The sequence below is a fragment of the Lactuca serriola genome, chromosome 8, assembly GCF_051521515.1.
Source record: "Lactuca serriola cultivar US96UC23 chromosome 8, Lser_US96UC23_V15, whole genome shotgun sequence".
Classification (NCBI taxonomy): Eukaryota; Viridiplantae; Streptophyta; class Magnoliopsida; order Asterales; family Asteraceae; genus Lactuca; species Lactuca serriola.
In genome coordinates this window covers 252,168,376-252,240,464 of record NC_136415.1, presented here as the reverse complement: position 1 = coordinate 252,240,464, position 72,089 = coordinate 252,168,376, and the positions used below count along the sequence as shown (strand labels likewise).

Here is a 72,089-nt window from a genome sequence, read left to right as displayed (position 1 = left end):
TTGTGTAATATGCAATTGCTTCATCATCAGAGTTTAACAAGAATCCTTCATCAATATCCTTATCTTCTTCTTCGAATTTTAATTCCTTTGCAACAACTTTCGACACCAATTCCAACGGTTCTCCCATAATCAATTTACTTTCTTCAGCAATATCATCAATTTCACTTGCATGTGCTTTCAAGACATTGCATAGATTTGCAAGAGAGTAACCATCAAAGCTTTCTTGTGTCTTGAACATCAAACTTATATTTTTCTATTCCTTTCTTAATCCCACGAGGAATGTGAGATTGAACTCTAGTGATGAACTTTTCACTCCATAGCGAGTACACTTGAAGATCAATTCATTCAATCGACCATAGTATGATTCGATTGATTTCATTTCCTTCTGCTTAAATTTTCCCAATTCAAGCAAGCATTGTTTTACAAAAATCTTCTTTGTCTTCACACTTCCTTGATATTTCTCCTTCGGTGTATTCCAAATTTGCTTTGTAGTTTCACATCCTTTTACATAATTGTAAACTACTGGTGGAAGTGCACCACGTAATGCACACATACATTTCTTATCGTTTTCCTGCATCTTGCTTCTTCTTGTGATCATGTCCTCAGAAGTTGCAAATGTACGAACAACGACTAACATATCTTGACTAAATGGTCCTCTTATGATGGTTCTCATCAGATCTTCATCAATACCATTCAAATAGTCCTCTATCCGGCCAGCCTATTGTTTATAGTACTTTAGGGTCAACATAGGAATTTATGTTGTTGATCCAAGTAGATGAGAGAAATTAGTCATCTTATTCATGTTCAAGTTTTCCATTCTTATACGGATCTTAGAAAAAAGAAATTTCTGAATCCAAGAGAAATCAAAGGGAAATCAATGAGAAATCAATTAGAGATCAATAGCTCTAACACACAGAACACAGAATCGATACAAATCAATCGAACGAAATAAGTTTTTAGTTTCAATCTGTGGAAAGTTTTTAAACGGAACTATCAATTCAAAAAGATGAAAAAAATATGAAAACTTCAATCGAGATATGAATCCTGCTCTGATACCAATTGATGCATGCCAGAAATTGATTTAGAACCAACTAGATTCAATAAAAGTTGTAAAGGACACAAGATCAATATAAGATCTGTTTGGCTCTATTCAGTCTAAAGAGTACAAGAGAGTTTTCTGAATACAAATGAAATTGACACTAAGTTCATTACCCTCTACTCTATGTACTTACCCTATTTACAGGGTACGGAAGACTAACAAAAAAATTACAACGACTAGACATTCGACCCAACATGTTCTAAATAATTTTGAATATGTTAAATTTGTTGAGTTTTTTACATTGATTGTTGTTACATTGGATACCAAAGATTAAAATGTTTGCAACTGATGTTCCAATTTTATATTTACACATTTGATCACTAAGTTTTCGATTTGTGAAGCATATTAAATTTGTTAGAATTGCTTCATTTTTACTTTTAATGTTGCTACATGATTTCCTGGCATCGTATAACCCTTTTCATGGTGATTTTTGATTGTAGAAACCATTTTGAATCAACTTCCATGCCCATTCATATTTATGTTTGGTACTGTTTATATATGTGGGTGGTGTCGATGTCAACCATTTTGGTTTCCTGCTACACGTACATGGACAGTATAGTTGGGGCCCTTAAACAGTGGTTGGTAATATAACCTTTTACGATAAGAAATAGCGATGTACTTTGCTTCATTTACCAATATAGACAACATATTATATTTTTTTACCTATAATAGCAACCAAAAATTTTCATTATCTACATTTGTTGCAAAATGCAAGTACTGATGAACACTGAGTATATTACTATTTTTTGTAAAAAGAATACGACCATGAAAGTGTAAGTGATTTACTATGCTTTTCTCATATTTAACATCAAAATTTTGTTATCCAACATAACCGATTTTGTATGTGAATAAAAAAATGGTTTAAACTATGTTGATATATCAATTTTATTAATTTGTTTTATAAATGGTTATCACATAAAATAAAATATTATTTTAACTATAGTGGTTGTTTTAACTATTTGGTCATTTTAGTTAAGTATTTGGTAATTACAAAAACCGATTATATTTTTTTGTTGGGGTATGAAGTCTTGTCCAACATGGAGCATTTGGATCATGTTCATGGAGCATTTGGAGCACTTGGAACTCAATGGAGCATTTGAGGTTCATGGAGCATGTGACAAAGGAATGGATCTTCTGAGAAAGGAAAGGATCGAGTGCCAAAGGAACAGATCACGTACAAGGGAGTTTGGAGCACCTGGAAGAGGTTTGGAGCACTTTGAAAAGGTTTGGAGCACTTGGAGGGATATGTAGTAACAAAGGGTCCTTGTTGCGCTATTTGATAAAGGGATGGGCCAAGAGGGATGCTCTTGCGCCATGGCAGTTCCTTCTGCGCCATCCTGTTCTCCTCTTCCGCCATGATGCTTCTTGTAGCGCCATGCATGGCCTTGTTGCACCATGCATATGCATGTTGATCCATGGTGATGTTGTTTCTCGAAGATTGATGTTTGTGCACCATACTTGATGCTCTTGCGCCATTTATTTCCCTGTTGCGCCATCTAGGTTTGATGTTCCACCATGAAGAAGTTGTTGCACCATCATGGACCATCTTGGTACATAATGCGTCATATTGATTCCTTTGTTGTGCCATGTTGATCCAAGTATGCCTAGAAGATGATGATGCTCGAGAATGTTCCCGAGGATTCTGCATGGCGGATTCTGATTGGTTGTCACCATTCATGTGCCTATGGTAGGGCTTGGCCCATTAGGGTTTTAGCTTTGGTCCCTTAAGTATAAATAGGCTCATACCCCATAATTGTAAATTGGTAGATTTATGTGAAAGCTCAAAGTGAGATACAATTTTGAGTGTTTGTAATTATTCCAGAAAGTTAACAAAATCCCTTTCTTTCTCTCTCTCTCTCTCTCTCTCTCTCTCGTTCGCCCGTGGACATATGTCACCTTGATCGAACCACGTTAAATATCGTGTTCTTTTGATTTACGTTTTTTAGAAGTTTTATGAGTTTACCAAAGTTTGTGTTTCAATATTTATCTGAAGTGCTTAACTTGTTTTGTTGTCTCCCAACAAACTAGTATCAAAGCTATGGCTGAATACGGGAGAGTTAAGATTGACAATTCAATGGAAAAGATTTTTGTTTCTAGAAGATTCATATTGAATACTACCTCTACCAAAATAATTTACATGAACCGTTGTGAGAAGACAAGTTGTTACTTATGAAGCAGGTGGATTAAGAGTTGTTAGATCGGCATGAACTTTGTATGGTGCGTTTATCATTGGCAAAGAAGATTTCTTACAACATTTGTAATGAGAAGAAAACTTATGGGTTGATTAAAGCGCTATATAACATGTACGAGAAACCTTCAGCGGGGAATAAGGTTCACTTGATTCGACAATTGGTAAATCTAAAGATGAAGGAAGGTGGCTTAGTGACTCATCATGTCAATGAATTTAATTCAATCTTGTCAAGGTTGACATCATTTGTGATTAAATTTGAAGATGAAGTCCAAGCATTGCTACTATTATCATCATTACCCGAAAGTTGGTCAGGAACAGTGACATCACTCTACAGCTCAGCTGGAGATGCCAAGCTGACATTTGAAGGCATATGTGACTTAATCCTTGGTGAGGATGTGCATAGATTAAGTGTTGGAGAATCCTCTAACAATCTTCTTAGTACTGAGGAAAGAGGAAGGAACTCCAACATAGGGAGTGGGGGTAGAGGAAGTTTAAATTCGAGGAAGAGAGGTGTATCGAAAAACAAGAAGGACATCGTCTGTTGGAACTGCACAAGGGCTATTTCAGGAAACAATGTCTGAAGCCTCCTGCAGACAAAGGCAAGAATGAGATGCACATTGCATTAGACACTGAAGTAGATGCTCTTATCCATGCAGTTGAAAGCTTAGTTGAATCATGGATTATGGATTTTGGTGCGTCATTCCATGCTAGTCATTCCAAAGATGTGATGCAGAATTTCAGGCAGTACCAAGAGAGGGTCAGGCTAGCAGACAACAAGATCCTTGATATTACATGTGTTGGGGATACGGTGCTCAAGACTACTTTGGGTACGAAGTGGACCTTGAAGAATGTCAAGTTCATTTCAGACTTGAAAAAAATGTTGATATCAGTGGGGAAACTTGATGATGAAGGTCACCATGTCACTTTTGGTGATCATCAGTGGAAGGTGACCAAGGGAAAATTGGTGGTTGCTAGAGGTCAGAAGCGGGGTACACTTTACATGTTGGAAGTTTCTGATGATGAGGCACATGCTATTGAAGAAGTTGGGGCATCCACTCTATGGCACCAAAGACTTAGACATATGTTCGAAAAAGGAATGAAGATGCTTCCCTCCAAAGGAAGAATTCAAGATCTGAAGAATTGGACAGTATATTTTTGTGAGCCACGTGTTCTTGACAAACATAAGAAAGTTACTTTTGAGAAGATAGCACATCCACTCAAGATAGGGAAGTTGGATCTTGTTCATTCAAATGTCTATGGTCCCACTTCAGTTGCTTCATTGGGAGGATCCCAGTATTATGTTACATTCATCGATGATTGAACTAGGAAAGTTTGGGTATATTTCTTGAAGTAGAAGTCTAAAGTTTTAAGTGCTTTCAAGAAATGGAAAGCGATGGTTGAAAATAAAACTAACATGAAAATCAAGTGTTTCATATCCGATAATGGGGACAAATACAGTAGCAAAGAATTTGTTGAGTTATGTGTTTAATAGGAAATCGGGATACAGAAGACCTTTCTAGAAACACCTCAGCAGAATGGAGTAGCTGAGAGGATGAACAGAACATTAAATGAATGGGCAAAGAGCATGAGATTACATGCAAGCTTACCCAAGATGTTCTCGGCAGACGCAGTCAACACAGCTGCATACTTAATCAATAGAGGACCCTTAGTCCCCATAGAGTTCAAGATTCTAGAGTAAGAATGGCAAGGCTACGAGGTTTCATTGAAACACATGAAAGTCTTCAGTTGTGTCTTGTATGTAAAAATAAAAGACTCTGAGAGAGACAATCTATTGGAAAAGTCAAGGAAGTGAACCTTTATAGGCTATGGGTTGAACAACATGGGATACCAGTTTTGGGATAACGAACACAAAAGGGTTATCCAAAGTCAGGATGTGGTGTTCAATGAGAATACACTATACAAGGATGAACTTGCTAGGGGCTCAAGCAGTAACAAACAACCAAAAAAGGAAGAACAAGCGGAGTTAGAAGAAACTTCAGAAGCCAACATTATAAAACCTATTAGTACTCTAGAGATAGGTGAAAGTTCAGGAAGCAGTGGGAGCTCTGATGAAGTTGGAGATAGTCAGAACATGGAAGATAACAATTCAGAGAATGAAGGTGTAGAAACTAAAACTCCTACCATTCATAGATCAACTAGAGTACGAAGTCCTCCAGTCACGTATTCTCCTTCAGCAAACTTCTTGTTACTGACAGAGAATGGCAAACCTGAGTCTTATCCAAAAGCTTTGAGGATGAAAGAATCCATACAGTGGAAGAAGAATTGATCTCACATGACAAGAATCACGCTTGGTCTTTGGTAAAGCTCCCAGCAAGGAAGAAAGCATTGCAAAACAAGTTGGTATTTTAGGTTAAGGATGAGATTGATGGCACCAAGAGATACAAGGCGAGATTGGTGGTCAAGGGTTTCCAATAGAAGAAGGGGTTGATTATAATGAGATCTTTTCTCTAGTTGTGAAGATGACTATAATTATAATGGTTTTGGGAATTATGACTTTTGAAGATCTCTATCTAGATTAACTAGATGTGAAAACAACTTTTCTCCATGGTGACCTTGAAGTAGACATATACATGGCACACCCAAAAGGTTTTTGCCAGAGTTGGCAAGGAAAATCTGGTGTGCAAACTAAAGAGAAGTCTGCATGGTTTGAAGCAGGCTACAAGATAGTGGAACTTGAAGTTTGATAACTTCATGAAGAGGAATGGATACAATAGATGTGAGATGGATCACTGCTGTTATTTGAAGAAATTCAAGTCCTCTTATATCATCCTGTTGTTATATGTTGATGACATGTTGATAGTTGGATCCGGCATGCGGGAGATCAACAAGCTAAAGAAGCATCTGTCCAATGATTTCCAGATGAAGGACTTAGGGTCTGCCAAACAAATATTGGGCATGAGCATAGTCAGCGACAGAGTTTTTGTTACACTAAAACTTTCACAAGCCAAGTACATCAAGAAAGTTTTAGAAAAGTTCAGCATGGCAGATGCAAAAGCCATAAGTACACCATTGGGGAGTCAGTTGAGACTTACCAAGAAGCAATCCCCAAAGATGGAAAAAGGAAGAGAATAGATGGCTAAAGTTCGGTCACACCCCCAAACCGGAACGGCGGAAACGTTTGGGGGTGGCTGACGTCATGCGTAGTATCACAACAATTGCATCATAGCAAGCATAGTAAACACAACCAGGAATTGAATACATACGTGAAAAAGGTTTACATTGTTTAATACATCGTATTATTCTTATCAAAAGTAAAATTGAAAGGTACGACTCTAACGCTTCAACTTCTCTGAACTCCTGCAAATACTTGTCTACTAATTCCCTGAGAATACAAGTAGTTTTGAAAGAATATCAGCATAAAGCTGGTGAGTTCATAAGCATTTAGTTTTGGTTGAAAAGTGTTCTTTGAATCCTTTTGAAAAGTGTTCCTCAAGAAAATCCTATATTTTCTTATGAAAAGCGTGTTTGAAAACCCATTCATTCCATGACTTCCAGGTTCGTAAAGAGCATGTACAATCCAATCTGTCGTGGAATGAATATGAATAGCCATTGGTTGTAAAACAATCTGTTTTGAATAGCCGGTTTATCCTAGGAAAATCCTATATTTTCCCTAAAGGTTGATGGTTGATTATCCGTTTTAAACTGAGGTTTGCAAGTATCTACCATACTTGTGTTGATAAAAGCAGTTTTCTTTTAAAAACCCTGGTTACACCCAGAGAGGTATATTAGCCTTATTACATAAATAAAACTAAACAAAAGAAAACCATGATGAACTAAGTCCTGAAGGTATTATTATTAATACCTTCCAGTAATTAAATCGGTTATTACATTGAGGTTAGTTCACTTGATTCATTATTACAAAAGTAAATCTCTGCTACCTAAGTTGTGAGTTTTATGACCATAACTGACTGGATATAGCCCGCAACGGCTGTATCCTTGATGACTTTGTCACCCGTAGACCTGTCGGTCCGACTGTAGCTAGCAGTGAGGTGCGGGATTATCATACCCATATAGATCTATACACAACAATCACACTCTCCCTACAAGAGACTCTGGTCACAAGTGCTAGTCCTACACTCTGATTCTGTGGGAGTGTTACCAAGGACGTGTCTCAAACTTAGCCTAACAAGTTTACAAGTAATAATACATAAAATCATGTTTATGATTTGCATGAGTCCTTTATAAAATAATACATTTTACTACATGATTCACAATTTCATTGTTCTAGTTTTGAAAACTGTTTCTACGTGTTGATTTCTTAATATGTTGGTAAAACTGTTTTCCGTGTTAAAAGCATACTGAAAATATAATTATCTTAAACAAAATAATATATTTGGAGCACAAGTTTCCTTGTACTTTTGCTTGTATTACCCCCTGAAAACATGAAAAACTCGGAAAAAGCATAGGGGTATGAACTCAAGTGGATCCTAGTAACATATAATAGCACATATATGTATTAGATTTAGGTATTCCATGACAAAAAATGACGGGAAACCACCCTAAAGACTTGGAAATTCTTGTCGGGACCTTATGTGATCAAACAAAGGAGCTGTATGGTCATTAGGGTGTGTGTGCGGCCAGGCTGTGTGTGCGGTTGCACACAGGAGTATGCGGTTAGAGTGTGCGGCCAGGTTGTGTGTGCGGTTGCACACAGGAGTGTGCGGCCAAGCTGTGTGTGCGGTTGCACACAGGAGTATGCGGCCGTACACTCTTCGTTTATGCTCCAAACGTCGATTTTCAAGTGTTTCAAGGCTCAAACCAAGTCCAACTAAGAGATAGAGAGCCAAAACTCTCACTTTGGAGGGGTTTTGAGGTGTGTACGACCACTTTATGAAGGTGTGCGGCCATACACCTTCAAGTGATGAAGAACACGAAGAACATGAAGAGTTTCAGGCTTAGATTTAGGTGTTTTACATGTATAACAAGCTAAATGATGGAATTCTTCATGTTTTTGAGGCCCTTAGAGTGTTCTTAGATGAAGTTCTTATAGGGAGAAACTAGAGAGAAAAAGTAGAGTGCAGCCAAATGAAAGGAATGAGTGAAGGGGTCACCCTATATAAATAGGGATGAGTGTGCGGCTGGAGGATGGGTGTGTGGCCACACACTCGTGTGTGCGGCCATACACTCGGGTGTGCGGCCACACACTCATGTGTGCGGCCATACACTCGGGTGTTTGGCTACATACTCATGTGTACAGCCATACACTCGGGTGTGCAGCCACACACTCATGTGTACAGCCATACACTCGGGTGTGCGGCCACATACTCGTGTGTGCAGCCATACACTCGGGTGTGTTGCCACACACTCATGTGTGCAGCCATACACTCGGGTGTGCGGCCACACAATCATGTGTGTAGCCATACACTCGTGTGTACAGCCACACACTCAAGTGTGCAGCCATACACTCAGGTGTGTGGCCACACAGTCATGTGTGGGGCCACACACTCCTTTCGATGGAGTGTTTGGCCTATTTGCAACCCTAAATCTTAAACCAAACCATCCCTAATTCAAACTTTGGTTGTACTCCAGGCTTTACATGCTTAAATGAGCCCTTAATCAGTGTTAGGAGTTAACAAAAATGAGTTTAACTTAGATTAACTAACTAGATGTACCGGGTAGAAGTTTTCGGGTTGTCACATCATCCCCCCGTTAGAGGGACTTTCATCCCGAAATTCAAGAATAAGAATATAATTCATGGCCTTGGAAAAGATGGAGGTATGTAGGAGGCGGAATGGAATTTGCTAAATTCTCGAGGTAACTGGAGTTCGTACATTTACTGGACCGACACTAGCAAGGATCTCAGATGGTCCAACGTACCTTGGATTTAGCTTTCTACGCTTTTCACAGCATATCTGGCCTTTCCAGGGTGAGATCTTCAAGGGACACGTCCACCAATTTCAGGGCTTGTGAGGGTGCTGTTGGGGACTTAACTCTTGACTAGATATGTGTCGCCCACCTCAGCCCAGCACAGAGCGGAGCTGTACTTACGACCATAGAGGGCTTCGAACGGTGCAACCTCGATACTGGAAAGGTCGTCGTTGTTGCAAGAAAGTTCAATTAAGGGTAGATGTGTGTCCCAGAATGCATCTTCAATTGTCCGGATGGTTCCCTTACTTTGTCCTTCTCTTTGTGGACGATACTCTTCGTATGAATACTTTCGGGTTTTGAAGAGAGATGAATTTTTCGAAGTTCGCATCTAGTTTGTCGTCATGAGCGATGGGAGTTTCACGATCGAACGATTTAAGACAAAAGGTTTTGATATAACATAGACTCAGTCGAACTAGACAGGATGATGTCGTAGAATCGCGCGTTAAGTTAGTCTGGGAGGATCATTTTGTTAGAACATTGATGTTCCTAGATGAACGAATATGGTGTTTTTTGTGTTTCATTTGAGCTTGGTGGGTACTACTAATGCGAGGGTCCTGATGTTTTGAAACTATGAACTCTTGATGGAATGGTTCTCACTAGATTTTCATATGATTGCTTCGCGTATACAAGTCATGAATAAACACAACTGACTCTAATGTAACACTAGGCTACCATAATTTACCCATTAGGGCATCAACTTTTAAAAGTACGTCTTGATTAAATTTGGACGGCAAAGAAATCACGATTATGAATATTTATTGAGGTTTTCGGAACATACCAATACACAGCAGGTTTGTTTGATGCTTCCTCATTCCCTGAGATTAGACTCCTCTTGTTCCTCATTGTTCTTCTATGTTGGGAATTCTCTTTTGAAATGCCCCATTTCGCCACATGCACCGCACTCTTGAACTATGCTAGCATCGGTAGTGGAAGTGATGTATTGAGTCGGGGTCTTCGCGAAGCTAGCTTCCTTGCCATCCTTAGGCCTTGGACAATTTCTTTTGAAATGTCCTACACTACCACAGAGGTAACAGGTTGGACTAGCCCCAACATTGGTATTCAGAGTGATGAACTTGACTAGTGTCCTACATCTGCTGGAGGTGTGCCCCTTCTTGTTGCATCTGGTGTAATGCAGCACTCGACAGACCCCATGATGATGGTAGTTGCATTTGCTGCAGTGCGGGAGGTTTCCGAAGTAGGGTGTGGTTGGTGTTGGAACAGCAAGGATGACTGGGGTATTGACTGCCGCAATTCGTTGCCTTTTAGTAGGTCCTTGGGTTGAACAAGTTCCTTTGAACATTCGTTTCAGGAGGTCAGGTTGGGGATCAAGGGTGTCCTTTCTAGTAGGCACTTGTTGTTGAGGTTGGTTAACACCAAGGTTTGGCCTACCATTAACACTTCTACTCGCATTTGTGTTGTTATCGTTAAGAACAGCTAGGGACGCTAGCTACGGCTGTTGTAACAGTAGCTTGGAACGTAGCTGAGTCCATCTGGAGGATTGGAGCCTTACCAATGGGTTGGTTCTGCTTCTTCGGAGGCATGATCTGCTATATCTCAAGAAAAGAGTTTGTGAGCAACAATGGTTGCCTCTGGATGTATCCTAAACGTTTATCTATGCACTAAGATTTCTCGTTTTTTATTCGACCTACATCCCCATGATGTGGTCCTAGCAAGAATAGAAAATGATTTGAACGCAATAAAGCTCACATATAATAACTTACGAACTCCTTGTTGTTTAGCTCATTGCGTTGGTTGGATAACTCTCACATTTTCGTCGGCTCTAGACGATATGGAGATTTCGCTATAAGGATAATTCTGAGGATCGAGTCGATACAGGATTCAACTAGAAACTCGAAAGAAATCCTTTGAATGTATTTGGGGAGGACATCAGGAAAGTTGCAGACTTCAGAGATGCTCTCGAGGTCCTTAACTTCTTGTGTCTCATTGTCAACATGAGCCAGGAATGCATAGCATTCCTTCCGCAGATGCTCCTAGGCTTGACGCAGGAAATGATACGAAGGTTAGAAAAATATTATCACTGAGACCAGTGAGGATTTCGTTGAAGAGAAGATTGAGACGAATCGCTTCCACGAAGCGATGGATATCAGCATGATTTGATGCTTAACCATTTCGTGCTGATTAGGATATCGAAGCTGATACGAAATTGATGGGGAAAAGGAATAATCGTTTAAGTACATCTTATGACTCATGTTTTGAGGACAAAACAGTGATGGGACCTTGATAAAGTTTCTTACTTTTCATGCTATCAATCTAAGGTACACTTTTGACAATGAAAATCTTTAACTAAAATATGATAGTTGCCACCATTGTCGATATCAAAATTACACAGAGTTTGAAAATTTTTCCCTAGGAGTAGGCCTACCACATACCAATAGAGGAACAATTTGACAACATAAGGAACTAGCAAATCAGTACTTGCAAGGCTAGAATGTCAACATAGAAAGGAGCTACATGGAACATAAATAAGAAAGATATTCTTTAGACCAAAAGGAAGGACAAGTAGAATATTTCCTACTGGCGACGGGCACTTCAAGGGTGGAACCTTAGGTTAGTCAACTGGCGCTCTGTTTCAAGCAGGCGACTCTCGTATACTGATTGGCGTGCTCAGAGCTCTACAACCTCAGCTTGAGTTGCAGCTAGCTCTCGCTGCTGGGCTTCATTGTCTCTCAAAATCCTCCCATAAGCAACCTCAAAACTGCGAATACGGTTTGTGTTGGCATCCGATTCTGCCTCGAGTTCCACAGTTCGTTGAATGGCCACCACGTTCATTTCAACATTGCGGCCAATCGGCGGACTATGATTGGAAGGGCTCTATCTGCGGAGCCTCCTCCGTCTACATTGTAGAAGGGCGATACCTGTTATACGGGCGGGGTTGGCCTTGTTCGTGACTCCACCTATCTAGGCTTCCAACCCACATAGGCGTTGGGCCTTCGAACTCAAGTTGGGGGTTAGGATTTGGTATCGGGGCTACTGGAGGTAGGTTCTCGACTTCAGGTTTTGGGTCGGCCTCTTCAGGGAATTGTTCAGCGAAGTCATCGTCCACGGGAATTTTGTGATTTTCTTCTAGCTCTGCCTCGAGCCATTCTACATTTCCTTGGTTGGGAAAATACGGGTCACCAGGGAGATGGAATCCGGCCATGCTATCTACGTGAGATAAGGGGTAAAGGGATAGTTATTAGGCATCGAATCTAATAATAGTTCCAATGTATTATAGTTTCATGATTGCTTCTCGATGGATGGATTCCTGGGTAAGTTTCCGGTTCGGTCGTTATAGCATCCTAAAATACTCCTATAGTATTTTAACCCTTATGTTTGACTCTAGAACTTTTTTGGTACCTAGGTAAGTTTTAGACTTGCTGCGACACCACAGTCACTCCCAAGCACATGTTGGTCATGTCTCGAATGAATATAGTTGATCAGTCTATATTGACCCTATACATGATTACATAACTGCCCAGGTTTAACCGCCATGTCCAACATCCAAATACTTTTGTTTTGTTCTACTTATGACATTGGTTCGGGTACTTAGGTATACTTGTATACTTTTTATAAAAATACTTATATTTTTGAAAGTATACTTTTAGTTTAGAGCACTTAGGCCCCTTAATGTTTATAGTTGTATACCATGTAAGGTTCGGTATACTTAGTTCGCTATAAACAAGGGCTCTGATACCAATCTGTCACACCCCCAAACCGGAACGGCGGAAACGTTCGGGGGTGGCTGACGTCATGCGTAGTGTCATAACAATTGTATCATAGCAAGCATAGTAAACACAACCAGACATTGAATACATATCTGAAAAAGGTTTACATTGTTTAATACATAGTTTTGTTCTTATCAAAAGTAAAATTGAAAGGTGCGACTCTAACGCTTCAACTTCTCCGAACTCCTGCAAATACCTGTCTACTAATTCCCTGAGAATACAAGCAGTTTTGAAAGAATATCAACATAAAGCTGGTGAGTTCATAAGCATTTAGTTTGGGTGAAAAAGTGTTATTTGAATCCTTTTGAAAAGTGTTCCTCAAGAAAATCCTATATTTTCTTATGAAAAGCGTGTTTGAAAACCCATTCATTCCATGACTTCCAGGTTCGTACAGAACATGTACAATCCAATGTGTAGTGTAATGAATATGAATATCTGTTGGTTGTAAAACAATCCGTTTGGAATAGCCGGTTTATCCCGGGAAAATCCTATATTTTCCCTAAAGGTTGATGGCTGATTATCTGTTTTAAACTGTGGTTTGCAAGTATCTACCATACTTGTGTTGATAAAAGCAGTTTTCTTTTAAAAACGCTGGTTACACCCAGAGAGGTATATTAGCCTTATTACATAAATAAAACTAAGCAAAAGAAAACCGTGATGAACTAATTCCTTAAGGTATTATTATTAATACCTTCCAGTAATTAAATCGGTTATTACTTTGAAGTTAGTTCACTTGATTTATTATTACGAAAGTAAATCTCTGCTACCTAAGTTGTGAGTTTTATGACCATAACAGACTGGATATAGCCCGTAACGGCCTGTATCCTTAATGGCTTTGTCACCCGCAGACCTGTCGGTCCGACTGTAGCTTGCAGTGAGGTGCGGGATTGTCAGTCCCGTATAGATCTATACACAACAGTCATGCTCTCCCTACAAGAGACTCTGGTCACAAGTGCTAGTCCTACACTCTGATTCTTTGGGAGTGTTACCAAGGATGTGTCTCAAACTTAGCCTAACAAATTTACAAGTAATAATACAGAAAATCTTGTTTATGATTTGCATGAATCCTTTATAAAATAATACATTTTACTACATGATTCACAAGTTCATTGTTCTAGTTTTGAAAACTGCTTCTACGTGTTGATTTCTTAATCGGTTGGTAAAACTGTTTTCCATGTTAAAAGCATTCTGAAAATATAATTATTTGAAACAAAATAATATATTTTGATTACAAGTTTCCTTGTACTTTTGCTTGTATTCCCCCTGAAAACATGAAAAACTTGGAAAAAGCGTAGGGGTATGAACTCACTGTTTGACGAATGATTCGAGAGGATGATTGGTTATGATTGTTGAGTATCAATTGAGGTTTTTCACTCAAGTGGATCCTAGTAGCACATAATAGCACATATATGTATTAGATTTAGGTATTCCATGGCAAAACATGATGGGAAACCACCCTAAAGACTTGGAAATTCTTGTCGGGACCTTATGTGATCAAACAAAGGAGGTGTATGGTCATTAGGGTGTGTGTGCGGCCAGGCTGTGTGTGCGGTTGCACACAGGAGTGTGCAGCCAGGCTGTGTGTGCGGTTGCACACAAGAGTGTGCGGCCAGGCTGTGTGTGCGGTTGCTCACAGGAGTGTGCGGCCGAAGTGTGCGACCAGGCTGTGTGTGCGGTTGCTCACAGGAGTGTGCGGCCGGAGTGTGCGGCCAGGCTGTGTGTGCGGTTGCACACAGGAGTGTGCGGCCGTACACTCTTTGTTTATGCTCCAAACACCGATTTTCAAGTGTTTCAAGGCTCAAACCAAGTCCAACTAAGAGATAGAGAGTCAAAACTCTCACTTTGGAGGGTTTTTGAGGTGTGTACGGCCACCTTATGAAGGTGTGCGGCCGTACACCTTCAAGTGATGAAGAACACAAAGAACATGAAGAGTTTCAGGCTTAGATTTAGGTGTTTTACCTGTATAACAAGCTAAATGATGGAATTCTTTACGTTTTTAGGCCCTTAGAGTGTTCTTGGATGAAGTTCTTAGAGGGAGAAAGTAGAGAGAGAAAGTAGAGTGCAGCCAAATGAAAGGAATGAGTGAAGGAGTCACCCTATATAAATAGGGATGAGTGTGTGGCTAGAGGATGGGTGTGCGGCCACACACTCGGGTGTGCGGCCATACACTCGGGTATGCGGCCACACACTCGTGTGTGCGGCCATACACTCGGGTGTGCGGCCACACACTCGTGTGTGCGGCCATACACTCGGGTGTGCGGCCACACACTCATGTGTGCAGCCATACACTCGGGTGTGCGGCCATACACTCAGGTGTGTGGCCACACTCATGTGTGCAAAAATACACTCGGGTGTGCAGCAACACACTTATGTGTGCAGCCATACACTCAGGTGTGCGGCCACACACTCGTGTGTGCAGCCATACACTCGGGTGTGCGGCTACATACTCATGTGTGCAGCCATACACTCGGGTGTGCGGCAACACACTCATGTGTGCAGCCATACACTCGGGTGTGCGACCACACACTCAAGTGTGCAGCCATACACTCGGGTGTACGACCACACACTCCTTTTGATAGAGTGTTTGCCCTATTTGCAACCCTAAATCTTAAACCAACCCATCCCTAATTCAAACTTTGGTTGTACTCCAGGCTTTACATGCTTAAATGAGCCCTTAATCAGTGCTAGGAGTTAACAGAAATGAGTTTAACTTAGATTAACTGACTAGATGTACCGGGTAGAAGTTTTCGAGTTGTCACAAGTTCCCTATGCATTTGTAGTTGGTAGTTTAATGTTTGCAATGGTTTGTACCACACCAGACATTCCTCATGTAGTGGGATTTGTAAGAAGATTCAGTTCAAATCTAGGAAGATAACATTGGGATGGCTGCTACATTACTTAAAAGTGTTCGATTTTGTGTAATATAACACTCCTATGGTGCACATACAACCCTAATAGCTTTGGATCTATGTTTTCTCTAGTTATACATGTAATAAAATTTCCAAAGCATGAAGCCTACAACTAGCATACAATTATGGTATATAAATCATAAAATCAAGTTAGAAGAATGCCTCCTTATTTTATCTTGTAGTTTTGGCCTTTCAAGAGCTTACCACCTCAAGTGTGATGCCTCAGATGGTTCACAAACACCATGAACAAAGGAGGACTTGGAGAGAGAGGCTAGACACTCTAAAATTGGTTATGATTCTCTTAGAATACTTAGGGTGACCGATTTTGGCTAAGGGGTAACATTTATATAGTGTAGGATTCCATGAGTCATGGGTAAACCCTATTCTATACACTTAGGTTATGATCCATATCTCATGTGGGCTAACTCTTCATTGATACTTACATAAACTTAGCCCATCATGGATCAATAGCCCAAAGAATATATATGTCACTGATTGACATAATCAGTCCCCGTTAATTTGATTGTTCTCTTTTGATCACTAAATTAATTCTAAATTAATTCTTGATCAATACTAATTAAATATTATGATTTCTCAATTAATATATTATATTTAAAATATATTAGTAAATCATAAATAGCCACTTTCTCAAATATCCTTCCTATCAGATTGTTTTGGTTAAGGCAACCGAAATGGACCATGCTACTCTCGGGTCAAGTACATACCAATTGTAGTTATGCGCTTAGAAACCTAATCCAACAGTCTCCCACTTGGATAAGTCTAATAACTATTATTGCAAGTAAGACTCCAAAATCCTGACTAGCAATCAAAGCTGTTAAAAGTCGTTGTCAAACTCTAACCTAGTCAATGACGCGTCCATTAGATAAGGGATCATATATTCCTCCATTCTAGATATCATATGAACTCAGACATTGATGATAATCATTCTCTCTGATCATGTGTTGTTTCCCGATTTCCGATTTATGACAACCGACTAATTGAACAAATCAAATCAGTCCAGGCTTGGCCAAGCACTTAGGGTTGTCATCACTAAAACAGTCTAGGCTTGGCCAAGCGCTTAGGGTAAAAGGAACGGATAAAATTTGACTCATATGCTTGCTCTATTTACTCATCAAATCACACACAACAATACGTTTTATAACAACAAGTTACTGTTGCGTTTTCATATCATCAATGTGCAACCGACTTGTAAACTGCAACTCATATCTCTCCGTTTCAAGAATATAAGATATTATCATCTCACAATCACTCGTGATAAAATCCATGAAGTGATTCAGATGAGCATGGACTTAATCCAATACTCAAATCTTATTACAGGGGTACTTATGAATATTGCAGCAAACTTGTGCTATGTCTAACACTTTAGACAATCTACAGATGGATTCATGACAGTCTTGCCTCAAAACCTACTTCTAAAGTATGATCGACTGTGGATGGTTTTAGGGAATTCAAAACATGCAAAGTGAAACATAAGAATAATCGAATCGGATATGGTCTCAAAACTTTTGAATATAAATAAAACACCTTTTATTTAATCACCATATTGATTACACATTATTCATTGTATAATATTTTGATTTATCAACTTTATACTTCAATTAAAACAATAGTTATTCCATGCTCCAAGCATGCACAAATCCAAATCCTTATTTCAACGGTAAGAATACCAAGTTCTTGTCACTGTTAGAATGTGTTAGGTTCTAACCTTTATGCACTAATCCTTTTGTAACGACTATGTGCACAAGTCACAGAGACTTTTCCAATTACAAAAACTTCCATTGGAGATTGTTATAGGACAATTCCATAGATACAAAGTACCATATTCAAAGTACATTCCTTTGAACATCCTTCTTGCATAAAAGTTTCTAACCTACACACAGATTCCTAATATCCAACTCCCATTACGGAAACATTTCCATATTTTCCATATGACAATCCATTCTTAGTAGAATCTTATCTATTCAAAATCATGTCAATATGGTCCATCCATTACTATACTTCCAATTATCCATAAGCAACCAATCTTTGGCGAACCTTGGATTGTTCTTGGCAATTGTTTAAAAACATTAGTCATATACAGTTCTGGTCCATTTTCCCTTTTAATGCCCTAGGTATTTCGAAAACTCAGAACACTTAAATATTATAGCATATGCAATCGATCCTATACCCGAAGCATATGGGACACGATTCATAATGTCTTACATAAAGACCAGATACTTTACCAGTCGCTTGCTATAACATTCCCTTATATAGAGTTTCCTTATGTTGAATCTTTTCAACATAACATTCATATATGTCCTTGACTAAAGTTGATTAAAATCTCAATCTAAACATTTAGAATTGAAATGAAGTATAAGCTCCTCTCCTTTAATTATAGCAAATTAACTATTCAAACCCTACAACTTTGCGAATTAAAACCTTTGTTTTCTATAATTAACATTGCTAACTCGCAACACTTATCATAATAGTTATGCTCCCACTAGAATGATAATTATTATCTTACTGGCATAACACTTATGCTCCCAGTAGCTTTGACATTTACCCACAAATAAGTTGGACTTCTAGAAACCAATACTTGTTGACTTTCTTACCAAAGTTCATATTTCTGATACAAGACGCTTCGATAAGACTTTATCTAGGCTTCTCAAACTCATACACCTTTCCTTGGATAGCTCACATGTGTGTCTAAACAATTTTAGAATTTACAACAATAAGTCTCAAATGTTTAGACCTTTTCCCATTTCTCACAATTCGAACTATGAAGAGGGATGCCGTAATCATAATCAAATTTAAGAATGCAAATATCACAATTGCTAACTCTTTAAAATCTACTTAGTGAAAGTGTTTCCTCACAATCATTTTCATTAATTGGAGAGAAACCTTACCACTTAGATTTCATGGTGTATATGTTCCTATCTATGTGAATTTGTCATAACCATAATCATAAGACAAGGTTAGTGACACATCCAAACTCATATGGACTGAACTTTTTCAATCTTAATTTCTTGCCACTTGGTAACATGAGGGCCTACCATTGCTTCCAAGTTGTTACGCAAAATATTTAGTACTCATAGAACTCAAGTCATGTGCTAGTGATTAACAATAGGTTTAATCTTGATTAGTTCTTGAAACTTTCAAGATCCTTAAGACTCCTACTGGCCTCTTGACATATAAGACTCTCTTTGTCAAGAAACATTACTTGACAAACAAATATTCAAGAGTTAGTTCGGTTTCTTATCAAGACAAACACTTCTGACAATCGGTCTTAGTTGATCTTTGTTTTATCCAAATAATCACAAATTACCAATTTCAAATGTACAAGAGTAGAAAACTTTTTACTCTACATTTGATAAGTGTTATAAACCTTTCTTAAGATTATGTCACTTAAGGCACAATCTTGGAGTATGACTCTAAGACTTGATTTTGGAATGAAGTATGATTCACCTTTTGATTTAACCATTTCAACAATTCACAATTCCGCTTCTTAGCCATACAAACGCACTAAGGTATCCTTAGAGGATCAATTGTGACATGGTTCCATAATCATAAGGATGATCATAAAACACGATACTAAAGTACTCTCCCTTCCTTTCAGATTGGAGAAACTTTTATCTCTCTACCTAATTTGATTCTTTCTTATTTGTTCTGCTATACATTGAAACTTTTCCAATGATTCAAAATTATAATTAATCATGTAAGCATAACCATATTTACTAAACTTTAGTAAATCATCAAGAATAGTCTTATTTTTCTTTGTGGTGGACTTGAATAGTGCACAACCAAGTGGACGCGATCCCCTAGTCATTCACTTGACTCAGATGTACATGTGAACAAGGAATTAGTCTTAATTTCCCAAAGATGAAAGTTCTCATTCATCATACAATACAAGTTGGATGATTCCAAGTTTATATCCAATTGAAACTTGGGTGATGAGAATCTTTCCTTATTTGGTAAATTATGACACTACCACAAACAAAAGAATCACATCCATATTGCTAAAAATATATAAACACGAATTTTCACAAATGTCATTACAAGGAAATATAAATAAGATAAAATCAAAATTTATTTTGTATTTATAAAACGCGGAAAACTTGTCCTTACAAAGAAAATGCATATGAAAGCTATGTTTCAAAATATTCCTAAGCAATCTATCATAAATCCTAGCATCAGCTCAAAAATCCAATAATCGAACCATGCAATCAAAATCCATCTTTTCGCAATCAGAATCATCATGTTTTTACTTTAAGCTTCCTTTGATCCTACAAAATATCAAAATTTAATCTTATCACATCATGTATTAAGAATCTACAAATAGGAACTTAGTAGAGTTAGATAGTTGAACTTACCTAAAGCAGAGTCATACATTTTGACTTTACCATCTCTTAGATTTCTCAGGTAGTCAAGGAAGCTTCCCAACCAATTCCCCTTCTCTTGGCAATAGAAACAAACAGAACTTCCAATCAAATTTGCTTTACTAGTGCGCCAAATCATTGCTGATTCAGCAACAATTAGCAAATATGGAAGATCGATAAGAGATATGTCGTGGTCTTTCATATAGTAATCTTTAATGAACTCACCATATGACTCAAGAAGTGATTGAAGAACCCAGTCAACAGCCAACTTCCTCAACACAACGACTCCTAACATTCCTAGCCTATCAATATGTGACTTCATCTCCAAGACATGTGCACACAGACCTTCCATCTTCGTGTTTGCTAGCAAATAGGGATTGAGTGACCTTGAACTTTTCAAGTCTTTGAACTAGTGGGTTAGAGAGAATTATTGGTGGAGGTGGAGGAAGTGAAGTATGATTTCTGGGAACTTCATCTTCATGAGGAAAGCTTTTTCCAAATGGTTAGGGAGGACCATAGTTGTTAACACTAGACATCTATAAGGGAGAAATTCAAGTTTAGTAGATTTAAGTCCTTAATATAACACCCAAATAAAATATTAAGGCTAGGACCCAACACAATATTCTACAATTCAGAAGAGGGATGTCGTAATCCAATTGCAAAATATTTGAAGGTAGGTAAATGACAATTTACCACTTTCCGCCATGAAAAACGAAAATGAATTTTATAAAGGAATTAAAATTCCTAGATTCTTTGAGATTCATTGAACTTTTCAATGGCCTGTTTAAATCTCGATTATGCCCTTCAAGTTTGTGACCGGGATGCCGAGGATCACAAACAAGGTGTGAATAACCATGCAAATTAGTTTGGTACACTTAATGTTACAAATCATCCAATCAATGTGCCAGTTAACCACACATGCTCCATTAATCCTTGATTAACATCAAGTTACCCTTTGCCACCCTTGCTAGTCCTAGATTAGTGTGTCGGTTAACCACACACGCTCCACTAACGACTTAGCAAGGTGCAAAGTGCAATTTCATTGGTTAGCACCAAATTCACACTTTTCCTAAGTAACTAAGATTGAGAATTTATAAAAATATTTAGTTACTTGGTATTTCATTATAATTTTAATGAGAGTTAATGTCCTATCTTACCCGTTCGGCTAACGACCCTCCAACAGTCAAGGAACCGGTGGGTGAGAGTGGACACCCATTAAACCACCATTTTATAGGCAGTAACCTTATACCCCCCTTATAGACCGGCTTCATGAATGTGACCTACTAACGGTAAGACTGACCTTTTACTTATACATATATAATAGATTATACTTTTAATTTTATATAGTATAAGGGTGTATTTTAAACATTTAAAATACTATGTGGTTTAATCTTTTAATTAAACTAGACTTTTAATTTAATTAAATTCAAACCATATAGTTATGAATTTATGAACACTCTTTTAATTAAACACTTTAATCAATTTAATAAAGTCCATAAGGTGTAATTGAACTATTCAAAGCATCTAGGTTATTAAAAATTCAAAATTAAAACTATTTAATTAATTTTTAAGTTATGAACCCAAGAGGTGAATCTTTTGAAACCTTTCAATTACTAGATGTTTTAGAATTCAATATTTAAATTAAAACATTTTAATTAAACTTCTCAAATTCCAAAACTTGAGGGCAAGTTTTGAAACTCTTCATTTCCATAACTTATGAGTTTAATGTTATTTTAATGGATGAGACTTTTCGTGTTCCATAACTTGAGGACAAGTTATGGAATTCATTAAAAACATTTAGATCAATTTCAACAAGTAAAATTATCATATAATTCATGATTGATCTAACTAAACTCATATAACAAAATAATATCAAATAAACAATTTACATGTAACTTTGTTTATCATATAACCAACAATTATCGTAAAACTTTGACAATTATATTTTCATTGAATGAGTATAATCACTACCATATCAGGAAAAAAAACATATTTTATGATACAAAACAGTTTGTGGTAGTGATACTAATCCAATATAGGCCAAAAAAACCTGAAAATTTGCCATCTGCCAGTGAAACTCGTTGAGTCAGGTTTTGGACACCTCGAGTTCGTCATGAACTCGTCGAGTTCATCAATGGACTCGGCAAGTTCAACCTAGCAGAAGGTCATTTTCAGTTTGCTTCAACTTTGAACAATGAACAATTCAACTATATAACGAGAAAACTACCCATGGCTCTGATACCACTGTTGGGTTTTCTGTACTATAACACTCCTATGGTGCACATACAACCCTAATAGCTTTGGATCTAAGTTTTCTATAGTTATACATGCAATAAAATTTCCAAAGCATGAAGCCTACAACTAGCATACAATTACATATAAATCATAAAATCAAGTTAGAAGAATACCTCCTTATTGTAGCTTGTATTTTGGTCCTTTCAAGAGCAGGACCTCAAGTGTGATGCGTCAAATGGTTCACAAACACCATGAACAAAGGAGGACTTTATGAGAGAGGCTAGAAACTCTAAAATTAGTTATGATTCTCTTAGAATACTTAGGGTGACCGATTTTGGCTAAGGGGTAACATTTATATAGTGTAGGATTCCAAGAGTCATGGGTAAACCCTAATCCATAAACTTAGGTTATGATCCATATCTCATGTAGGCTAACTCTTCATGGATACTTACATAAACTTAGCCCATCATGGATCAATATCCTAAACAATATATATGTCCCTGATTTACATAATCAGTCCCCGTTAATTTAATTAGTCGCTTTTAATCACTAAATTAATTCGAAACTAATTCTTGATCAATACTAATTGAATATTATGATTTCTCAATTGATATATTATACTTATAATATATTAGTAAAGCATAAATACACTCTTTCTCAAATATCCATCCTATCAGATTGTTCTGGTGAAGGCAACCTAAATGGACCATGCTACTCTTAAGTCAAGTATATACCAATTATATTTATAGGCTTAGACACCTAATCTAACAAAAAAGAACAACTGAGTGATCCTTGTGTTTCAGAATAAAATGAGTAGTTTTAGAAGGGTTCGGTGATGTTGACTTAGGTGGATGTGCATATTCAGGCAAGAGCACAACAGCTTATGTGGTCACAATTGGAGGTACAACAATCAGCTGGATTTCAAGGTTACAAAAGAGTGTTGCTCTTTCAACCAAAGTGCACTTCATTTAGCAAAGAATCTAGTGTTTTACAGTAAAACGAAACATATTCAATGAGGTACCATTTCCTTCGAGAGTTAATCAATGAAGGAACTCTAAACTTGAAGAAAATCTTTGGAACGAAGAATCCAGTTAATATGTTCACCAAGGTGGTTACCACTGAGAAATTGAAGCTTTGCATGGCTTCAACTGGAATTTCAGAACTTTGAAGAAAAGGGCTTGGCAGAGAGAAAGAGAGGGAGTACTTTGAGTTATGGTGAAATTTGAATCATAGATGAAGTTGTTCAAGCCTTCAAGTGGGAGATTATTGGGGTGTGAAGTCTTGTCCAACATGGAGCATTTTGATCATGTTCATGGAGTATTTGGTGCACTTAGAATTCAATGGAGCACTTGAGGTTCATGGAGTATGTGACAAAGGAACGACTCTTCTGAGAAAGGAATGGATCATTAGACAAAGGAACAGATCAAGTACCAAAGGAACGGATCATGTACAAGGGGGTTTGGAGCACCTGGAAGGATGGGCCATGAGGGATGCTCTTGTGCCATGGCACTTCCACTTGCTTCATCTTGTTCTCCTCTTGCGACATGATGCTTCTTGTTGCGCTATGCATGGCCTTATTGCGCCATGCATGTGCTTGTTGCTCCATGGTGATGTTGTTGCTCCAAGATTGATGTTTGTGTGTCATACTTGATGCTCTTGCACGATTTATATCCCTGTTGCACCATCTAGGGTTGTTGTTACGCCATGAAGAAGCTGTTGCGCCATCATGGACCATCTTGGTACATGATACGCCATATTAGTTCATTTGGTGTGCCATGTTGATCCAAGTATGCCTAGAAGATGATGATGCTCAAGAATGTTCCAGAAGATGTTGCATGGTGGATTGTGATTGGTTGTCACCATTCATGGGCCTATGGGCCAATGGGCTTGGCCCATTAGGGTTTTAGGTTTAATCTCTCAAGTATAAATAGGCTCATACCCCATAATTGTAAATTGGTAGATTTATGTAAGAGCTCAAAGTGAGTTATAATTTTGAGTGTTTGTAATTGTTCCAGAAAGTTAATAAAATCCTCTCTCTCTCTCTCTCTCTCTCTCTCTCTCTCTCTCTCTCTCTCTCTCCCGTGGACGTATGTCACCTTGATCGAACCATGTTAAATATCGTATTCTTTTGATTTATGTTTTTCAGAAGTTTTGTGAGTTTACCGAAGTTTGTGTTTTGATATTTGTCTGAAGTGCTTAACTTGTTTTGTTATCTCCCAACAAACTTTTTAACTATTTGGTTGTCTATGCACGCAAGGACAAAATGGTGATTACAGATAAAGATTAAAATTGTTATAATTCTATTTGGGTTTTGATGACCATCTATAATTGAATAAATGTTCCAAAGTATAATGTTGTGATAGGAAGAAATGGACGCATGTTGCTATTTATTGCATTAATACATTTTATGTTCCATTTGAAGGCTAAAGGTGTTTATTGAATCAATGCAGACAACAATTAGGAAGAATATTTAAGGGATCAGCTGAGTAGTGTACTGTGGTAGATAATAACACTTATTATTCAGTCACATTTATAAAAAGTTAAACTATGAAATTTAACAATTCAACAACATACTTTACAAAGGAATACACTCCAACCCCGCAACACGGGGAATCTTCTATGGTTTATAAATTAAATTAATATTTAGGGTGGTGGTTATTTCCACTAGTAAGTACTAGGAAAATGACGATGATGTAGTTGAACTTTTTTGTATTATGGTGTTATGGGTACACCTCATAGCTTTATATAGTTGTATGTCTCATGTATTTAAGTATTGCGGACCTTTTCTCTATGCGATATTCATCATTTGGGCATACCTTTCTCATATTACGTCCACTAAAAATATTCTTAATTAAACACAATTCGATTATTAGCATTTTTCAGTTAAGCTTGGATTAGGTTTAGCCAAAGTCAAACTAGATATCCCATTAATATTTAAAAAATATTAAATTTCACACCATATATAGAAAAAGTGAACTAGTGGCCATGATACATTAACCACCATGCAATATCTCTTTTTTGTTGCAAAATGATGCAACTTCTACTTGCAATTCTTTGTGCTACCACCAACATTATATCAAGTTTCTCTGCAAAAGTCTTTCTATACAGTATTTTCTTTTATATTTTACGTAAAAATAACTTGTTTTTTTATCACTCTAACTATTTCGTCACCCAAAAGTATCATTATCCGTTGCTCCAAAACTTGCCCTTTATAAAGCAACCAAAGGATCTTTGGCTTTTGGAGAGATCTTTGCAATCAATTTGGCTCTTGGAATCCAAAAGTGAAGCAAAACAAATTGGCTTTTGGGATTTTATAAGAAGATTAGGCTCCTGGGCTATACACCATAGAAGCTTGGTTAGTGGAGATAGAGAGATGGCTAGGGAACGATGGAATACTACCAATGGGATCCATGGGCTTGATTCAATACTTGGTTTTTGGGCAGGTGTAATGATGTTTGCATTAGTCCTTTTTGCAGTCATAATCTTTTCATGTGCTGAAGGAGCGGAATCAAAAGACAAAAATGATGGCGGAGGAGACACCACGGCCTATGGTGGCAGTGAGTGTGTTGCAGGGTGTGGTGCAGGATGCGGTGGCTAGCTGGAAGTCCATTTGATCATAATTGACCAGTGCCAACGACTGAATGAAAGGTCTTGATAAATGTTTTTGTTTGCTATTGACATAATTAAAATTTACTTTCATTATTTTTGAACTGCGGTTGCAATTGGAAATGATGATTCAGGTAAGGGTAAACCTATTACTCGTATAATTTTTGATAATTAATTAGATATATCAGTCGTCAGATGTAAAATTTTAACATATAACTTCAACATTATTATAAAAGAGTACCAATTATTTTAATTTGAGAAGCCCAACTGTACAGTTTATAGGCAATATTGAAATTTTTATTTCTTAATTCTCTTTTCGTTGAGAGAAATTCCCCTAATGCTGCTACTAACTAAAGTTTCAGCACGTTTTTCTTCATTTTTTTCAGGCCTTTTAGAAACGTCGACAGTCCAGTTTCAGGCCAACTTCATCAGTTCGTATCAGTTTTTTTTCATGGATAATGGATCTTTTACAAAAAAAAAATAAGAAAAACAAAAAAATATGTTAATATTGATTACAATTACAAAATACAAATATAGTTTGGAAAATGAAGTAAATATAATTCTTAAATCTTTGTTTCTTCAATCATTAAAATATATACAATATTCAATCTTTAATCGTCCATGTTTTATATTTATTTGTCCTTAATAATTGTAAGTAAATTAGAACCAACATTATTGATTTCCTATTCCTTGGTACTTATTTGAATACGATTTTAAGCATCTAAGTGTTTTATCTACTATTTATAAGTGGTAAATGTGAGAATTGTTAAAAAATGTATAAACACACAAGATTATAACTTGAAAAGTGTCCTTAATTACTAGAAACTAGGTTGATACACAAAAATGTTACAACTCAATACCTCACTACAAAACCCTATTCTAATCTCCTTACAAATCACTCAAATTAAATAGAAACATACAAAGAACAGAATACATATGAACCCTAAAACTAACAGAAACCCCTAATCGTAAACGAGAGAAAGAGAGAGTATCACTATGTGTGTGTAAAGAGTTTCTCGACTTATGAGCCATCTAGTTGCGCATTCTCCATATAAATACCCGGGCCAAGGGTCGACTCATGGATCAAAAGATTTGGGTGTCTGTCAAATCGGGCAGTCATGTCGTGTTTTTGTCTGATACGACAATGTTTTGTATAACACGAACACGACACGATACGATGTCGTGTTTTTTTTCATTAACACGAAAACGAACCAATTAAAACACGACAACACGACACGACACGACAAATATAATATTACATAACTATTAGTGTATTTCGTTCATACTTAAAGATATATAACACGACAAAAACGACAAACACGAAAAACACGACAACCCCATGCTTAATCGTGTCAATTTCGTATCGATTTATGAACACGAACACGACATGACACGACACCGTGTTTTTTAATCTTGACACGAAAACGACACGAACACGAATTCAAATTTTGATTTCGTCCCGATTTCGTTTCGTTTTGTGTATTTTTGTCATGTCGTGTCATAAATTGACACCCCTAGGTGTCTAGCTATTCCATCGTCTTTGATGAAAATGAGCCGCAACCCACCACAATTACAAGATTTACACTTAATACCCTTTGAACATACTTACTTCATTATCGGTCCAAATAACTTACAAATAAACCCCTACAATAATAAAACATTAACAAACATATCTAATGCACTAATATAAAGAATGTTAAGTTTAAAACACTAAATATTGTATTATTTCAATACCTCCACTCAAACCTAACAAACCAATAGTATTAGTACATCTATCAAACCAATTCTCTTTAAGAGAAAATCATGTTGTGAGAAAACTAATGACTTGGTCAACAAATCTGCATTTTGATTTGAAGAGCTAATCTTTATGATTTTTAAAATACCATTTAATACCTTTTTACGAACAAAATGAAGATCTACTTCAAAGTCTTTTGTTTTATTATGAAACACATGATTTAACGCCAATTGGATAACACACTTGTTGTCACAAAAAGCATAAACATGGGTTAAGTTTTTAATTCTAAGTCACATAATACCTTTAAAATCCAAATGTTTTCACAAGTAATAGAACTAAGAGCTTTATATTCAGACTCAGTGGAAGATCTTCAAACAATTGACTGTTTCTTGCTTTTCCATGAAACTATTGAATTACGAATATAAATAAGATAACTAGTAATAGGCCTTCTTGAAGAAAGACAGTTTGCCCAGTCAACATCCACAAATCCATTTAACCCAAAAGTATTAGATTTTGTTATAGCAACTCCTTTACCAGGACTACCTTTGAGATACCTTAATAATCTAATGACAACATTTAGATGAGATTTTTTAGGTTTGTGCATGAACTGACTTAAATTTTGAAATGAATAAGAAATATATGGTCTTGTTCTAGTTAAATAAATCAATTTTAAAACCAATTTTTGAAATTTGGTTATATTATCAAGAAAGTAATCTTTATCACAATCACGACTGACAACAAAATTTGCTTCTAAATGAGTTTTAATTGGTTTACAACCCAGCATGTCAATTTCATGTAACAATTCAAGACAATACATCTCTGATTAAGAAAGACACATTTGTCTGTATTGATTACTACTTCTATTCCAAGAAAACCTCTCAACTTACCGATATCCTTAATTAAAAACTCAGTTTTAAGAAACATTTTTACCTTTTCCAGTTCATTATTTTTACTACCAGATAATATTACATCATCAACATACACTAAAAGTATAATAATTGAGTGATTTTTTGTACAAACAAACAATGAATAATCATTATCACTTTGATGAAAACAAAAACTAAACAAAGAGAAACATAACTTCTTATTCCACTTTCTAGGTGTTTGCTTCAATCCATACAATGATTTAACAAGCTTACAAACCCTAACGTCTCTTTTTGTGTGATATGCTCAAGGCAATGTCGTATAAACATCCTCTGAAAGATCGCCATAAAGGAAAGCATTCTTATTATCTAATTGATACAAAGGCCATGATTTATGGACAGACAAAGAAATAACAATACGAACATTCATAATTTTAACAACAGGAGAAAACGTGTCTTGATAATTAATTCCTTTTCTCTGGTTATAACCTTTTGTAACCTATTGGCTTTTCTATTATTTGATAATTCAGTAATGTTCCATGTATGATTCCTATAAAGAGCCTATATATCATCATTCATGGCCTTTATCTAATTTGGATTAGAAGATGTTTCTTCATAATTCCTTGGTTCTATAGTTTTGTTTAAGTTTGAGGCAAAACATATAGTTTCATTATTTAGAATATAATAATTAACAACTTTTCTATCCCTTTTTTATCTTTTTCTTCAACAACATAATCACTAAACTTAACGGGCATTCGGGTTTTTCTCCTAGACATAGAGCACCGCAAAGAATTACTAAGAGTAATTAAAGAATCAGAGTGATTATTTCCCTCATAAAAATTGATCTTATGTACTAGGCATTGACTCACCAGTTGGAGGCACATGTGCCTTGCCAGTCTGGTTGGTGACTAGACTGCTAACAATCTCACCAAGGGATTGAGTTACACTAGAACCATTGAAATGGCGGTTAACACTCTAGTCATCAAGATTTATAGTATCATTCATATATTCAAATGTATTTAAATCATCACAGGAAAAAAAAGTCATGTGTGTTAGAAATATCAGGTATTTTATCCAGAGTTGTTTCAACACAAAAGGAAAAATAGATTTATAAAACTTCACATACCTAGAAATAAAAATAGAATTAGAATTAAGACTTAACAATTTATAATCTTTAATAAGACTTAACCATGTGGAATACATTTTTATCCCTTTCAGAAAACTTATCAATTTTATTAACTTTATTAGTAAAACATAAACTTCCAAAAACTCTTAGAAATTCAAATTTAGAAGTCCTTTTAAACACTAATTCATATGAAGACAATCAGTTTAATATAGAATTTGGCATTCTATTAATCAAAAAATAAAAGTAAGAAGTGATTATCCCTAATATTTAATAGGAAGACCAAACTGAAAAAGTAAAGACCTAGCAACATTAATGTGACAACCCGAAAATTTTTTTCTTTGAAAGCTCAGTCAGTCCACTCAACTGAGTGTCAAACTCATTAGTAATGAGTTCAAGCCTTGTTAAAGGTCATTTTAAGGAGTTTATCCTAGTACACTTAAGGAATAAGTGTTGGGATGTACCTACTAAATTCATTGAGCATCATCAAAGCCCCCTGGGTTCGTTAACTCGAAGTTTCCTAATCATGTCTACAAGTTGGACAAGGCGTTGTATGGGTTACATCAAGCTCCTCGAGCGTGGTATGCGAATCTTACAAAACACTTGCTCGAGCATGGATACTCTCGTGGCACTATCGATCAAACTTTATTCATCAAGCATGTAGGTAATGATCAGATTCTAGTCCAGATATACGTTGACGACATTATCTTCGGGTTTACCAGTCCACAACTATGCAAAGAGTTTGAAGGCGTTATGAAAAAGAGGTTTGAAATGAGTTCGTTGGGTGAGATGACCATGTTTTTGGGGCTCCAGGTCAAACAAAATTCAACCGGAATCTTGCTCCATCAAGCTAAGTATGTGGAGGATATTCTTGAGAAGTTCGGGTTTCAAGACGCAAAACCTGCATCGAGATACTGATGCCCGAAAGACCCCTGCTGAATCCAGATACTGATGGCGAATCCGTAGATCAGACACACTACAGATCGATGATCGGATCGTTGATGTATCTTACTGCAAGCCGTCCAGACATCATGTTTGCAGTTTGTCAATGCGCACGTTATCAGGCTAATCCTAAACTTTCACATCTTATTGCTGTCAAAAGAATTTTTTGGTATATCAAAGGCAGCCCAAAATTAGGTCTTTGGTATCCGAAAAATAAAGAATTTGATTTATATGCTTTTACTGACAGTAATTATGGAGGCTGTAAGCTTGACAGGAAATCTACATCAGGAGGATGTCAATTCCTCGGAGACAGGTTGGTGTCATGGCAGTGCAAGAAACAGCATACCGTCTCAACCTCAACAGCAGAAGCAGAATACGTTGTTGCATCTGCTTGTTGCTCTCAAGTTATCTGGATCCAACATCAGTTGTTGGATTACGGTTTGAATTATCTAGAAACCCCCATCTACTGTGATAATGAGGCTGCGATTCAAATTGCTAAAAATCTTGTCCAACATTCCAAAACCAAGCATATCGATATCAAAATTCATTTTATCAGAGATTGTTATGAGCTTTCGCTCATCCGTCTGGAACAAGTTCCCACTACTAATAATGTGGCGGATCTGTTCACCAAGCCCTTTAACAAAGCTCAATTTGATGTGCTTGTGGGATTTTTGAAAATGATTCGTTTTGAGGATTAAATTTTTATTTTAGGTTAGGTTAGTTTAAATTTGCGCATTTTAGTGATTTCATTCTCACCCATGCACAAATTTAGGGAGAGAAATAAACAAAAACCAAACAAAAATTTCAAAAATCCAAAAAATTAAAAAATCAGAAAATCAAAAATATGTTGCTAATAGTTTTGCTTGTAGGTGATGTGTTGGGAAGTGATATTATCAAGTGATAACAGGCAATCTAAATCTGCGTAACGTACCAAAACTAAATCATCTACGCTCTGTGATTCGATGCGCCGGTAGGCACGAAAGATTCTAAATGGACTTGACTAGGCAGAGTTGAACTTAAGGAATTCAAAGACTTGACAAATCTTTACCTAGCTAAATCCGTTTAGCCTGACAATACGACGCTCGGATAGGTTGAGTAGGGAGATATACATGGGAACCTACTAGTCACATTAAAAGAACTCATATCTAGAACTGTGGATTAACTTTTCCTCGATGTGCGGATTTTGTTCTTAATTCTGGTATTGATAGGGTGACTGGGAAATTCCGATAAATTAGGTATGTAGAAGATTATTTTCTTTCTTTCTATCTGTTAGTCATATGTTGCTCCCTCTGCGTGATCGAGAGATCCGACCTAGACTGTAACATATGCAACTCTATCTCTCTACATCTTCCCTCTATGCAATTCTTTCTATCTGTTAGCCATATATTGTCTTCTTTGCGTGACTTTCAATCCGACCTAGTACAGTATATGCATCATTCTTCTTCTCAATCCCTCTAAAAACTTCAGTTAGTCATATGTTTCACCCTCTGCGTGATTGGAAGAGATCCGACCTGGGTGTATAGCATATGCATTCTAAATCTATCTTCTCTCTTAATAATTGTCTGCTCACCCGATGTAAGGAGTATTCTGGAAGTCCTTGATTACTGGAACATATTAGGAAGAGGGAAACATGTTCCAGTACAATTAAAATTGAACATTTACAGATTGTCTGTAGATCTCGTTGCTTAATTTAGGTGGACAACAATATCCCTGGTCGTCGTCAGCTAAATGGTCCCTAGGAAATTTATCTAAGCATATAGGATCAAAATATCTTGTCGTTCTTAGCTTGTCCAAATTCATCACAAAGTTTTCGTGTTTAAGTGGATCACAATACCGGCGATCAACCAGACATAGACATGAAGGTAAAGGTACCGACAAGTGGATTAGGGCTGTCTAACAACTTTGATCTCAGTGTTACAAAATTATATTCAGTGATTGTTGAGATAAGTTTGGTCTGTTTTTATTTTATTTTATTTTTATTTTTATTTTATTTTTAATTTTTATTTTTATTTTATAATTATCAAAATTTTAATTTTTCTTAATTCTTAAATTTTGGAAATTAATTTTATTTTATTTTTAGTTTTAGTTTATGTTAATTTTAATTTTAATTTTTAATCCTCAAAAGATTTTATTTTTGAAAAATTTTGGGATTTGGATTGTGCCTTACACTGTGTCGATAACAGCTTAAAACTAACAGAGTATATAAGCAAGGGTTTTCAGCCGAAAACTCTTCTACTCCTCATTTTCTTCTTTCCGGCCGTAAACTCTCTCCCACTCTCTCTCATCTCGAAAAAAAAAATTGGTTTTTTTTTGTGAAATTGCTCGGTTCATTTCAAAGGTAAGCCAAAATCGACCATGAATATGTGTTTATTTCATGAAATCGACGGGGATTGGGGCTTCAATCGAAGGAAAACGGATTTTCAGAGCTTACGGTTGGAGCTTACGACCAAGGAGCTTACGGCTGTAAACTCCGTTTGCGGCCATGAGCTTACGGCCATGAGTTTACGGCCGTAAACCCTAATTTGAACGTAAACTCCATTTTGGTAAAATTATTTTTGGGGCCAAAAATTAAGTTGATTAAATAAGAAAACCATAAAACATTAATTGCTCTAATATCTTTGTTTTCTTACTTGGCTCGGTTTCGTGCAGATCAAATGGCTAACCTGAAATTTGCGGACATGCATAATTTGGCTATTGTACTGGCGGATCCTCCTGTTGCTCATGGAGAGTTCAAGTCGATGATCCACAGGCTGAGGGAATGCTGCTTAGCCTCTGCTATCTCGATGAACCCTGTCATTTATCAGAACAGCATCAGAGAATTCTGGAAGACTGCCAAGATAAAAAAGGATAATGATGGAGCAGTTACTGTTGAAGCATTCGTGAAGGGATGCAAGATTGAGATAACTGAACAATTCATCAGAGAAACCTTGCTGATTGATGATCAACCTGGTTTTCCTACTGAGATTGGGATCGAAGATGTCCAAAAGATTCACAAAAAGATGGGTTATGAAGGCGATTTTCCTCCTACTGTGAAGAAGCTTCTGCCACCGTACTATAGATTTTTGGCTCACGTCTTTGTGAGCTGTATTTCTAGCAGAAGGTCTGGTGCTGACGAGATCTCACTGAGGAATACGGGAGCCATTGCTTCACTTGCTATAGGGATAGACTTCAATTTCTCGAAGTTTATCTTAGACGAATTCGTGGTAAACATCAACGCAATAACCCGGGATACTTTCCTAATGTATCCTAGGTTCATCCAAAGGTTCATTGACATACAATTCTCGGAGATGGTCAAGGAGGGAGATACCTTAGACATGAAGTCTCTAGGTCCACATACTGTTGAGCTAATCAAGCAGAATCGCAAGGGAAAGGTTGTATTCCAATGAAAGTATCCACTTGTGAAGTTTGGAAATTTTGCTAAATTGAACGAAGCATCCGAGTCTCATGGATCTGCTGACAAGTTATCTTCTGAACCTACGTCTTCAGAGAGAGTGATTTCAGATGATGACGTCATCACGGTGTCAGAACACGGTGAAGAAGAAGATACAACAGTTCCTGATGCACTTGTGGCTGAGGAACATGATCTGACATCAGTGCATGTTCAAAGTAACTACAGTGAAGGTACCATGGAGCACGAGACAGAAGTCATGGAAGGTGAAAACGACTTTCTTGATGATCTCGACCTTACTGGCTATGACAAGGATGATATTACATTTACCCTTGAGAGCAATACAAACCTACTGTCAAAAGAGAATCTCGACATATTTTTTGACAATGTCCATGATGTTGCTCATCCAGCAACGGAGATACGGGAAACGGAATATGTTCTCGAATCAACGCCTCTTTCTACCAAACAAGTGGTTGACACAACAACTCCTATGGAGACAGTGTTAGGGATTCATCCCCTTGACATTGTTTCTCCTAACACAGAACCACTTCAGAGTGATCATACAACAACCCAGACTTCTCAACCTCCTCTGAAAAGAAGAAGACGTGATCCCAGACAGGGGATTCTTGATTCTGATATACTTCAAGGTCTCCCAACATAACCATCAACCACTACTCCTATTGTTTCATCAAGACCTATCAATGAAGGACCTAGCACCACCTATGAAGCTGGTGGTTCTTCAACTCCCGCTGGATTCTTTTCTCCCAGGCCTGATCATGATGTTGCCTCTGTGAGGCCTGCCATGCATTTGGCTCAAGAACAAAGCTCAATGCCTTCCTCCCGAGCCAAGGGAATTTCTATTGGAGAAGGTCTTTCAAGAGAAGATAATCCCACGCTTATTGGTCTTGAAACGGAGATAAATGTGCTCAATCAGAAGAATATTGAGCTTGACATTCAGGTGACTGATCTTTTGACTGAAAACTCCAAGCTCAAGATTCAAGTTGTTAATTTTGAAGAAGACAAGGTGTTAAAGACAAAGCAAATTACTGATCTTCATACTCACTTCAGTCTTCTCACTGCAAGTTACTACGACTTAAAGAAGAAGTTGGAAGAAGAACTTGGAGATAAGTTTAAGTCGTCTATCGATGAGCCCAGAATTTATATCCCTAATCAAGATGCCCCCATTGTTCCTGCATCTGCTCAAACTCCTCGAGTTGTGGATCGATTCGATAAGGAACCAGCTCAAGCTCCAAGTGTGGTAGCTCTGAAACGTGCCAAATTGGCCAAGGCAGCTGAGAAAGGTCAACTTTTGTTTAAAAGGAGCTCGGATCAAAATACTCATGGGGATCAGCCTAACATCACTGTTACAGATCTTGGAGAGAATCGCTTTAGAGATGTATACGGTGATAGGTCAGGGATTATCTCATGGGGCTTTCACGACACTTTAAATATGTGGATCGTGAGACAGAAGAGTGGCAACACAGAACTGTATAAAGATGCTCATGACTTCCATTCCTGGATCAGGGTTGACCTTTCAGAATTATCAAAGGCTCCTTTTGCGAATCCCTCTCAAAATCCCAAGGCTACACAATTCAAGAATTTCTTGGAAGATCAAGTGCTTAAGGGTTTTCCTTCAATGAAGACTGCAGAGTCGATTATTAAACTATACCCAAGTGTACTTGATCCCAAAACCAATCAACCTATTCGATTTGTGATGTGGCCTGCTGCCAATCAAGTAAAGCAGATTCCTGTTCTTCATAATCATTCAGATGGATCTCTACGGCCCATGCTTTACTGGGTGTTTGATGAAACTACAGCCTCTGCTGTCATAAAGCTTGAAAATGGATGCATTCGTTTATATGAAAAAAGAGATTTGCTTCAGTTTGGGAAATAGGATATACATCAGTTGAACCTTCATCAGATCAAGGTTGCAGAAGACATTTTTGAGCCAGCTGCCAAAGAATATACATCTATGGTTGCCGATATCATTAGCAAACGGATGTGGAATGGGGCAATGGGGAAGTCAGACGTGATGGTGGTCGACAAAGATTGAGCTCAAGCTAGCACCAAACCAAGGGGGAGATTGAAGGGTCCAGTTAGTGGTTTGGTCTAGGCTTTCAATTGTAATAGTTCATTTGAGTCTTTATTGTGGTTTAGTAGGTTGTTTTGGTGTTTATGGCCTTGTAGTGTGTTTACGGTCGTAAACCTAGTTTTCGGCCCAAGTCCCCTATAAATAGAGGTTGTGTAGGTAATTATTGGTTGTTGATACTAGAGAGTTCACGGTCACTGTAAACAAGTTGTACCCGACGTTTTTCAGTTATAAAGTGTGTGCAAGCTTGTTTCTATTTTACTTCTACTCCAATTCTTGTTCTCTTTGATTGTTTGATTATTTGATCACTGGTAAGATCTGTTTTTCAGGACCTTACAGCAAAGCAAATACTCTGAATGTGATTTTGAGAACCACGCATCCTCTGTTCAAATAGGCGAGTGTGTAGGCTTGTTTCATCCCTTATCTTTCAATAAGCCCTCTAAATGCTTAAGTTTAAGAAAGCCTTATGGTGCATTTGATTGTAGAAAAAATTTCAGTTTTCTAAGGAAATTTTCCAAGAAAAATGTTCAGTTTTCTATGAAAATTTTCCAAGAAACATTTTTAAAGTGTGTTTGGTTGTGGAAAACTGTTTTCCTTTTGTATGAAAATGTTGTCAGAAAATAGGGTTGAGTTTTCATTTTCTATTTTCAATGAAAACGCATTTGGTTGGAACAGGTAGAGTTTTCATTTTCTATCTTAGAAATTTAAAAAACTTTGGAAAACTGTAAAAATCACTTTTCTAATTTACATATAATTTGGAAAACTGGAATTTTTCATTTTCTTAAAAAACTTTGGAAAACTGAAAGAACCAAACGCATTTTCAAAATTTCCGTTGTGCGTTTGGTTGTGGAAAATTTATTTTTAGTTTTCTAGGAAAATTTTCCCACTCCCACCCTACCACTACTATCATTTTCTAAAAATGAAAATCGACAGAAAAAATACACATTTAAGCATGTTTTCTAATTTTCTAAAATTGAAAATGAATAATGAATAATTTTAACTAAACGCGTTTTCTAAACTTTCCAATGAAAACTGAAAACAAAAAACAAGAACTAAAATGGGAAAACAAAAAACGGAAAATGAAAAATGTTTTTCCGTAAGTAAACGCAACCTTATAAACTCACAAAACTTTCTTCCTCCCACACCTAAGTACAAGGAAGCTTAATTTACCCACTCACAAATTTTTCTTCTAAAATTTCCAACACTACTTGTTACAAACCCGAACAATTACGTATCAAATTAAAAATTATTCTACAACAACGCAATACCCATGCATCATGATGAAAACAAAACAAAACAATACAATGATGATTGGAAAGAAGCACAAACTAATACCAATCTAGTGTGGTTGAATAGTCCAAACAAATTTTGTTGTTGGGAGGTGGAGGTGGAAATTGCATGGGATGATTGTATGAAGACAGTTTGAGCTAAACAAACATATACTAACCACAACAGTAATATAACTACATTAACATAAAATAAAACACAAATTTTCTTCTCCTCTACTTTGATGTATAATAGCAATTAATAATAAAAAAAACAGAATAGAATTACGAATAGCCGTCTGTCAAGAAACTCGGTGGATACACTGTCTCACTTTTCACTTTTCACCACACAAGGATCGTGCAGCTTGTAATGCAAAATACGTGAGGATGATGTCAGCCCCAGCACGCCTCAGACACATGAGCGATTCCAGCATTACTTTTTCCTCATCAATCATTTTTAAAACACCCCCTGCTTTTATCATCGAGTATTCTCCAGAAACCTATTTAAAAAAAAAAACCCAACACAAAATATGATTTTACAAATTTGCCCCCTCGTTTAATTTAAAAAGAGAACATGGGATCTGACTAAAACTACCTGATATGCAGCGATTGGCAGTGGAGAGTTGTCTCTGAGCAACCTTATCACATCTAAGTATGGCAAGCCTGGTTTTACCTGTGCCACACAATCTCAATTAAATGCAAGAAATACCAATGTACTTTCTATAATAAACAAGTGAATTAAAGTGCATTGCTATTTTATGCATTTAAACCAGAAGAAAAAACCAACCAGAAGGATATCGGCCCCTTCAGACTCATCTGCACGCAATTCGATCAGCGCTTCTCGATAGTTTGCAGGGTTCATTTGGTAACTTTTGCAAAAATACCACACAGAATAAATAAATACACTACTTTAATCATATAAAGAAGAAAAGGGCTAAATACCCAAATATAGCATTGCACTTATTATATGTTTTTTTTTTCTTATTAGGACATTTACTTTAACAAATCTACCGGATTATAGCAGTGAAAATTACTTTTTGGTGGATCTTTAAAGTACAATGTTGTAAGTATGATTCTATAAGAAACAAATCAATGGAACTATGTTGCTCTTTCTTGCATTTAACCCTAAAAAAAAAAAGTTAATCAAAAAGGAAAAACATAACATACGTTTTCTTGTCTCCAAAACGTGGATTTGAGTCTAAAGCTTCTCGAAATGGACCATAAAATGAGCTTGCATACCTATAGCCAACAAAAACAAACATAGAAAAGCTTGTCATTCTCCATCTCTTGGTTGTGGAAAAGACGCAAATGCCCTTCTCATCCTGTTTTTTTCAAAAATAGCACTAAAATGCTTGCCAAGTCATGTCTCGTCCTTTTTTGTTGGGACAATGTTTAGAGGAAATCAAATTCTATATAAATAAGGTAGATTAGAAAATTTACTTTGCAGTATATGACATGATAGAAACATTCTGGAAGCCTTCAGCATCAAGAGCTGACCGAATTGCCCCTACACGCCCATCCATCATGTCACTCGGGCTTACCACATCTGCTCCAGCACGGGCCTATATTTATTTTAAAAAATAAAAAAATAAATAAACTTTTTCTATTAAGTAATTCTTTTTGCACTAAATCAAAAAAGAAACACAAATATATATATGGCTTAATGGATTAAATCAAAACTCAAAAGTTCAAATGGTCTGGTGATTAAAGAAAATACCTGTGAAACAGCCTGTTTACACAACTGATGCACAGTCTCATCATTCATTATAACTCCTGTGAAATGTAACATACATGAAAAATGAGGGCAAATTTGTAAAAAGTTTAGACTTCTGATTTCCTTAACTTTCTCTATTAAGTCAAAAGGAAACACTTACCATCTTCTCTGACAATACCATCATGCCCATCTGAAGAATACGGGTCTAGAGCAACATCAGTGTAGATGATCTGTCCATATGATTTCACCAAAAGGTAAATATAAATATAATATATAAATATAATTACTTTTAGTAAAAACTAAAAAGAAAATAGGTTGAATGTAAATTCTTACAAGATCAGGGTACTTGTCTTTAAGCAACCTAATTGTTCGAGGTACTAATCCGGAATCATTATATGATTCATCTCCTGTAGGAGTCTAAAGAGGCAAAACACAATCATAATGTAACATTTTTTTTTCAAAATTTTCAATGTCTTAATAATAATAATAATAATAATAATAATAATAATAATAATAATAATAATAATAATAATAATAAATATATGTTGTTTAGCCCATTTAAGAAAATAGATAGCAACCTTTAATGCATCTGGAACTTTTGGGAAAAGCACAATACTGTTGACCCCAACATCACGGGCCTTTGCCACCTGTACAAAGTATACTGTTATCACAAAGCTATTATTTCATTAATATCAATTTGCATAGTTCATAATTAGAATGAAATAGATATAGATATGTTATAATATAATTAAAGGCTGCACAAGCTTCTTAAGGCTATTTGATCATTGGGGTGAGGAGGGTATTTGTGTCTTTTGCACAGTTTTTCGGTGGGAGATAAAATAGATAAGGGACCTCTTCTAGAAGCCCATGTCTCCATCCAAGCCTATAGCAACCAGGCATGGCACCAATTGGTGTGTCCTCTTCGCCTGAAAATCCAAAAGAAGAATGAGGAAATTATGCAATAAAAATATTAATAAAAAAAATATAAGAAAAATTTTGGTTTTGTTCCTTTTTTACTCAATGGAATAAATGGAGACATGACTTATTGTGGTAAACTATATCAGGGTATTTCTTTTTTACTTAAAGGTTGATCTCATAAAAGACCTTATATTTTGTGTATTGTCTTTGGATTAAACCTCATCTTTATTTTTTTCATGAAAAAGACCTTATATTTTTTCATTTTTTCAGAAAAAAAAAAACCCTCAACTTTGTCTTTTTTTCCGGAAAAAACCCTCAACATTCTAAATGTTTCCAAATAAACCCTCAACTTTCTTTGTTTTTCCTGAAAAAAACCCTCACATTTTACAACTTTTTTTAGATAAAAATGGCTAAAAGGGTCAAAACACAAAATATAAGGTCTTTTATGAGATTAACCCTTTACTTAATACAGAAAGAATGATCTAATACGGAAAGTCAATGAAATGAGGCTTTCCACATTAAGTCATAACTTTTTACAAATTTTCATCATTTATTTTTCAAATGTTTTTTAAGTTTCATTTATCCAAACAACACTTATCCATAAAACACTTAATGGAGAAATAATAATAATAATCTGGTATGCTACATATTGGCATTTCTTTTAAACTTAATGCAAAAAGAACAACTTAATAGTTAATACAGATATTCAAAGGAAGAGAGGTTTTCCTCATTTAGTTTTTCTTCCTTTTCTATAAGTGTGCCCTGATTTTCTCAAATACTTTTTAGATATCATTTATTTAATGGGGAAAAAAGGATTTTGACCTTCATGAATAAAAAGAGGGTATACAAAATTTGCAGGGGATAAGCTTGTTTCTTGGAATGCAGATCTCAAGACTGGTGACCTTCGATTACGACGTGGCCTTCTATTAATATCCTTCATAAATTATACAGAAAAAAAATAAATAAATAAAGGTCAGGAAGAGTACAACAAAATTAAGAGAAACTAAATTTCCAATAAAGGCTAAATGCAAGAAATAGACATGTACTATAGCATCCTACTTTTGTTTCTTTCTATCACAGCATTGTACTTCCAATTTTTTTCTTGTTAAAGCATGTTAGTTTGAAAAGTATACACAATTATAACATTATGTTTTCAAAATGAATTTCTTATTAGAACTTTATACTTTAAGATCTATCTAATTATATCAGTGAAAAACTGAAGATTGCTTTGTATTTGGATATAATTGGTAGATTTGTCAAAGTATGAAAGTAGGACTCTGTAATAAACAAATCAATGAAAGTATGTTGCTATTTTAGAATCTAACCCTTTCCATTAAAATACTTTATTAATATAAGACCAATCAACTTATCTACCAATTTATTTCACAAAAGGAAAAGTAAAGATTATGAACTCTAGCATTTTCCATGATCAAATTCAATTTTTTATAGTTATTGCATGAACTAAATATTAGATAGCTGCCAACAAAACCTGTGGTTTCTGAGACATAATGTAATAAGTAGGAAGCTATTTTGTTCGTTATAACAGAGTAAAGATGCAAAATATCATCAATTATCAATAACATTTTGCAATTATATATTGAACCCTTGAACAAATTCAAATCCATAAGTTTGACAATAGTGAAACTGAGGTGAGAACTTACAAGTGAAGGAACCACCGGAGTGCCAGCTGGCGATGAAGGAGTGGCTGGCACTGGAGGTGCTTCAGGGATGTTTCCGGCAACAACAGCGGCTTCACATTCGGCATCACTCCTACCCATCTTTTTCATGGGTCCATCATTAATTGAAGCCTTTAATACAAGCATACGCCTATGTGGCAAAGTAGAAGGTGATGACTGAATCGGAAGGGTATTTTTGAGATTTCCATAAGTCCGGCAATCTAAACCCCTAATTGTTCCAACATTCAATGGCATATTCACTATAGAGGAAGCCATACCTATAAATTCTGCAAAAGGGTATCAGAAACAACTTAGGAGACAAAGTTTGCAAGAAAACAGTAATACCAAAGGTTTTCAGAATTCAAGATCTGACACATTGAGAAAACAAAAGATCTAAAATATAAAGAGTTAAGCAAATCATTCATCAATACAGTTTCAGTTGAATAAAACAGCAAGGAAAACAAATAATCAAAAATAATACCAATAATGAGAACAGAAGCACAAAGTGAATAGCCTTTACCTTTTATAAATGAAATCTTTCTCAATTAACTAATGTAAACATAAATGCCAGTTGCAATAATATGTTGCATAATTCATGCCAGATAACATGTATTGGTAAAAAGGTGAATATTGTTGCATAAGTAAGCATTTAACAGATGGCACGTCATGAGGTATGTCGTGCAAGTTACAATGTTGCATATTTTGATCTTAGAATGAAATCGAGTAGAATATTTGTCTAAAAAATGAAGCTGTTGCATAAATTGGGAAAAGGGTGAAACATATTTGCACAAACAAGCAACTGACCCTAGATAAAAATTAACAATTTCATTCGGGAATAAAGTATATGATCTTATTGTATATCTTACCTGCATTTTAACATCATAAATAGGCATATTCAACTATGAAATATAATACCTAATGAGTTTGTATTAAAACAAGATATATAAGTCAGATTTGCATTCTAAATATACATCCTAATACCTCAATGCGTAACTTCCAGTGTGATATTACATACAGGTGGTCAAAGATCCATGAAGAACATACACTATGTGAACGGACTATTGATGCTAGGTAGTTGACGCAACAAGTTCGATTAGTCAATGTTGAAGAGTGAAAGAAGCAGCTTAAGATCTAATTTATGCTATGGTAATTCTTAACATAAAAGACAAAAGCAATACAACCACAATATGTTTAATCTAATAATTACAGAACATAAATGCACTCGAGAGACTAATACATAAACGTTAACCTCAAACTGCAAGATATTATCCCAATGTTAATTTTTGATTAATAGATAAATCAAATGCAGTTGTAGACCCCGTAATACGTCAAGTCCCCAACACAATTTTAAGAAACAGTCACTTTAACTCCGAGTACAGAATCAACAGGATCGATACGAATACCTAAACTTACGATCGGGAGGAAGAATACAGGAGGGGAGAAGCAGGAGCTCCGGCGTAGACCTTCGCCCTCGACGTGACGCTGAGGCAACGGTAGGGAGACTAGAGAAACCGTATGTTTGGTAAGGGTGAATGAAAGCGTACAAAGATGGTGTGATCGTTTTAGATTAGATTTTGTTTTTATCTTGTGTTATTTTACCACTAACTTTTTAAAATTTATGAAGTTGCAACGAAAGTCACATTTTGTAAAAAATGACACTAAACTCGGGTTTTTTTGGTATTGAAGTTTTAGGGAGTGGGTCGCTAGAAGGGACTCGTTAGCGCGCTAGCCTCGCTACACACTGCTCCTGGCGCACGTCAGGGAGCTCGCCGGCCAAGGATCGCTACACCCACAACAAGAAGAGAGAGAAAGAAGTTTGGGTTGTGATTAGTTATGTCTATTTTGTTTTTTTTTTCTTGTTTTTTTTTCAAAATAAAACCTATTAAAATCATATATTACCACTTCCTGTATTTTTTCAATTAATACATACTAAGCTTATGTGAGCTACCACTAATTTGAGCTTAATTATTGTTGACCACTCATTTGAGCTTAATTATTGTTGAATTGTTTCCTTGGATATTCCCATTACTAATTGAAGATTTGTGCAAAAGAAAAGCTTATATAACTTTTATGGGTGTTATATATTATGTTTGATGTGCATTATAATGCGACTAATTTTATTGAAATAAAAAATATGAATTTTTGTCTAGGTAAAACATAGACACTTTGGTTTCAACAATTGTCTATGCAAAAGACATTAATTTTCTCCTCATGCAAAGGGCATAAATTCTCTCCTCGCCAATGAAATAGTCAAAAAAAAGAGTTTTAGTTCGGTCATATATTTGTGTAACAAATGCAGGTTTAGTGCCTATGAGGTGAATAGGACCCACAATAGGAGTTGGACTAAGGTCCTGTTTGGCAGGATCTGAATTTTTAAGATCTGAATTTTTAAGAGGTCTGAATTTCTAAGAGGGTCTGAAATTTTAAGAGCTGAATGTTTAACATGCTGTTTGGTTGGGACCTCTGAATTGTTCTGCTGAATTATTAAAATGACCATTTTACCCTTCTGTTTTATTTTTTATTAAATTCAACTGTTTATTTAGAAAATAACCTAATAAAAATTCTTAATTATGTATTAAAAAATATATAAACACCATATAAAATCCAAATTTAGCATAAATCAAAATTAAACACAAATCCAAATCAAACATAAATATTTTTAAATCCAAAATATCATACTAAAATCCAAATAAAATCCTACAAATTTAATTTCACCCCAATTGATTCGCAATCTGGTCACGTAAATTATCCATGTATTCATTTCCTTGTGAACCCCATTCCATATCGTGTACGTTTTCGCCATCATTTTGTCCCCCTTGTAGTTGAGCATTGTTCTCCTCGAACGCCATAAATAACTCATCATGAATATCGCATTTCCTTATGAAATTGTGGACTGCAAAACAAGCAACGACTATATCTCTTTGCACTGAAAAAGGAAAAGGAGCCATTCGCTTTAGAATTGGGAATCTCGCCTTCAAAACACCGTAAGCACGTTCAATAACATTTCTGAGTTGCGCATGTGCATGATTGAATTTTTCTTCCTTAGTTAACGAACGTCGCCGTCGATAGTCGGCTAACCAATACCTCGTGTTGCGATAAGGAGTCATAAATCCACGAGTATTGGTGTATGCAGCATCGCAAAGGTAATATTTATATGTACACATGAGTAAAGGAAGTATTATATATAGAATTTAATATCGTATTTTAGAATAATCTTAAAAAGAATTAAAAACCTGGAGGAGGGAACGGAAAGCCTGAAGTCGGGTTACATGCAACTTCTTTCAAAACTCGCGAATCATGTGTTATACCCTCCCAACCGGCCCATACGAATGTGAACATCATATCAAAATCACAAATTCCTAAAACATTTTGAAAGCATTCACCTTTTCCTCTTCCCCTATAGCAAGTTTGTTGATCAGCAGGCACAACTGCATGTACAAGAGTTCCATCTAGTGCACCTATTGCTCCAGGAAAGATTTCTTTTAGCTTACGATGCCTCTCTGAGGAATTCACAGTTGCATTAGAATTCGTTGGCACTATAACTTCTTTTGCAAAAATCATCATTGCATTTAGCACCTCATGAAAGCATCTATGAACTGTTTCTGTGGAGTGTTGAAACTTTCGTTTGATAATCCTGAACCGTTTATTATGTGTTATAGTAGTTAAGAACATAGCCATCTTTTCTTCAACGCTTATATGCCTACTACTTTGCAACCAATTGTTTCGTCTAAAATGATTGCATAAAAGTACATATGCTTCACGTGAAAGACGCATCAAGTCTTTGCATTGTGTAGAAGTTCCATGTAACAATTCTTGCGTATGTTGATGACCACTCATTTCCGAATCATTATCAATTGCCCTTCCAATTCTGTTGGATGCTAGATTCAACCAATAGCAACATAGTAACAGGAAAAATGCAATTTCTTCATCCGAATCCATAAACAATCTGTTATTTTGAAAATACATAACAATTATATTAACAACATATAACATAAAAATTCATCCAAAACATCAAGTCATTCATATCATATAAAAATCTCGCAATGCAAAACATCAAGTAATCCAAAACATCAAATCATTCATGTCAAGTAATCCAAAAAAAAATCATCTAGTTCAAACCAAACATCAAGTAAAAAAAAACCCATCTAGTTCAAACCAAACATCAAGTTATCCAAACATCTAGTTATCCAAAAAAAAACATCAAAACATTCAAAAAATCTTCTTAGCGAAACATTCCATAGTGTGCTCCAACAGTCTTGACCCAATTCTCACAAATAGCTGGATCAATGGTTAACCACACTTGCCTCTTATCCGCACCTTCACCAAAAAGAGCAACAGCAGTAGTGTATCTTGGATCAAATATTCCCCATCCTAACTTCTCCAATTTTTCCATACACGCATCCAAATTTGAAGAAGAATGCTTTTCCACAAATATTTTAGCAACTGTGGCAATATCTTCACCGATTTCAAGCAATCTTGAATTGGATGCATCTTTACCCTTATCTTTACCCTTATCTTTACTTTTATTTTGACTCTTTGCCGTATCTGTAGTCTTTTGTTTTTTTGATTGAGCGGATGACTCGTCACTGAGACCTACGGTTTCTTGTTGAGTGCAATCGATGTCATCAAAGTCATGCAAACTATAGTGGCTTGACTCTTGAGTAGGACGGGGAAGGGTAGAAGTTGACCCCCAACTATTTATGCCTGTCGTAGTTGCGCCTTCAAACAACTGTGTGCAAAGGTCAGGGTAGGGTAGTGGCGTGCGTCTCAAAGAATCCACATGTTTGTTTGACTGTTTGGAAAAAATATTTTATTACTTAAATATGATAATATGTTTTTTATAACTAAACAAATACCTTCGATTCTAGTTCCCATTCTTCTTTGGAAAGGTTGAAGGTATTGGTTGTTGAATTGTACACGTTGCCGGTTTTGTTTTTTAACTTCAAAAAAGCACCAAACTTTGACTTTAGATAGTCATAGCGGTTCTTCATTTGTTTTTGGTCCGCAATAAAGTTGTGTTCAATTTTTAATGTTTCAGCTACATTCCTCCAAGATAATGCTTTCAAACTACTCCCTTCCCGCCCATTCACCGTAACTTCACGTAAACAAGCTTCTAGAAACGTTTTTCTACACCTTTAACCTTCCAGCTACTCCTATCCTTCTTTTCTCCCATTTCTTTGATCAATTCAACAAAAAAATACATGTTTTAACAAGTTAAACATTGCAAAATTTTAAGCAACATAAAAGCACCTTGTCAACAACTATTTCAACAACACAAGTGTACAATTTCATGATATAAGCAAGAATATATATGATTTCACTGTAATATCAAACACAAATGTGGATATTTCATTATAACAGCAACATAACTAATGCATATTAAAAATCCAACATCAACATTCGATCATATGACATTAAAATTGAACATATTACATCAAAATTTCATTATATTCCTTAAACACAATCAAGCCTACCATCAAAATTGAACATATAACTTCAAATTTTCATCAACGTTCGATCATATGACATCAAAATTAAACATATAACTTCAAAATTTCATCAACATTGGATCATATGACATCAAAATTGAACATCAAAATCAAGCTTAACGTCAAAAATAGCTTTTGATTGAACAAAGCTATTTAAATCATTATTTCAAGAAAAGCTATGAACAAGCAAACAGAGAGTTATCCTCAACCTTTGCTGTGGTGTAAAGAGTTTGAGTTGAAAAAGTATCAAACGAAATGGAATGGAATTTCCAAGAATCGGTATAATTTTTCTTTTGATCAACAACAATTCTCATTACAAACCAAAAAACTCCTCAAGAAACGGGAACAAACACAAAACACAAGTACATACTGGAAGAAGAAATATGAGGGGTATTCAATCAAATCGGTATAACAAACACCCTCAATCTATTATCTGTAAAGATCGACCCAAACAAGGAGATGGGGCGACGCAAGAGAAAGAAGATGAGGCGGAAGCATACCTGTTGCAGTCGGAGGAGATGGTCGACGATCCTGTCGATGATGGCTGAGATGGAGATCCTGTCGATGATGGCGCCGGAGATAAGATTGGTCGACGATCCTGTCGATGATGACGCCGGAGATAAGATTGGTCGACGATCCTGTCGATGATGGCGCCGGAGATGTATCGACCCACAGACAAGCAACGAAGCGAAGTGAAGACAAAAGAGATGAGGAGGCGGTCGATTAATCTAGGGCAAATTAGGAAGCGTCCTTTTTTTTATTTTTCAGACTTGTTTTTTCAGACTTGTTTTGATATCTGAAAAAATAAGAGGCATTTTTTAGTTTAAGAGGTAAAAATTAATACTCAAACAAACACTCTGAATCTGAAATTTTAAGACATTACCTCTTAATTTTACAATTAAGAGGTAAACAAACGGGGCCTAAGGCTTATATCAATTAGGCAAATTTTGTAATTTGTTATCTCATCGAAAAGTTTTTAATCTCTCATTTATACAAAAGATATAAATGTCATACATCATTAAGAATAGTCTTAAAAAATTTGTCATGCTAGTATGGTTTTGTCATATATATATATATATATATATATATATATATATATATATATATATATATATATATATATATATATATATAAAAGGAACATAGAATGTTTTTTAATTGGTCAAGTGTCAATCTAGTTAATACACTTTGATAAAATGAAAACACTATCGGCCAGATTCTCCGCCGAAATATTCTCCTGAATCGGAATAAAATGCACGCTCTTGGTCAATCGATCCACGATGACTCATATCGAATCCACCTCGCGCATCATCCGAGGCAATTTGGTGATAAAATACATTAAACTCTTCCCATTTCTAAACAGGAATGCCCAACGGCTCCATTTTGTCGTGGGGTTGTTGATGCTCGACCTTGACTTTCCTGCAATTCAAGCACCTCTCCAAATATCATGCCACATCCCGCTTCATGCATGGCCACCAGTAGTCAAATTGGAGATCTCTATACATCTTTGTTGCTCCGGAATGAATAGAGAGTCTCTACTTGTGCGCCTCTTCCATCAAAAGCTGACATACACCACCCCAATATAGAACCCACACCCTCCGATGAAGGGTCAATAACCCACGATTATCATAATAAAAAGAAGCCACCTGACCCACTATACGCTCGCTCTTCTGGTGCTCTTCCTTCATAGCCTCAACCTGAGCCACTCAAATCTGCTCTAAGAGTGGGATAATCACTGTCATCCTCAAACACACATCCTTGATCGGGGCAACAACCGCCTTGCGGCTAAGAGCATCGACCACCACGTTAGCCTTTCCTGGGTGGTAAATGTTATCATAATCATAATCCTTCACCACATCAAACCACATTCGTTGCCTCGTGATCATATTCAGCTAATCCATCAGATACCTCAGACTCTTGTGGCCCGTGTAAGTAGTACAACGAACTCCATAGAGGTAATTCCACCAAATCTTGATGACGAAAACCACAACCCCAACTCCAAATCATAAATAGGATAATTCGCCTCATGAGGCTTCAGCTGCCTCGAAGTGTAAGCAATCATATGAACCCGCTGCATCAACACTACACACAAACCCGTGATCGACACATCATAATATACCACAAAGTCCTCAACGCCCTTCGGCATGGTCGGAATCAGCGCCTCACACAATATTTGTCATAGAGTCTTAAATTTTGCATGTTGCTCAGGCCCCCAACGAAAAGTGACAGTCTTCTTCGTCAACCTGTTCAAAGGAACCGCTATCTTGGAGAAATCTTGAATGAATCTCCGATAGTAACCTGCCAATCCAATGAAACTCTAAATCTCAGATAGAAACCTCATAACTTCCCACCTTATCACCGCTTCAACCTTGGCCGGATCGACTAGAATACCGTTTTGGTTGACAAGGTACCCCAAAAACTGCACCTCATGCAACCAGAACTCACACTTGGAGAACTTTGCATACAATCTCAGAGTCTCCAATACATCCCTCAGATGCCCCTAATGTTGCTCCAAGGTCTTGGAATAGACCATGATGTCATCAGTAAACACAATCATAGACCGGTCCAACATAGGCTTGCATATGCAATTCATGAGATCCATGAATGTGACTAGAGCATTAGTGAGCCAGAAGGGCATCACCACGAACTCATAATGACCATAACGAGTTCGGAAGGCCGTCTTCTGCGTATCCTCCTCTTTGACCCTCTTCTGATGATAATTCGAACGCAAATAAATCTTGGAAAATCAAGATGTACGCTGGAGCTGGTCAAATAAATCGTCAATCCTCGGGATCGGGTAACGGTTCTTTACCGTTAGCTTATTCAACTCCTGGCAGTCGAGACACATCCGATATGACCCACCCTTCTTCTTCACAAACAAGATCGACACTCCCTATGGTAAATTACTTGGCCGAATAAATCCCTTGTCTAATAGCTCATGCAATTGTGTAGACAATTCCTACATCTTTGGAGGTGTAAACCGATAAGGTGCTTTGGCTATCAGAGCCACACCAGGAACCAAGTCAATCTAAAATGCCAGCTGCCTCTCCAAAGGCACACCGAGCAAATCGTCAGGAAACACATTTGGGTACTCCCGAACAATCGGTACATCATCCACAGTCGCCTTACCCTTCACCTCGGTATCCATAACATAAGCAACAAATCCAACACAACCCTGTTGAAGGTAACGTCTGGCCCGAGCCGCTGAATAGAGAGTCGTCCCACACTGAACACCCTCTCCCTAAATCACCAAGTCTCCCGCACTTGGGGTCCGAATACGCACCAACTGATGCTCGCAGTCAATCATTGCCAATTGGGGTTCAACAAATTCATCCCCACAATAACCTTGCTCTCACGCATAGGAATAGGAACCAAATCAATCGGGTACCGCTAACTAAACAACTCCAAAATACGTCCCTGATGGACCTTCGATACCCACACAGGACGATCATCAGCAATCTCTACCTCTAATGGACAATCCAGCTCCCTCAGAGCATCAAAAAACCTCTTGTTGAGTGCAAGAGATATAAAGGATCGGGTAGCCCCCGAATCAAACAAAACCAAGGAAGAGATACCATTCACAAGGAACAAGCCTAAAATAAAGAAAAAATATAAGCCTGAAAAATTAACATAAATAAAGAGATAAGGAGAAGATACATGCCCATCACCACATTTGGTGTTGCACGAGCCTCCTTGGATGTCAGCTGAAATGTCCAGCTCCTCAAAACAGGCGCCTCCAACTTGCCCTGTCGGCCATCCATGATCCCTAAAGTTGTCGGAGCGGGTGCTGAAACTGGTCCTGCCACTGCTAAACACGGACAATCAGCCCTTTTATGCCCCCTCTAATTGCAATGAAAGCAAATCAGATTTGATCCCTGGGTGGTGGCTGTGCAATCCCGACTAAAGTGCCCAGTCTTGCCGCACTTGTAGCAGGCAGAACCACCTCCCCTGCAAGCTCCATCATGCGTCTTGCCACACTTGCCATAATGGCCCCGACCCTACAGGCCCCTCGATCTCGAATCACAAACTTTAGGCCTCTTGCCCAAACCCTCATAACCCTGAACCTGACCCGATTTACTCTTTTTCTCCATCTCTAAGTCAATCCCCCTCTCTGGCTCACGCCACCATATTATCTAGTGTCTTGCAACTAGATCTACTCACAAACTATCTGACATCGCTCCTCAATACATTGTGATATCTCGCCTTCTTCATCTCCTCGTCTACCACATATTGTGGAACCAGTAACGCCCTCTCTCGGAACATAGCAGTTATCTCTGCCACCGTCTTAGTAGTCTAGCGAAGGTCCTAAAAACTCCTTCACCAAATGTTGGACCTCAATCACCGGTGCAAACTTGGCCCGGAACCTTGCCACGAAATCCTACCAAGTTATCAAATCCACCACCTCGCCTCCCAAGGCATGTCCAACCTCCTCCCACCAGTTTCGAGCTCTGTCTTTCAGAAGACAGGATGCAAGTTGACTTTTTCCTCTCAGGGCAACAACTGGTACGGAACTCGTTCGTGGCATCTGCTAACCAATGCATGCTCATAATCGGGCCCTTCTTCCCGAAGAACTCCAGAGCCCCACATGCCAAGAACTCACGGAAAGCCAAAGTTTGAGCACCCATCTCTCCACCATCTTATAACAAAAAGCGCCCAAGCGCTCATCCAGAATCTTCATGATACCCTCCTTGATCGTACCGAAGATTATAGGAGTTTGCTCAAGAAAACTGTGGGTAAGCTCCGATGAAATGAACTCCCGCATCTAATCATCCATATGTCCGGCCCCAAAGCCCGAACCATTACCATCACCATCATCAGCACCAGAACCACTACCATAACCTCCTCGAGTGACCACCATACTGAAAATAAACCATATAAACCATCAGAATATACTCAATAATTCCTCATTGTACAAGCTTCCTGGTATCATCGTGACTCTCCTTGACTCGAGTACGGATCCTCTGCTTTTAGTAGTATGGGCCTAACTACCTTCCACATCTATCCATACTTTCCTCAAGGATCACCCCGAATCCCCCAAGTTACTTCCTCATCGATCCAAATGACCTCTAGCATAGCAAACTCTCAGCACCGAATCACTTCCTAAGTTTTCCTAGCGCTACCACCACACCACTTTCTGCCATCAGCTGCAGAACGAACTCCCCCTAACACCCTCCAACTAGCTTACGAATACAATTACGTATCACTGACACTAGATAATTCTTCCCATGAAAGGTCTCACACTACAATGGTTGGACTCAAACAAGAACTGTACAATAGGGTTAAACCTAAACTTCTAAAATTATCTAATCTCAGTAATATGTAACTTAGCGTATTCGCTTACTAGTTAGATGATGTTAATGGAAAATCCTAAAAGCATAAAGCAAGCAACATTCGAGCATTGAGTAATCGGAATCAAGGCATAACCTAAACATGCCATCCTATTACTGACTTATCAGAACTAGCATGCAAGTCTACAAGCTCATACAGTAGGCATATAAAGGCATCTCTCCTAGCATTCTATCATGCAATATTGAGCAGATCCTTAGCCCTAATCTAGCATGCGATTTACAAATTCTCAATTCAAAGCATAAAAAAAACATGTATGGGTATTTTGGGAAAACTTACTTGAGCTTGGTTGATTACATGCACCACACCCCTTAGTTTTCTTAGAACAAATCCTTTTATATATAAAACATTTCTTTTTATGAAAAAAATATAACAAACCCTCAGTTTGAGTTCAGACATACCCGAGAATATGCCCGAATCCCTCAAACCAAGGCTATAATACCCACTTGTAATGTCCCAAAACTCAAAACCAAAAAGAAATTATTTTTATATTAAATAAAACATCAACCAAACGTGTTTATCAAAACCCAAGGGAAATCTAATGTATTCATAATCATCCAAAACACATCAGATTCAAATAAGTGAAAAGTCATGGTGTGTGTGCAATGCGATCATCCCAAGCTCTTCCATTTCGATCCGGAAGTACCTAAACCATAAACTGGAAACTATAAGCATGAAGCTTAGTGAGTTCCCCAAAATATTACCTACCATACATATCTGCTAGCTCAAGGCTGTGCCAGGTCTATTTAACCTCGAGTCTATTTTAACTCATGTGTCGGCCCAAAGCCATACCGAGTCTATTTCACCCCCGGGTATATTTCACCCCCGAGTCTATTTCAACTCATATGCCAACACAAGGTTGTATAGGGTCTATTTCACCCCACATACATATAGCAAACAGGCACACATGCATACAACACGTATATCAGGAGTCACAAAGACTACAAGTGTAACACCGTAAAAATTAAAACAATTTTTCACATTTTCAAAACACATTTTTCATTCACAATTATTAATAAAATCTCATTGTATCATATCTTTGTTCCACAAAACATTTCCCAAGATCAAAATACATAAAACTCCATGCGTGGGTACGAATCATGTCGGTGCCTTCCCGCGCTCCTCACTAGTACCTGAAACACATAACACAAAACACTGTAAGCACGAAGCTTAGTGAGTCCCCCAAAATACCACTCTAACACATATTAGCCACACAAGGCTATAACTCTGCTAACCCTCTGGTCAGTGCGTCTCAGTGGAACCCTCCAGTCCCAACTCTCTGTGGGCCCTCTAGCCCTAACTCTATGGACCCACTGGTCCTATCTCTGGAAACTCTGAATCATGCATATCACATATCACAATAACACATAAATAGCATAAAAATACACTGGCACATAACTCAACAGTACACTAGCACATAACTCTGTTACCACTCTAGGTAAAGTATAGTGAGAAGACTCACCTCAGATGTCTCGGTAAATCTCAGACTCGGTAGAAATATGGTCTAGCCTCCGCCTAATCACATAAAGTAAAAACTCTCATAAATATAACTCTCGAGACTAGACTCAACCCTCTCTTGGCACCCTCAGAAGGGTAAAAGACCATTTTACCTCTCTCTTGACATAAAGACCCCATTGTTGACCAAACCTTCAAAGTCAACAGTCAAACTTGACCCGACTCGCCGAGTGCACTTGGGCGACTCGGCGAGTCTACGCGTGTCCACTAACCCTCTAGTCTTGCATGACGCGTCGAGTCTTTCCCCTACTCGACGGGTTACACCTGGCATGAATCACGGGGCCACCCCGACTCAACTCGCCGAGTCCCATTATGAACTCGGCGAGTTCTGCCTTAAACTCCAGTCCTCTATTTACCTCTGACTCACCGAGTCATTCCCCCAACTCGACAAGTTACTCACTGAGTGAATTATGGGAAACCCTAACCCTACTTGTCGAGTCTGTTCTTGGGACTCGGCGAGTTCATGCCATACTCAAGCTTAAATGACCTCCTGAGGTCAGATCCGTTCCTCTAACCCATAGATATGGCCTCCTTAAGCAATATAAACACGTAAAGTATGGATCTTGATGCCCATGCAAAGACCTAATGGCTCTATTTGAAGAAATGGCCTCAATATGTCACCCTAAGCTCATAATACCCAATGTCACCCCATAAATATCAGGGAGATAAGGTCTCTGGATCTCTTTGGATCCAGATCTGAAGCCTCAACACAAGAAGGGACCAATTTCACCATCATTCACACTCTAAATAGGCTAGAAACCCTAACTCTCAAGGATTAACACCCAAAATTGAAGAAGGATCGAATATATACCTCAATATGTGAAGTTCTTAGGCTCTGAAATCCACAGAATAGCACCCTCTTCAGCTCCCTCTTGCCTTGGTCACCTTCTTCTTGCAAAAACACCCACACAAGGATCAAAAATGGCCTCTCCTTCCTCACAAATGCTCTAGATCGCTTAGGGTTTCACTCAGGGGTCTGGTAGCCGCAATTGGTGGCTATAAGCCCCTTTAAATAGGTCTCAAACCCCGGGGATTAGGGTTTCATTAAGCAGCGTGGACTCGCCGAGTCCACTAGTCGACTCGCCGAGTCCGGTCATTAAACCGGATAGAATTCGCGATCCTACTCGACGAGTCTAAGCGTTAACTCACCGAGTCCCTCTAAAATCTCCAAAATAAATGAATAATTAATGTACCTGGAAATCCGGATGTTACACTTCTCCCCCACTAGAATCAGACTTCGCCCTCGAAGTCTCTTTCCACAAATAACTTTCGGTACTGCTCACGCATCTCTAACTCCGGCTCCCAGGTATGCTCGGAACCCTTCCGATGTTGCCACTGGACCTGAACCAATGGCACGTCCTTGTTTCTCAAAATCTTGATCCTTCTATCCCGAATCGCGATCGGCCTCTCAACATAGTTAAGGCTCGCATCCACCTGAATGTCCTCTAATGGAACCACTGCCGACTCATCGGCGATACACTTCCTCAACTGAGACACGTGGAAGGTATCATGAATCTGACTCAATTCCGCAGGTAGCTCCAAACGGTACGCTACCCTGCCCACCCTGGCGGTCACCCTGAAAGGACCAATATACCAAGGCCCCAACTTTCCTCTCTTCCTGAATCGGATCACTCCTTTCCAAGGAGATACCTTCAGGAGTACGAAGTCACCGACCTGGAACTCGAGCTCTGACCGTCGTCTATCCGCATAACTCTTCTGACGGCTCTGGGTCGTTAGTAACCTCTGTCTGACCTGCTGAATCTGCTCGGTCGTCTGAAACACAATCTCTGTACTACCCATCATACGTTGCCCTACCTATCCCCAGCAAATGGGAGTCCGACACTTCCTCCCATACAACAGCTCAAAGGGTAGCATACCAATGCTCGAATGATGGCTGTTGTTATAGGAAAACTCAACCAAAGGTAAATATGCATCCCAACTCCCTCCGAAGTCCAGTACACATGCCCGAAGCATGTCCTTGAGCATCTGAATCGTCCGATCGCTCTGCCCGTCGGTCTGTGGGTGGTATGCGGTGCTAAAATGCAGCCTCGTACCCAATTCCTCATGAAATTTCTTCCAGAACCTGGAAGTGAACACACATCTCGATCTGAGACGATCGAGATCGGCACTCCATGCCAAGATACCACCTCCCTTCACGTACAACTCTGCCAACCTCTCAGTGGAAGAGCTCTCACTGATAGCAAGGAAGTGAGCGCTCTTCGTCAACCTGTCCACAATCACCCAAATTGCATCGATGCCCCTTGTAGTCCTCGGCAATTTGGTGATGAAATCCATGGTAATATGTTCCCACTTCCACTCGGGAACCTCCAACGGCTGCAACTTACCATGCGGTCTCTGGTGCTCGGACTTAACCCTGCAACAGGTCAAACACCTCTCAACGAACCATACAACATCCCTCTTCATACAGGGCCACCAACACTCTCTCTTCAGGTCCAAATACATCTTAGTGGCCCCGGGATGGATCGAAAACCTCGATCTATGTGCCTCCTCCATCAAGATGGTAGCGTACCGCCCACAAACGGTACCCAAATCCGACCCTGAAAGGTCATAAGCCCTTGGCTATCGGTGACGAACTCCGATACCTGCCCGATAACCCGCTCTCTCTTACGGTTCTCTGGTCTCATGGCCTCAGCCTGGGCCCCTTGAATGGCGTCAAACACTGGAGTCATCACTATCAGTCTCATACAAACATCTCGTATCAGGGCGCCCTCCGCACTACGACTTAGGGCATCGGCTACAACGTTAGCCTTGCCCGGGTGGTATAGGATCTCATAATCGTTATCCTTCACCACATCCAACCATCTCCTCTGGCGCATGTTCAGGTTGGGCTGATCCATTAAATACTTCAAGCTCTTGTGGTCCGTGTATATGGTACACCGAACCCCATACAAATAGTGACGCCAGATCTTGAGGTCGAACACTACTGCCCCCATCTCCAGATCGTGGGTGGGATACCTCATCTCATGAGGCTTCAGCTGCCTCGATGTGTATGCTATCACATGCCCTCTCTGCATCAGCACCGCTCCCAGACCCGATATCGACACGTCACAATACACCACAAAGTCCTCCATCCCCTCCGGAAGGGCTAACACTGGGGCTTCGCACAGTCTCTGGCGAAGTGTCTCGAAGGAGGCCTGCTGCTCTGGGCCCCATGAAAAAGCAACACCCTTCCGAGTCAATCTGGTGAGTGGCACAGCGATCTTGGAGAAATCCCTGATTAATCTCCTATAATAGCCAGCCAACCCTAGGAAACTCCTGATCTTGGTGGGGGATATCGGCACCTCCCAACTCATCACTGCCTCAATCTTGGCCGGATCGACCAAAATCCCATTCTGGTTAACGAGGTGCCCACGGAACTGGACCTCTCGTAACCAGAAATCACACTTGGAGAATTTAGCGTAAAGCCTCTCCGATCTCAAAACTCCAAGGATCTCCCTCAAATGCTCCTCGTGTTGCTCCCTGGATTTCGAATACACCAATATATCGTCGATGAACACGATCACCGAGTGGTCCAACATCGGCCTACACACTCTGTTCATGAGATCCATGAACGCCGCCGGTGCATTAGTGATCCCGAAGGGCATCACCACGAACTCGTAATGCCCGTAACGAGTCCTGAACGCTGTCTACTGGATATCCTCATCCCGCACCCTCATCTGATGATATCCAGACCTCAAGTCGATCTTGGAGAACCAAGATGCTCCCTATAACTGATCGAACAAATCGTCAATCCTCGGCAACGGGTAACGATTTTTGACCGTCAACTTGTTCAACTCCCAGTAATCAATGCACATCCGGTGTGAACCATCCTTTTTCTTGACAAAGAGGATAGGCTCTCCCCACGGTGAACTGCTCGACCGAATAAACCCCTTCCCCAGCAGCTCCTGAACCTGCAAGGATAACTCCTGCATCTCTGGAGGTGCAAGGTGATAGGGCGCTTTGGCGATAGGTGCTGCCCCCGGAACCAAATCAATACAAAACTCTACCTGCCTCTCAGGAGGCACGCCCGACAACTCCTCCGGGAAAACATCCGGGAAATCTCGCACTATCGGAACCTCATCAACTGACCTCGGCCTCCCTGAATCAACCCTCGTATCCATCACATACGCCACAAACCCACTACATCCCTGCTGTAGACTCTGTCTCGCTCTAGCGGCCGAACAAAATGCTGACCCAGAACGTGTACCCTCGCCGTAAACCGTAAGAACTCCCCCATTAGGGTCTCGTATGGTCACCAGCTATCTCTCACAGTCGATAACCGCTCCAAATTTGCTCAACCAGTCCATGCCCACAATGACACAAACATCTCCCATCGCAATAGGAACTAAATCAATCGGAAACTCAACGCCGAAAATCTCGAGTACACACCCTCGGATCACCTCGGTGGCATACACCGCCCTCTCGTCAGCTATGGAAACTCTCAGAGGTCGACTCAACGCCTCTCGGCTAATACTGATGTGCTGACTAAAAGCCAAAGATACAAAAGACCGACTCGTACCCGAGTCAAATAACACCAAGGCAGGTACAGAACTCACAAGGAAAGTACCTACGCATAACATAATATAAACATAATATCTCAAACATCAAAATAAATACATGAAATAATACATACCAGCCATGACATCGGGCACTGCGTGGACCTCCTCTGCGGTCAGCTGGAAGGCTCTCCCTCGTGCCTTCGGTGCCTCGGCCTTCATCGGCCGGCTCTCGATAGCTCTGATAGCAGCAGGGGCAGATCCCTGAGGTGCTCCCTGTGCTGATCCCCACAGCTGCGGACACTCTGCCTTCCGGTGTCCGATCTGGTTGCAGTGGAAACAGACTGCGAACCCCTTGGGGCAATCCTTGGCCATATGCCCCTCCTTGCCACACTTGTAGCAAGACCCCGCTCTGCAAACCCCATCATGACACTTGCCGCACTTGCCACAAGTGCGGCCCTTCTGGTTCCCTGATCTGGGATCGGCGGACTTGGCCCGCTTGGCTGCCGGCTGAGACTGTGCCGGTTGCCGATCCCTCCCCTAAGACTCTGCCTCCTCCCTAGCCTGAGTCTCCAGCTCTATCTCCCTCTTCCGAGCATTTTCCTGAAGCTCGGCAAATTTCTGGTACAACGAGTTCTCCGTGAACTCTCGTATATCCCTCCTCAAAATGCTCAGATATCGGCTCATACGTGCCTGCTCGGAGGACACGTGCTCTGGGCAGAACATCGCCCGTTCATGGAACTTCCTCGTAATCACTGTAACAAACTCGGTACCCTGCTTGAGGGTCAGAAACTCTTGGGCCAAATGCTCCCTCTCCACCTGGGGAATGTACTTATCTCGGAACATAACAGTGAACCTCTCCCAGGTCACTGCAGCAAGCTCAGCAAGCGAATAGTGCGCTCTCACAAACTTCCACCAGTCCTTCGCTCCCAAGCGAAGCTGGTTCAGCGCGAATCGGACTCTCAAATGCTCTGGACAAGAGCACGTAAAGAAACACCCCTCGATGTCTGAAATCCACCTCATCGCCGCAATCGGATCCTGCGCCCCATCAAACTCTGGTGGTTTTGTGTTGCTGAACTCCCGGAATAGCACACATCACCACCCTGCAGTTTGGCCGCAGCTACAACTGCAGTGGCCGCAACAACAGCAGCATCAAAAAGAGCAGCATATCGCTCATCAAAAGTCTCTATCAGCGTGGTCTTGATAGACCCAAACATCTCTGGTATCTCTGCCCCGATGGCCGCAGCCACCTCCTCATGAATGATCCTATGGATCTCCTCATCACTAGTACCGCTGCTCTCTGGTGTGTGGCGTGTCCCAACCATGATCTCTCTCTCTGAAATACAACATAAGAATATCAGGGACTCACTCGATTATACTCACACTCGAATACTCCACCCTACTTGTTCCTTGGTACTCTATGGATTCTTACTTGGACTGTGCACTGACCCGGTGTTTTCAGTAGTACGAGCCCAATACTACCGTCCACACCGCATCAGAATTCATCCCAAGTCCTCCTCCCAGAGTCCCAAATCCCAAGTACTCTACTCTCCTTAGTCATATGCTACTCACTAGCAGATCTCTCATAAGCTCCTCGCTGCTATCTAAACACTCTCAAGCATCCCTAGCAGTAAAACTCCTAGACTAAGGCATCACATATCAGGCCACTCTAGTCCTAATAAGAATACCTATTCTACTCTAACATGCATAATATAACGCATCATATAACATAACATAATATATCTCATAACACTTATTGCAAGGGTATTTTAGGAAGTCACCATTCGGGCGCTGGCTGATCGTACACACGACTTTGCTCTAGTTATCTCAAAACTCTTTTTACTCTTTTAAAATTGTTTTATTATCAAAAAATTTCTCAAATCCTCAGTTTGAGTCCAGATACACCTGAAGATGAATCCAAATCCCCCAAACCAAGGCTCTGATACCAACTTGTAACACCGTAAAAATTAAAACAATTTTTCACATTTTCAAAACACATTTTTCATTCACAATTATTAATAAAATCTCATTGCATCATATCTCTGTTCCACAAAATATTTCCCAAGATCGAAATACATAAAACTCCATGCGTGTGGACGAATCATGTCGGCACCTTCCCGCGCTCCTCACTAGCACCTGAAACACATAACACAAAACACTGTAAGCACGAAGCTTAGTGAGTCCCCCAAAATACCACTCTAACACATATTAGCCACTCAAGGCTATAACTCTGCTGGCCCTCTGGTCAGTGCATCTCAGTGGAACCCTCCGGTCCCAACTCTCTGTAGGCCCTCTAGCCCTAACTCTATGGACCCACTAGTCCTATCTCTGTAAACTCTGGATCATGCATATCACATATCACAATAACACATAAATAACATAAAAAAATACACTGGCACATAACTCAACAGTACACTAGCACATAACTCTGTTACCACTCTAGGTAAAGTATAATGAGAAGACTCACCTCAGATGTGTCAGTAAATCTCTGACTCGGTAGAAATATGTGTTGGATTAATGTCTAAGTCCATAACTATAATTGGTAAGACTTGACCCGACCCGACATGGTCCATTTGGGTTGCATGGCATCATGCACTTGGATAGACTAAAATGAGAGAAATAACACTTAAGGTTTATTAATATATTATAAGTTCTAATATATTAATAGAGATTATTTAATTAGTATTGATCAAGAATTAATCTAGAATTAATTAAGTGATCAAAAGAAGACTAATCAAATATATGGGTTGATTGTGTAAATCATCCATACTTATATAGTGGGCTAATGCTCCATGGATTATCAAGTTGGGCTAAAACCCATTGGATGCTCCATGGTGTATTTGAACCCATGGATCCATGGAAATGGATAGCCATGACAATTAGGGTTTACCCTAATTGTAACACACTATATAATGATCTCTTTCTTGGGAAAATTGGTGGCTATGATATGCATGGAGGGCAAGCCGATTCTTGAAGTGTTCTAATTTCTCTCTAAGTTATTCCAAGTGCTTATGGTGTTGTGTGAACCATTTGAGGTGTCACACTTGGGGCACTAGGCACTCAAGCTTCATAAAGACAAGCACCAACAAAAGGTATGTTATTCTAACTTGTGTTATTCAAAGTTTTGTATGATAGAATAGAACAATACCTTGGAAAGTTGATATTTGCATGTATAATAGAGAAAACATAGATCCAAGGTATTTAGGGTTTCATGTACACTTAGGAGTGTTAGATTGCTCAAAACCCAACAGTGGTATCAGAGCCTAGGCTTGTTTTCTTGTTGTACTTGCTTAAACTGCTTAAAAATCGATTTTTGGTGCTGTCTGCCCAGCAGACTCGCCGAGTCCATGAAGGGACTCGACGAGTCCAAGGCAAAATGCATCCAACTCGCTGAGTTTGTTCATGCAATCGACGAGTTGGACCCCCAGACAGCATATTTTCGAGTTTTGGTGCTGGAATTGGTCTAAAATCATTACCTTTGACTGTTTTGGGCTTATAAAACTTGTTTTGAATGTGGTAATGATTATGTTAAACCAATTTCAATGCTATAATAAAAGTTTCAAGTTTATATGTGTTCATGTTATTCTTGAAAATTGTTGATTATGAATGATCATGCTTATGAGTTTGCTAGATCATAAGAATTGTGTGCAAATTGTTTGGTAATATAATTCATGATCTTGTTGAAAATTGTATGGAGTTCATAACTTGTCCTCAAGTTATGAATTTTCAAGAATTTTATGTTTCCTTGATTTATGAGTTAGTTTAGATTGATAATGAAAAAATTATGTTTTAGTTGTTTTCAATCCATATTAGTCTAAAAGAAGTTCATAAAATATGTTTTTGTAACTTGTCTTCAAGTTATGTGAAAAGTCATATTTATGAATCTTAAAAACTCATAAAAGTTTTGTAGGTTACATAAAATGTAAGAGTTTTTTCCATTAAATAGTTTAATGACTCCATAACTTGTCCTCAAGTTATGGATGTTGAAGAGACACTTCTTTAAAGTGTTTTTTTAAAGAATAAGGGGTTACATTAAAATGAAGAGTCTTCATTTTAATGAACCATTAAACTCATAAGTTATGATTTAAAGAGTCTTGAAATAGTTTCAAAACTTGCCCTCAAGTTTTGGAATTTGAAAAGTTACTCCTCATGTATACTTTAATTCCAAATTGAACATTGAAATTTTAAAAAGTTTAAAATTCAACCCTTATACTATTATTATAATTTTAATTATATAGATATGTATAAGAGGAAGTCAATCTTACCGTTAGTAGGCCTCATTCACGAAGCCGGTCTATAAGGGGGGTATAAGGTTACTGCCTATAAAATGGCAGTTTAATGGGTGTCCACTCTCACCCACCGCTTCCTTGACTGGTGGAGGGTCGTTAGCCGAACGGGTAGGAATGGACTATAATTTTCCCTTCATTAAAAGTATAATGAAAAATACTAAGTAACTAAACACTTATAAATTCCCAACCTTAGTTACTTAGGAAAATGTGAAAAGGTGCTAGCCCATAAAATTACACTTTGTACCTTATCAAGTCGTTAGTGGAGCGTGTGTGGTTAACCAACACACTAACATGGACTAGTAAGAGTGGCAAAGGGTAACTTGACTTTATTATAGATCGGTGGAGCGTGTGTGGTTAACTGGCACATCGATTAGGTAATATTGTCAAGGGTACCAAGTCAATTTGTATGGTTATTCACACCTTGTTTGTGATCCTCGGCATCCCAGTTACAAATTTGAGAGGGCACAATCGAGATTCAAACATGCCATTGAAAAGTTCAATGTATCTCAAAAGATCTAGGAGTTTCAAAACTAATAAATCCTAATAATAAAATATTTTGTTTTCATGGTGGAAATTGGTAAATCGTCATTTACCTACCTTCAACTATTTTATAATTTGGATTACGGCATCCCTCTTCCAGTTATAAATAGGTTGTTGGGTCCTAGCCTTAATATTTCATATTGGGTGTTATATTAAGGACTTTAAATCAACTAACTTGAATTTCTCCCATTATAGATGTTTAGTTTAGACAGCTATGGTCTTCCCAAATCTTTAGGAACAAGCTTCCTAATGAAGATGATATCCCAAATGGCAATCAAGGTGAAATATCAATCCCTTTGTTGGGCATTTGTGGGACTAGAAATCATACTTCACTTCATCCACCTCCTCCAATAAATCTCCCTATCCCACAAGTTTTAAGACTTGATAAGTTCTAAGTCACTCAATCCCTATTGGCAAGCAAAGTCTATATGTGCTTAGATCTTGGGGATTAAACCGCATATTGACAAGTCGGGTGTCGAAGTCTCGAGGTAGCTGGCTGCTGACTTGGTTCTTCAGTCACTCCCTGATGACAGGTCGTGACAAGACCCTTAATGATCTTACCTATTTTCTTGATGATGCTAAATCAGCAATGATTTGGAGCATTAGTAAAGCAAATTGAATTGGAAGATCTACTTTCCAACCCTATTTGGACATTGAAAATGGTGACATTGGAGGTCCAGGAAAACCTTTCTCTTCCCAATGGAAAGGGATTGGCCATAGTCAACTCGGTTGACCAAATGGTAAAGAGAAAGGTCAAGTCTGTGATAGTCCCATGTACCGTTTCCAAAGAGTCCATATGATTCTGTTGCCAAAGGAAATACATTGGTTGCGAAGCTGCTAAATTTACCTGAAACATCTTAAGGATGGTAAAGTCAATAGGTTTGACTCTACTTCAGGTAAAGTCCATTGTCTAACTCTATTAAGTTTCTATTTTGATATTCTTATTGCATAATGTGATGAGGTCACATGTTGATGTTTTAAGAATCAAAGAAAAGGTCAAGAAACTTAAAGGAAGTATATGCTGATTCTGATCGCGAAGATGGATTTCGATCGCATGGTTCGGTGATCAGAATTTTGAGTTGTTACTTAAGAGTTATGAAATATTGCTTTGGAATAGATAACAACAAGTTTTCCATATGGATTGTAAGGATAAATTTTTCCGCAGAGTTATAAAATAAAAGGAAAAATGGTTTTGATTTTATTTATTTTAAGTATCCTTACAATGGCATTTGTGAAAAATTGTTGATTATATGTTTCCATTGATAAGCAATATGGGTAAATGGATTTGATTCTTTCATTAGTGGAAGTGTCATAATTTACCAAATAAGGAAAGATTCTCATCACCCAAGTTTCAGTTGGATAGAAACTTGGAATCATGCAACTTGTATTGTATGATCATGAGAATTTTTTATATATTTGGGAAATTAAGTCTAATTCCTTGTTCACATGTATATGTGAATCAAGTGAAGGACAAAGGGATCAGATACACTTGGGTGTGCGCTGATCAGGTCCACCACAAAGTTGATAGGATTATTCATTATGATTTACTAAATTTAAGTAAATATGGTTATACTTACAAGTTTAAGTATAGTTCTGGATCATTGGAGAAGTTTCAATGATAGACATAATGAGTAAGAAGAATCAAATAAGGCAGATAGATAAAAGTTTCTCTAATCTGAAGAGATGGGAGAGTACTTGAGTATCTTGTTTTATGATTATCTTAGTGATTATGAAACCATGTCACAATTGATCCTCTAAGGACACCTTAGTTCATTTTGTTTGGCTAAGGAGAGGAATCGTGAATTGTTGAAATGGTTAGATCAAAAGATAAATTATACTTCGTTCCAAAATTAAATCTTAGAGTCATACTCCAAGATTAAGCCTTGAGTGACATAATCTTAAGAAAGGTTTAAAACACTTGTTAAATGTAGAGTAAAATGTGTTCTTACTCTTGTACATTTGAAATTGGTAAGTTGTGATGTTTTGGATAAAACAAAGACCAACTAAGACCAATTGTGAGAAGTGTTTAACTTGATAAGAATCTGCACTAACTCTTGAATATTTTTTTTTTTCAAGGAATGGTTCTTGACAAAGAGAATCTTATATGTCAAGAGGTCAGTGGAAGTCTTAAAAGGATCTTAAGATAGATTCAACAACTAATCAAGAGTTTTGTTAATCACTAGACCACGACTTGAGGTTTGTAACCTATCGTGTTGACATATTTTGTGCCCATTCCAGTTAAAGTTGGTTTTGCATTGGAGTTCTAAGAGTTCTCAACTGGTTGCATAACAACTTGGAAGCAATGGCAGGCCCTTGAGCTGCCAGGTGGCAAGAAATTAGATTGAGTTCAATCCATATGAGTTTGGATTTGTCATTATCCATGTCTTGTGACTATGGTTTTGACAATTCACATGGATAAGAACACATACATCATCAAAATCTAAGTGTCATAAGGTTTCTCTCCGATTCATGAAAATGATAGTGAGGAAACTCTTTCACTAAGTAGATTTAAGTGGATAGCAAGTGTGAAGTTTGCATTCTCATGTCGTTAGTGGAGCGTGCGTGGTTAACCGGCACACTAACTAATGAGAATGACAAAGGTTTAGACTCACATGTGAGCTATCTAAGGAAAGGTTTAGACTCCAGGTGTATGATTTGATAAAGTCTTATCAAGGCAATCTAGTATCAGAAATCTGACTGATTTCTAGGTACATGTCAAAGCTAGTGGGAGCATAAAGTGTTATGCTAGTTAGATAATAATCATTATGCTAGTGGGAGCATGTTGATTATGTTGCAAGTTAGCAGTGTTAATTATAGAAAACAAAAGTTTCAACTCGCTTTAAAAAAGTTGTTTTACTATAATTAAGGGAGAGGAATTTATACTTCATTCCAATTCTACAAGCTTAGATTGAGATTTTAATCAACTTTAGTCAAGAATATATATGAATGTTATGTTGGAATGGTTCAACATAAGGAATTTCTATATATGTTGCTTTCTCAAAATTCGATTATGATTATGGCATCCCTCTTCATAGTTCGAATTATGAGAACATGGAAAATAAAAATTTTATAGCATGAATCGTATCACATATGCTTCGAATATAGGATCGATTGCATGTGTTATAATATCCATCCATTCTAAATTTTCCTAATGCTTAGGGCGTTAAGAAGGGAAAAGGGATTAGAACTGGATATGACTAAGATGATTAAGCAATTGTCGAGAACAATTTGGGGTTTTCCAAAGTTTGGTTACTCATGGACAATTGGAAGTATATAGTAAGGATCGTATTGACATATTTTGGAAAGAGGCAACTCTTGTTCAAAAGTGATGGTCAAGATGGGAATATGGAATTGTTTCCATAGGTGGAAGTTATTCTTTGAATCTGTGTAAGATTAAAGAACTTAATGCAAAGAAGGATGTTCAAAGGAATGTACTTTGAATTTGAGACTTCATATCCATGGAATTGCTTTCCATAGGAATAATTTGTGATGTTTGTTGTCAAGTCTTTGTGACTTGTGTGAATATCATTACAAGAGGATCATTGCATAGATTACGGTAAATGACAAGAACTTGGTATTCTTACATTTACAATAAGGATTGGGATTGTGAAATGAGAATCATTGAAGTCATGTTCAATTGATATACATTTCACAAAGAGATGACCATATGTAAAAATAGTGTGCATACTTGGAGTATGGCATAGCTATTGTTTAGAGAAACATAGTATGCATGCTTGGAGCATGGCATCACTACTGTTTCAATTCAAGTATTAAGTTGATTAATCGAAACATGAATAATGAGTGATCAATATGGTGCTTAGATAAAAGGTGTTTTATTTACGCTCAAAGTGTTGAGGCCATATAGGACTAGTATTATTTTGTGTTTCACTTTGCATGTTTTGACTTCCAGAATAACTAGGTCATTCTCCTGAATGACCAAGTTATTCAAACCATCCACAGTCGATCATATGTTGGAAGTAGATATGAATCAAGACTGTCGTGAATTTGGCTTGTATGATTTGTCTACAGTGCTTCAGACAATGCAATAGTTGCTACAACATTCATGAGTACTCATAAGGGCTAAGTATTGGATTCAACCCACGCTCATTTGGATTCACTTCATGGATTTCATCACGAGTGAATCATGAAATGTCCATAATGTCGGCCCATCATCAGGAGTTAATTGATAGATGTTTGTCTTTATGATAATTATCTATGTTTGCTATTATCTGTTATGTTTTATGTGCTAGCATCATATGACGTTATGTGATAGTAGTAGTAAGGGGAAAAGTCCCCGGCTACAGTCGATAGGGCCAAAGGGGTAGCCTAGTACCCAACTATGCTAGACAATATGTTCATGATATGTTATGTTATTATGTGGTAGCGGTAGGGGGCGAAATAGTCCCCGTAACCGGTTCAGATACACCGGAGGGTAGGTCGGACACCTAGATATGCCTGACAGGGTAGGTTGGGCACCCAGATATGTCTGACAAGGTAGGCCGGACACCCAGATATGCCTGGCAGTATGTGATTTGTATAGTATGTGGTATGATAGGCGAACTCACTTGTAACATCCGAATTTTCAAGTACATTATTTATTCATTTTTGGAAATTTTGGGAGGGACTCGACGAGTTGATGCTTAGACTCGCCGAGTAGTGTCGCGATTTTCCATCCGGGTTAATGACCGGACTCGGCGAGTCGACTAGTGGACTCGGCGAGTCCATGCTGTTTAATGAAACCCTAATTTTCGGGGTTTGAGACCTATTTAAAGGCCCTTATGGCCTTCATTTGCGGCTACCAGTTGATAGAGAGAAACCCTAGAGTGTGTGAACGTTTTGAGAGGGAGAGGAAGCCATTTTTGATCCTTGTATGGGTGATTTTGCAAGAAGAAGGTGACCAAGGAAAGAGGAAACTGAAGAGGGTGCTAATCTGTGGATTCTAGAGCTTAGGGACTTCATCTTGAGGTATATATTCGATTCCCTTTCAGTTTTGATGTAAGTTTTGAGATTTAGGGTTTCTAGCCCCTTTTTGAGTGAGATTTGTGAAGCAATTGGTCCCTTCTTGTGTTGAGGCTTCGAATCTGTATCCAAAGAGGTCCAGAGACCTTAACTTATTGATCTTTATGGGTGTCATGGAGAGTTATGAGTTTAGGGTGGCATATTGAGGCCATTTCTTCAAATAGAGCCATTGGGTCGTTGCATGGGCATCAAGATCCAAACTTTACATGTTTATATTGCTTAAGGAGGCCAGATCTATGAGTTAGAGGAACAGATCTGACCTCAGTAGCTCATTTGAGCTCGAGCATGGCATGAACTCGCCGAGTACCAAGAGCAGACTCGACGAGTAGGGTTAGGGTTTCCCCATAGTTCACTTAGTGAGTGCTTGTCGAGTTGGGAGAATGACTCAGTGAGTCAGAAGGAATTAGAGGACTGGAGTTCAAGGCAGAACTCGCCGAGTTCATTATGGGACTCGGCGAGTTGAGTCGGGGTGGCCCCGTGACTCATGCCAGGTGGGACCCGTCGAGCAGGGGAAAGACTCGACGTGTCATGTGGGACTAGAGGGATAGTGGACACACGTAGACTCGCCGAGTCACCTAAGTACACTTGGCGAGTCGGGTCTAAGTCTGTTGACTTTGTTAACTTTGAGGGTTGGTCAACAATGGAGTCTTTGTGTCAAGAGAAGGTTGAGTCTAGTCTCGAGAGTTATATTTATGAGAGTATTTTACTTTATGTGATTAGGCGGAGGCTAGACCGTATTGCTACCGAGTCAGAGATTTACAGAGACATCCGAGGTGAGTCTTCTCACTATACTTACTTAGAGTGGTAACATAGTTATGTGCTAGTATACTGCTGAGTTATGTGCCAGTGTATTTGTATGCTATTTATGTGTGTTATTGTGATATGTGATATGCATGATTCATAGTTTCCAGAGATAGGACCAGTGGGTCCATAGAGTTAGGGCTAGAGAGCCCACAGAGAGTTGGGACTGGAGGGTCCCACTGAGACACACTGACCAGAGGGTCAGCAGAGCTATAGCCTTGAATGGCTAATATATGTGTTAGAGTGGTATTTTGGGGAACTCACTAAGATTTATGCTTACGGTGTTATATGTTATGTGTTTCAGGTACCAATGATGATCGCGGGAAGGCGCCGGCATGATTCGTACATACACATGGGATTTTATGTATTTTGATCTTGGGAAATGTTTTGTGGAACAAAGATATGATAAAATGAGATTTTATTAATAAATGTGTTTGGAAAATGTGTTTTGAAAATGTGAAAACTGTTTTAAATTTTTACGGTGTTACATCACTAAGCTTCGTGCTTACAGTTTTCAGTTTTGTTTCAGGTACCTCTTCAGCGAAGGGGAAAGAGCCGGCGTGGTAGCTGCACATCACACGCACATCAGATTTTCGCACTATGTGATTCATGGGATTGTACTATGATTTTATTACTGTTCGATGTTTTGATTTTGAGACATCTTCATGATGATTTACGGATATGATATCGACAATGTTTTCAGTAAACGATTTTATAAACTACTTAATTAAAAACAAAATTTTTGACTCGAAATTTGGGATGTTACATACTCGTAAATGAGTTTTATAAAATTAACAAGTGGATTTATTCACATTATGAATCTGAACTGTATATAATTTAGTTTTTAGAATTCACAATGTGAATCCGACTTAAAATTATTCACATTGTGAATCTGAGCAGATTCACAATATGAATCTGAACTGAAATTTTGATTTTTTTTAAACATCAATATGAATCTATATTTAAAGAGTACCAAAAAAATATGGATTTTGATATATTTATTACTTTTTTTTTTATAAAAAATTGACCTTAACTTAAAAAAAAACAAAGAAAATGAAGTAGGTTTTTTTGAAAAAAAATCATTTTATATATCAATATCGATCCTTATGGAAAGAGGACGAAAAGCCATATACAACGGTATATTCAATATTTTTTCGATAAAAAATATGGCCTAAATAATTAAACTAAAAAAAGTGAGTTTTGTTATAATCCGTTACATGTGTCTCTATTGTAAAAGTCTACAACCCTTTCTTTTGTCGGGATCATTTTAAATTACGACGATTTGGATTTGTGTTCTTGGTTCCTTGATTAATAATAGTTCTCTCTCTCTCTCTCTCTCTCTATATATATATATATATATATATATATATATGCATTTTCAAATGAGAACATTTTTTATTTTGAGAACAATTGAGAACATTTATCCCACCACCTACCCCACCCTTACTACCACTGCTTCATTTATTCCCCTTTTCCCTAATTAGTTTTTCATTCAAATCTAAACACGCACTCCGACCAGATATGCAATCTACTGCATCCACCTCTACCCCTCCGACTATCGGAAAAAGCCTTAATATGTCTCTCCTCTCCCTGAACAAACTCCATCTGACTCCCCTTCCAACCAAAAAGCTTTCCCGATACTATTTCTCTGATCATTAGAGTTGGTTTCTACCGGATCTGAAGCAGAAGGTACCATTGCTTGATCTCGTTTTATCGAATTTGAAGAAGGCAACAGATTTGAAGTAAGGGTTGGACGACTATCACTAGAGAGGAATGTGTCTTCAGAAGCAAGGATCGTTCACCTGAATCATGTCTGTGTATCGATTAATGAAATTGAAAACGTGTCCATGAGAGAAGCTTAAGGAGATCCCTGGAAGTAAGTATCTGATCATTTGGAGTAAGCTCGTAACCACCGTCATCGTCTCTATTCCGACGATTATGGATCTGCATCACACTATAAACACTAGACATCATCACGACCAATATAGTCGATCCAATTGTCTTCACAGATATTGGTGCTTAACCATGCTTGAATTGATAACAAGTTTCCTTAGAGGGGTTCGGAACACGAAAATCACTATTAATGCCATCTCGGCATGTATGATATAGAAGAGAATTTGAATGATGGATGTGAATCGACTCACTCTCCACTTCATAACAGGACGACAGAGGTGGTGGTGAGGTCGTAGCTCCGACAGTGTTCATCGGAGGGACGCTTATTGGAGGATTAGAAAGCCTTGTCATACTCCACTTAAGCGGTCATCTTGTTTAGTCGGTCGCTGCCACCGCCTTCGCTGTCACTGGTGCTAATGATCAAATATGTTGTCTCCACAGGTATCCCTTATTTCCTCTCAGTATCTTGATTTCTTTAGGGTTGATTGTTCATTTGTAGTAAAAAAGAATGTATTAATCGACATTTTTGTGATAATGGACTTGGTTTAGAGTTTTCCATGGTGATATGTCGCTTTCCCTTTTCACAGTGAACTGGTAAGTGTTTTGAAAAGTGGGATTTGAAATTGATATGAGTTTAAAATTAAGTTCTTTATTATAAAAATTGAGATAAAGTAAATTTAGACTAGTAGGTTTTCTATAAATTGGGGTTGTCAAACTCTTTGTCATTATCTGATTTTTGTTGTATATAAGTTTATAAGTAAGTTTTAATAACATGTCTATGTTTTTTGCTATCTTACATCGTATTCCAACAACAATGAATTCAAGTTACATAAATGTCTCTAATACTCTTTTTCTTTATTTAAAATTCCATTATTTTCATATAAATTAATTTAATTTAAATTACGATTGTTTTTGCTTTGTTTTTTAGATTTAACTTTTTCATTGGTTATTAAAAATA

General features: G+C 38.0%; 1 protein-coding gene and 1 long non-coding RNA gene across 3 annotated transcripts; one reads left to right on the top strand and one right to left on the bottom strand.

The window, feature by feature from the left end:
- The first annotated feature begins 25,474 nt into the window (after positions 1-25,474).
- LOC145069006 (uncharacterized) lies at positions 25,475-26,659 on the top strand. The gene is made up of 2 exons (XR_013689210.1): positions 25,475-26,072; positions 26,417-26,659. It is a non-coding gene; the product is annotated as an uncharacterized LOC145069006 (long non-coding RNA).
- A 10,932-nt stretch (positions 26,660-37,591) lies between these two features.
- HEMB1 (Aldolase superfamily protein) lies at positions 37,592-43,311 on the bottom strand. 2 transcript variants are annotated; one of them, XM_079014317.1, is made up of 13 exons: positions 43,157-43,311; positions 41,729-42,030; positions 40,890-41,001; positions 40,002-40,075; positions 39,728-39,796; positions 39,483-39,566; positions 39,310-39,379; positions 39,153-39,208; positions 38,876-38,997; positions 38,603-38,674; positions 38,223-38,304; positions 38,031-38,108; positions 37,592-37,935 (listed from the first exon to the last, which is right to left on the bottom strand). In XM_079014317.1, the coding sequence occupies exons 2-13, from the start codon at positions 42,017-42,019 to the stop codon at positions 37,771-37,773; spliced, it is 1,275 nt and encodes a 424-aa protein (XP_078870443.1). In that variant the 5' UTR covers positions 42,020-42,030; positions 43,157-43,311; the 3' UTR covers positions 37,592-37,770. The 2 variants fall into 2 exon arrangements, with proteins under 2 accessions (XP_078870443.1, XP_078870442.1); XM_079014316.1 differs by having other exon boundaries at positions 43,147-43,304.
- Positions 43,312-72,089: the final 28,778 nt, after the last annotated feature.

What these genes read in the sequence shown, in the direction of transcription:
- HEMB1 (XM_079014317.1), bottom strand. Translation starts at nt 42,019, where the DNA reads ATGGCTTCCTCTATAGTGAATATGCCATTGAATGTTGGAACAATTAGG. An exon ending in CTCCGGTGGTTCCTTCACTT is followed by an intron (nt 41,002 to 41,728) that starts GTAAGTTCTCAC and finishes TAATTTATGAAG; the next exon opens with GATATTAATAGAAGGCCACG. An exon ending in CGTTTTGGAGACAAGAAAAC is followed by an intron (nt 38,305 to 38,602) that starts GTATGTTATGTT and finishes TTTTTGCAAAAG; the next exon opens with TTACCAAATGAACCCTGCAA.